Below are 71,626 nucleotides of genomic sequence, written 5' to 3' on the forward strand. Positions count from 1 at the left end.
GGCTACTCTGCTCTCTCCAGAAAGGGAAGTCACCAGGTATGCTTCAAATACTGACTTTAGAGATTTCATCTCGTTAAGTGTTATTTCCCATCATTTGGAGTAGATTTCATCCTCTATTCGTGACTCTGTGCTCTTGACATGTCCCTCCGTGGGTAACACGGTTCAGGAATCCGCACACTTGAGATATGACAATAGGAAAATACAGTTGAAGAATAAATCATGCGATGTACCAGTAAATCAGAGGATGGGACTAAATATTTCATAGCACTAAGGGTAGGGATCCTTCCTGAGAGTATTTGTACCTTTGCATAAACCCCCAATTGTGCTTCCTCCGGAGATACCAGTTAAACAAATGCTCCCCTTTGGTGGGGGGGTTCAGTGCAGAAAAGGGTTATTTTTGTGGACCGAATAAACCTTTTCCCAGGGCACGGGACCCACTGAGTTTTATATTGTTGTAGGACTAACGTACATAACCTGAGACTGACTCCAGTTAGGGCCTTGCCCTCTGGAAGTCACAGAAGGTAGCCCCCATATTGGTGAGGCCCTGTGTACCCCATCCGGTGAGGCTCACAGTGCACAAGTCAACTGCCCCCATGCAGCTCACTCCTGGATGAAAGAGACCACATCTGGCACTTTGGCAGAAGATGCCTTTTGAAAAAGCAAATTTTAGGGGCGCCTGGGTGGCGCAGTCGGTTAAGCGTCCGACTTCAGCCAGGTCACGATCTCGCGGTCTGTGAGTTCGAGCCCCGTGTCAGGCTCTGGGCTGATGGCTCAGGGCCTGGAGCCTGTTTCCGATTCTGTGTCTCCCTTTCTCTCTGCCCCTTCCCCGTTCATGCTCTGTCTCTCTCTGTCCCAAAAATAAATAAATGTTGAAAAAAAATTTTTTTAAAAAAGAAAAAGCAAATTTTATTATTTTTTTTGTCCTACAAATGTGTTAGACGCGAAATCTAATCTGTTTGGTAAGTGCATAAAAACATGTTAATCTAATGCTTTTTTGAAGGAAGTAATGAAATCTATCACGCGGATAGAAGGAGCTCTTAATGTGCTGGACCACTTTCCACCGAGACTATTCTTCATTGATATTCTCCACTTTGACAATACAATTAACGCCACTCGATGGATTCAGAGGAGAGTTCTTCACTGCAATGTCCAGCTTGAAAGTTACACTGCGTGGTTGCTGTTTGCGTCCGTTCCTCTTGACGACCTTCAAGGAGAGATAAGAAAGACACGATGAGACCCTAAGGGTCTACAAGAGGGTCTCCTGTGTGGCTTACCCCCAGCCCCCTGCAGCCATTGTCTCTTGCTCCCTAGCATCCCCTGTCCTGTCTCAGAGGCTGCTCATTCTCTGTTTCCCATCTCCCCCAGCGCATCTTCTCTCTCCTCCTGCCCTGGCACCCGAATCTTTCCTGGTGCCCCGCCTAAGCGTCCACCGGGGTGGGGAGGAGGAACCAGGAAAGAAAGGGTGGAGCTGGTGCTCGCAGTGCTGAGTGCCGAGTCCTCAGGGAGCACAGAAGTGACGGGAAGCTTCCGCGGGTAAGTATGTTTCTCTGTGCAGTTGCTCTAGAGGAGAGGAACGTTGATGAGCGCATCCACAATTCCTACGTGGACTTTGTGAGTATGTGTCTATGTTCCTATGTGCATGGGAAAGAGTGTGGTGTCATATGGGTCAGGATGTGCACTGCACGACAGTGTGGTACCTTTGTCTCTAAGATACAGTTAGTGATTCAAGATCTTGGGGCTCCATGGTCCTTAGTGTCTGGTGTGAGTTCTGTTGACCCTCTTTCTCCTTACACTTCTCTGTGACGCTTATTAGACACACTTTCTGTTTTCCCCTTGACCCCTGTGCTCACTTGTTTTCCTTCTCAGGTGTGAAGTAATTCACCCCCAAGAGTCAGTTCTTCTCAACGCTTCACCCTTATGGGTCTGGGTTTTTCAGTGAGTGTGCCCGTGAATCTGACTCTGGAACCCAAGCACTGGGGCCAGTGTAGGAATGGCGGGTCGACCGCAGACAGGCAGTGCCAATTAGGGCAAGGGCCTACCTTTCTCTGATGATGATCATCAGTATGTCTATCAATGAAATGGGAATAATGACGGTGTCTGCATCCCTGTTTCAGTTCCCAGCACACAAGAAGCACTCAGAGTTTTCTTATTGGGCCGCCTGGGTGGCTCAGTCGGTTAAGCGTCCGACTTCGGCTCAGGTCACGATCTCACAGTTCGTGGGCCTGAGCCCCGCATCAGGTTCTGTGCTGATAGCTCAGAGCCTTGAGCCTGCTTTGGATTCTGTGTCCTCTCTGTCTCTCTCTCTCTGCCTCTCCCCCACTCATGCTCTGTCTCTCTCTCTCAAGAATAAACATTAAAAAAATTTTTTTAAGAAGTTTTCTTATTATATCAATATACATGTTATCACCTTGAGATTTCTCACAAGCAGCATCGTTACACCCATGACTTTAAGAAAGATCTCTAACTGACAAATATTGCCGCTTCTGCTTCGGTATCTTTGTCCCTGAACCTCGCCTCTCTCCCTAATGCATCTGTCCAGGTAGTCACCACAATGTGTTTTGCTAAAATCTCAAAGAGATCAAGCATTGTTCTGCTCCCCCAACAATTTTTCAAGTTGTCACCTATCTTCACAGGGATTTTTCCACTGGTTTCTGAAACAACGCTATACTACCTGCTCGGCTGACTCCTCCGTGTACCTTTCTGGCCTCCTCTTCCCACTGTGTTGACACCTGCTGTATTTTTCGCTTGTACAGAAGTCATGTTGTCTCTCACACTCTTGAGGAAATGCCTGAATCACTTCCTCTGCCTAGAGCGCTTTCCAACGTCCTCTTTGCTAAGAAAAATACTGCCGACTACAGTTTGATTTCCCTTTTCTGCCAGGGAGTGAGATAACGTATATGCACGTTTTCACTGAACCAGGCAGGGTCTTCCGTTCACCCCATGAGGCAGAAACTTTGACCATTTCAGACGACCGATCAGGACAGATTGCCAACATCAGGAAGCGGTGAGTGATGGAACCAGGACTCAAAGCACGACTGTCCTATCCAAAGCCTTGCTCTCAGCCACCACGAGAAATTCCTTTCTTTCCCGCCTTCCTAATTTCTCCCAGTGTTTGCTTGTTTCACGTAAGTATCGTATCCTTTTGAAATCTGTGCGAATGTCATTTCCTCAGAGCCTCTTGAAACTCCTCCACTTAGACATGAGTGCCAGGTACGGTTCTGTTCTCCTCCCACTGGCTGCACCCCGTGTGTAAGAAGACAGGAGTCTGGTGCTCTCAAAACCCAGGCCAAACGATTTGCCTCCTGGGCAAACGAATGTTGTTCTACCAAGGTCTCACCTCCATGAAGCTGTACTTTCCACTTGTCAGTTTTAGCTTCTCCTTAATTTTTTTCAGATAAAAGCAGAAGAGTCGAACTGTGTCTCCTTCCGCGCACTCGATGCCGTAGCATATTTCACTCCCCACGACCTCCATGGTTCCTGTGTCGTCTTGTATTACATAGACTGTTGTCTTCTTGTTATCTTTTTTCTGTAACGGAAATTGAACATCCCGTTTCTCTTTCGGCTTTGTTCAATGTTTTATTATTTATTTTTGAGAGAGAGAGAGACAGACAGAGACAGAGCACGAGCAAGGGAGGATCAGAGAAAGAGGGAGACACAGAATCCGAAGCAGGCTCCGGGCTCTGAGCCGTCAGCACAGCGCCTGACGCGGGGCTCGATCTCACGAACCGTGAGGTGGTGACCTGAGCCGAAGTCGGACGCTTAACCGACTGAGCCACCCGGCCGCCCCCAACATCCTGTTTCTGAAGACATCATAACGTTGATATTTGAAGGAAGACCCCGGGGACACAGTGAATACAAGACATAAAAAAGCAATTAGAGGAACTGATACACATACAGCTTCGGCAAGGTCTTCTCCAAGAACTTTCGGCTTATGATCTTGCTTTGATAGTTTCCCCTTTCTTGTTCTAGATATTTTCTATCTGGCAACCTAGAACAATGAATTTTCTTCCTATTTCCTACTGCTTCACCACCAGGGAAGCTTTGATTCCTTCAAACACTGGAATCAGAGGAACCCGAGGGCTTTCATGGACTCCTTTACCTCCTGTTGTTCTGCAGAATGGAATGGACATGACCACAAGTCTTGATTCAGTAGATTATACAGAACCAACAGAACAAGTAAGGTTCCAGTAACTCACTACTTCTTTTTCCAACCTTCTCCATTAACTCACTCTTCTCCAAGTCTTATCTCCACTGACCTGGATCTTGCAGTTCACAAACGACAGAGTCTCGCTTCCTTAAGTTGTAACTCATCCATTGTAGAAATGCATTTCTCTTAAAGACAGAGTTGGAGGGTAATGTAGGTGACTTAAGGGGCTCTCCCAGAAGACAGATGTGTAAGATTATGAAGCAGTCAATCCTACAAGATGCCAGGTAAGTTCATGAAAGTTTGTGAATTCTGGGGACACCTGAACACATCATACTAACTATTAACCTGAATTTGGACGTGCCGTACAAGTAAACTTCTCTGACACACGCACCCCCTTTTGGGGGATATAATGGAGTTGGACTGCCGTGTTTTCAACATATCTTGCGATGTCAGACCTTAGTCTTCAATGAACTGTTTAAATAACGTGTTAAATAAATAAGCTAGAGGAGACAGCCTTGCCCATGTCTATCGTTTGCCTATGTGGTAAAGGTATTCATATTCAGGAGGACATGAGCCGATATATTTATTACTCTGATTATGTGTCCCAACCAGAATGAATCTTTGGGAAGCTGATGGATTATTCAAAGATTTAAAAAAAGAGAAACATAGATTTATACAGTTTTGGAGGAGCTCAGAGATAAGCACATGCATACTGATTCATGCCCTGATAACAGAGGCTGAAAATAATCCTGACCGGGGACACGACAAGATTTCTGGTGACACTTTTTCAAAGAACTTGCATGAAGGTATCTTGAGTATAAGACTACCAGGTCACTAGTCCCATTTCCTGTCACGTGGCTCTCTTGACCACCTACGTGTGGTCAAGAGACAGGCCTGAGAACTGGGCTCACCCGTCAGTCAGCACACACAGAACCTGGCGATCGAAAACAGTTAATTTCAGGTGTGGGTGGAGAACATGAAAACAAATGTGAAGGGATTACCTTCTGCAGGAGAAACAATCCAGACACGATTGTTGGAAGATTACCCGGATCTTCCTGGCAAAGATCTCTGATCTTCGGAGGGGTTTTTGCTCTTATCCAGATGTCGTTTGGGACCGCAATCCTCCGGTCGTCAGGAGCTTTCTGCACAACCGACCTTTCGTTTATCTCCAGGACATTTTTGTATCGAATGTATCCTGACATGGTAATGACATTCTTTTGTTTGAATTCCTTTTTCAGCTTGATGTTTAAAACCTTCACTTGGAAAACTTGATTGGAAGTAGCCACCGTAGCAAGAAACATTTTTTTTTTCCTCTGCCCTGGGAATTCATACTCAATTGGATCTGTTGCCTTCAGTACCACCACTGTTATGGGGTCCTTTTGAAGGGTAGGCCTCCTAGGAGCCACCTGATTTGGGGCTTGCATAGCTGGGTTCTGTGTTGGACAGAAATAGGAGAACAAAGGTAGAAGTTTCAGCATGGAATACCAGGTCATTTACTCGTGAGTGACACTTCGCTTATGACACTGGGGCCACAACAACCCTCGAAGATCGTTGGAGCTGGGGCCAGGCTCGAAAGGAGTCGCCTAACAGAAAGGAAAGGCTAATGAACTGAGAGCTTAGGTAGTAAAAGTGTAAGGCAGCAGGCTGGGATGAGAGTCCAAACACCCTCAGTTGAACAGAAGAGCCTTTCCGAATTCAGCACGATCCAGAGCCCGAGACATGCACAGAACTGTGGATGATAAGAGCATTGGCCTGAGCTAATGAGGGACAGATTCAAATATTTCTTTGACAGAGCAGATTCAGAATGAGCAAATAGAAAATGAATGTCAGGCATGTCTGGGCACAGCTCAGACTGCCAATGTGCACATGCTGTCAGTGGTAAAAAAGAAAAAAATTGACATGTAGCGTGAAAAGGAGAAAACATTTGAGGAAATAATGAGATAAACTTCTTGGAATGAAAGTAACATGAACATCTTCAGAGTGACTGGCCAAAAGAATGCCAAAAAGGAGAGTAAAGGAAAAACCCGTGTCAGGCAGGACGTAATGTTGAGACCCTGGAAAATACCTAAAACACCCAGGAAAGTTTGATTCCCAGAGAAAAAGTAGAGATCACTTAACAAAGTTGCAGAACCAGATTCTCAACAGCAAAACTACACTGCAGGACCTTTGTACAGCATTCTACCCAAATTCCATATCTGCGGTTTGGAAATCCCCCAAAAAAGGGAATCCAAAAGGGGTGTGTGTGTGTGTGTGTGTGTGTGCGCACGCGCGTGTGCGCATGCGTGTTAGTTAGGTGACAAAACTTATTAGGAAAATATCTGATGTGAGGTCTCAGGAGCCTATGTATATATTTTTTAAAAATCCACATTAGTGTGAGGGCACATATGTCTTGCTACATAAACATGACTGCGTGTGAGCTGAGAGACGGGACTCAGATCTTCCTAGATCGTCAGTATAGTACCTGATAGATAGTGTGTGCATTTGTTAACCTTTCCTAGGTCACTCAAATTCTGAATTCCACAACATATGTGAACCCAAAGGCCTCAGAGCGAGGTTGTGAACAGGTATTGAAGGGAAAAACTAATTTTGAGACAAGAATTTTGTAGCAAACTGAAAATGGCATTTAAATGTGATGTCCTATAGGTGAATCTCTGATATTGACCAACATGGTGAACAGTCAGAAGATTTAGCAACACAAAGATACCTATCAAGCACTCTTTTGGAGATAATATTCCCCAAGAGATTAAAGGAGGTTAACATAAAAACACGCTGCAGACTAAAAAGGAAGTGAGGACAAGACCTCGGTTGAGTCTTTCAAAGTTGTAAAAATCAATAAAGCCCCAACGGAAGAGAAAGAAAACAGAAAGTAGGTCAACTCAGTGGGGTGAATAGAGGAAGGAGAGATGGTATCTGTTCACTGAGCTGCTTGCCCGGGAAGAGGGGTCAGAGGCATTAACTTAAAACTATTGTTGAGGGGCGCCTGGGGGGCTCAGTCCGCTGAGCATCCGACTTGGGCTCAGGTCATGATCCCATGATCTCGCAGTCTGTGAGTTCGAGCCCCGCGTCGGGCTCTGTGCTGACAGCTCAGAGCCTGGAGCCTGCTTCCGATTCTGTGCCTCCCTCTCTCTCTGCCCCTCCCCCACTCATTCTCCCTCTCTCTCTCTCTCTCTCTCTCCCTCCCTCTCTCTCTCTCTCAAAGGCAAATAAACACTAAAAAAAAAAAAAAAACCTGTTGGTGAAGAAGACAGCAAGACAACATAGAATAAGCACTCCAGAAAAGTGTTCTGAATTAATCAAAATGGAGTATTTCACCGAATGGACATAAAGTGATAAACTCATTAAAAGACAAGATTTCAATGTTCAAGTAGCTTTACTTTTTTTTTTTTTAATTTATTTTTCAATATATGAGGTTTATTGTCAAATTGGTTTCCATACAACACCCAGTGCTCATCCCAAAAGGTGCCCTCCTCAATACCCATCACCCACCCTCCCCTCCCTCCCACCCCCCATCAACCCTCAGTTTGTTCTCAGTTTTTAAGAGCCTCTTATGCTTTGGCTCTCTCCCACTCTAACCTCTTTTTAAGTAGCTTTAGATGGTCCTTAAGTCAAAGACTAATCTGAACTGAGCTTTGCTGCCCAATGATAAAAGTTTTCAATTCCAGACAGATGCAACAGTTTAATTACATATTTGCCTAAGAGTTATAGGTACAGATTATTTATTATTAGTTTCTATTATCCTCATTATTATGAATAGTGTTATGACACGAGCACATTCCCCTCTCTCTCACTGTACATTCATATATGTGTTAACAGCTGAGAGAACCACAGGGAAAAATGGACAAAATCATGATTATACGTTGGTGCTCCCCTATGTCAACTACTGAAAAAAGCAAGAAAAAAAAAACCACTTAGAAAAGTTGACCATCACTGTTCAACTTAAGTAAAAGCTTGATGTAATATTTAGAAATTTCTGAAACCAATATTTGGAACATAACATTTCTCTCAAAAGCACACGACATGTTTGAGTACCAGGCTCTACAGAAGGACAAGCATCCCCCAGATTTGTCTCCAACCACCTCTTTTCTACAAACTGCACTACCCCATTTGCCTGAGCCTTGGAGGGAGGCTCGGAGGGGGTCCTGGGGGACCCGGATGCAGCCCCGCCCCTAGAAGTGGCAGGGGACTAGGACAGGTAGGAAAGTGCTAAGGTGCCTTGTACCCCTGTGAGTGCCCTGGTGAACCCGATCGATGCTCTATTCCGTGTGTGTGTGTGTGTGTGTGTGTGTGTGTGTGTGTTTGTTCCCAGGTTTTGTGAAACATATCCAGACATGGTTTCTATTGAGTATCATCGCATACTACTTTTTCCCCACCCTGTCCTGTGTCCTGTCTCCTCTACCCCGGCCCCCACCGCAGCCGCGAAGCTTCCAGGCAAGAAAGCCAAGGCCGTCTTCTGGATAGTTACTTTTGTTAGAAACAACCGCAGCATGAATTTTAGAATCTACAACAGTCAACATGCATTTCCCTTCCTTCAGGCCTCAGTCAGATGGAACAAAAGATGTCTGGCATCTTCCCCTGGCAGAGAAGGCTTAGAAGGAGCCACTATGGTTTTCAGTCTTCAGACACAGCTGATGGCAACCCCCCTCCCCTGCGCGCTACACACAAGGCTCAGACACTCACCCTTCCCCCGTACCTCGTGGTATCATCGAGCTGCCCAGATGTCCCCCACAGAAGTCCTGGCCAGACTCACCTCACTGACGACTCGCCACAGTCGTCCAGCTATGGGGATTTTCTTCCGAAATACAGCGATCGATGTAGGTTTGGTTTGAGTAGGAAGATATCACAGCAAAGCTCTCACAAACTGAACTGCAGGATTCTGCAATCGGAAATGCTCTAAAAAAATGGAATCCTTCCAAGATAACTTGGGAAACTGCCATTGGTAAACGTCACAGAAGAGCTAAAGCCTGGAGCCCGCCCAGTGTTAGGAAACTTTTCCTGAGGCTCCTCCCATCCATGCCTTTAGCTTTGTCTTTTCTTAGTGAGAGAATGTGAGTCAGAGAAGCTTTCTCTTAAACATTTCAGTGACCATGAAAAGAGCTAAATTATCACTTTTTTATTTTATTTTATTTTATTTTATTTTATTTTATTTTATTTTGTAAGAATGTCTGAAAGGAGTTTCAACTTAGAACTTTCTTATCCCAGCGGACTTTACTGTTGGTCAGTGGACCCTGGAGCCCCTTCAGTGAGGCTCAACTATCAAAGAGGAGAAGTGAGTCACCCACCCACAACTTCCTGTTTTCCTGCTTACATGGCACTCGATGGGAGGGAGGAGATCTTAGGGAAATTATTTCCAAATAAACCTAAGTGACTAACAGGTTCATATCCTTGCCGCAATGAATCATCAAATCCTGGCAGATCAGGAAGATTCTACAAGAGAGGAGGGCCTACTAAAAAGGTTGTCTGCAATGTTGTGATCTGTATAGGACTGCGGGTACAATTTGGAAAATTGTAACCCTGAGAGGTCAACTAGATGGAACCAGGCAGCATCCTTGTATGGCGATTACACACCATCTGACTTGCAGGGAGGCAGAGTCAGTGAAATGTGAAGGGGTCCCAAAAGCAGGGCACGTGAAGGGAGGGAGAAGAAAACCGATGGAGACAATTGAGGCAATTGGAACTAGGTTTGTGGAGGAGAGAGTTGTAGTCTGTGTCTGAAAAACATCTGCAATCAATGAGTCAGGCAGGGATGCAGGGTGGGGGCTGGCAGGAGTCCCCAAGGCTCTAGTGGGTTGTCACAGTTCTTTTTTTAAAAAAATTTTTTTTTTCAACGTTTATTTATTTTTGGGACAGAGAGAGACAGAGCATGAATGGGGGAGGGGCAGAGAGAGAGGGAGACACAGAATCGGAAACAGGCTCCAGGCTCTGAGCCATCAGCCCAGAGCCCGACGCGGGGCTCGAACTCACGGACCGCGAGATCGTGACCTGGCTGAAGTCGGACGCTTAACCGACTGCGCCACCCAGGCGCCCCCACAGTTCTTTATTCCAGACTTAAGTGCTGCTTATATGGATGCATTGAGCTCTCTTCACATTAAGAGTGGAGGGACTTCAGGGAGACCAGAGGGTCCCCGACCAGAGACCAGGAGGCAGAGGACAGGAATATGGACGACTCAGGACATTTTCTTCCTGTTGAACTGGAAACTACCTTATGTGGAGCGATGCCCTCTGATGCTTCCCCCTCAGAGAACACACACGTTACTGGCCCACACAACGGGGAGTCAGGACAATGCTCCGACATGCATGTGTGCGCTTAGGGTCGTAGAAGATGAACCAAAGCGACCAAAAACAAATGTGCCTTTTCCCTGACTCTTAATCAGTGGTCAAACATCAGCGACCGGGGCCATTACAGAGATACATACAAGGTGATCGATCTGGCCCTCCACCCACTAAAAGATCAGTGTTCCCTAACTCGCAAAGCTTCATCAATGTAATGATAAGAGCCACCTGGGAACGGAGAGAACATTCAACATGGGGCAAAAGCCTGGAAAACGCTTGTGGACCTGCTGTCATCTCTAGTTCTGGTCTCACGTACTATTTTAGAAGATCGCTGAAAACCCCCAGTCAAGAGTCACCACCAGGTTGATGTGCTAAGTAGGTCTCGCTGTCAGGAGATGCTTCCTACGGAGAGGAGCTCGAGCAGACGCAAGAGCACCCGCCCCAAGAAATCACAGGAAGGTCCTTAAAATTCCATATTCAATCTTGGGTTAAAGGTATAGGGTAAGTGCTGTACCTGAGAGAAGAAATGGGAGGGGACGATGTGCTGGGTGTAGTCCAACCACCTCCTACTCTTCGGGGCCAGAATAAACCCTATTACTGTGTGAGCCTGAGCAGGCCAACGTGATTCACCCATTTACCAAGTCGTCAGTCACCTGAATTTGTATTCTATAAGAACCTACCCTTGCCTGTATTAAAGTTATGTATGGTTTTTGTTTATTTTACTGTTCGTTTGCTGTTTACTCTTCTTTTTTGTCTGTGTAGCTGCATTTTACAATATACAAAATCAATTCATGTATCGATCTCTTCTTATAGCTCTGTTATTTCTAAATACCATTTATTGTTTGCTTTGCTCCATTTTTTCCCTAGTGGTAGGAGACATTAATTTATATGAATTGTATTAGTACTCTCCTCTTTTAAATGAAAACACTTAAAGTAACATTCTTTTCTGGTCAGGACTACTTTTGTTTTGTTCCCTAGGTCCTATGGAGTCTGGTCGTATTGCCCCTCGTGATCCTTGGCATGTATTAAAAAATGGCTTATTTTAAAATTTGTTATGTCATTTGAAGAAAGTTGTACCTTTTCTAGATATCTTATTGTTAACTTCCAGTTGGGGTGGTCATTAAAGACACTGTAAGTTTTCAGATGTGAATTTTACTGAGGCCAACTTAAGTCCCTGCATGTACTTACTTTGGTGAGCATTCCATGTACACTTGAAGAGACAATGCGGAGAATTCAGTTGTTTTTACGGCGTCCTTTAAATGAAAATTAGATCACACTGGTTGAATTTGGGGCTACATTTTGCAGTATGTCCTGGTGTTTTTCTTCTTCTATCACGTATTGCATTGGAGGCTTAAATACCTATCCGTGATTGTCGATTTATCTTGGACCACATCAGTGCTGTTAGGTTTCATTCTGCAATGTGAAGGTTTCATTAAATGGGTTGCTAACATTGTTACGCCTTTCGGAAAAGTTCGCCAAGCTCTTTCCCGAGCTTCTCTTCTTACCACACCTGTAACCAGCTTTCTCTGTATCGCGTCAGAGTTTGGCTCAGGCTTTATTTAGGTGGATTTGCGTGAATCTCACCATGTTTCCCTCGTCCTTCTGATCCGTTAGGACTCAAAGTCTGAGTCAAGTCAGGGATCCGTTTTGGGCTTTGCTAGTGTGTGTTTCATACCAGTCCCTTTTCTGGTAGTTGGGCCTTCTTCCTAGGATTCAGTCTTACTGGTGTCAAGCTGGATGGCAATGGCAGTGAGCTTACATCTCTACCTAAGCAGTCGGCACAGGCCCCAGCACTGTGTGCTCTCTTGCCCCTATGTTGTTTTTCAGCCTTGTTGAGATAGAATTGACATATAACACTGGGTACCTTTAGGGCATGTGTGTTGATTTGTTACCCTTATATGTCGCAAAGAGCAAGATTTCCTTCTTTCTTATGATTGATTAAACTTCTATTGTGTATTTACATTGCGTTTTCTTCATCCATGCATCCCTTGATGGACACTTAAGTTGTTTCATATCTTGGGTACTGTGACTGGGTCTGCATTCACATGGAGATACAAGCATAGCCCTTTGATATCCTGTTAATACTTTTGGACGTACACCCAAAAGTGGGATTGCTGGATCATACCGTAATTCTTTTTAATTTTTTGAGGAATTTCCAATCTGTTTTCCAAAATGGATCACCTGTTTGCATTCCCGCCAACAGTGCATGAGGGTTCTCTTCTTTTCCACATCTTCACCAGCTTTGGTTATCTCTTGCATTTTTAAAGAAAATTCTTTGTATTTATTTTGAGAGAGAGAGAGAGAGCGAGAGCACACTAGTAGGGGAAGGGGCAGACAGAGGGAGACGGAGACGGAGGGAGTGGGAGAATCCCACGTGGGCTTCACACTGTCAGTGTAGACAAGCCTGACGTAGGGCTTGATCTCAATCTTGACCTGAGCTGAAATCAAAGATATGTGCTTAATGGATTGAACCACCCAGGCCCCCTTGTTTGTTGATCATGGCCATTCTAACAGGTGTGAGGTGATATCTCACTGTGGTTTTGATTTGCATCTTCCTGAGGATGACTGATGTTGGGCACCTTTTCATATACCTGTTGGCCATTTGTATGTCTTCCTTGGAAACAGGTTAGTTCCTCTGCCTGTTTTTTTTTAATTGGATGGTCTATCGCGGGGTTTTTGTTTTTGTATTGCTGTTGATTTGTATGAGTCTGCATACATTTTGGATACCAATCCCTCATCAGACATACGGCTTCAAATATTTCCTCCCATCCCCTAGGTTACTTTTTCGTTATGTTGATTGTTTCTTTTGCTGTGTTTTCATTGGAGGCAGTCCCGCTTACTGAGTTTCTGCTTTTGCCGCATATTCTTTGGTGTCATATCAAAAATTATTAAGGGTGTCTTCTGTGTTTTCACCTTGGATTTTCATGGTTTCAGGTCTCTTGTTTAAGTCGATACTCCTTTTCAAGTTCTTTTTTTTTTTTTTTTTGAGTGGAGTAAGATAGGAGTCTAGTTTCATTCTTCTGCATGTGGTGATCCAGTTTTCCCACAGCTGGTTTTTTTTTTTTCTTTTTTTACTGGTGAAGTTTTATTTTTCTTTATTTTTCTTTATTTTTCCTTTGTGACCTTATGGCAGACAAAGATTTCTTTTCTTTTTTTTTAAATATGAAATTTATTGTCAAATTGGTTTCTATACAACACCCAGTGCTCATCCCAACAGGTGCACCCCTCAGTACCCATCACCCACCCTACAGCTGTTTATTGAAAAGACTACCCTTTCTCCAATCAGACAAGGTACCCTTGCCTCTCTTGCCAAATATTAGTTAACAGGGGTTTATTATTGGGTCTTGATTCTGTTCCATTGATATCTGTGTCTATTTTTATGCCAGTTCCATACTATTTTGGTTACTACAGTGTTGCAGTATAGTTTGATCGGGAAGTGTGATCCTCCAGCTTTGTTCTCCCAACTCAAGATTACTTTGGCTATTTGGGGTCTTTGTGGTTCCATTAAAAAAATTAGGGTTTCAAAAATTTTATCTGTGTGGAAACACCATTGTAATGTTGATAGGAATCTATAAATCGCCTTGGGTAGTATGGACGCACTAAAACTATCGATTCTCCTGCTCCATGAACACTGAGTATCTTCCCATTGGCCTGTGTCTTCAATTTCTTTCACCAAAGTCACAATCATGTACAGGTCTTTCACCTTCTGGATTACATTTATTCCTAAATATTTTGGTATTGGATTCTATTTGAATGGGATTGTTTTCTTTATTTCTCATTTAGATAGTTTCTCTTTTAGATAGATTGAGAAATGTGACTAATTTCTGTGTTAACATTGTAACCTGCGATCTGACTGAATTCCTTGATTAGTTCTAATAAGTTTTTGGTGAAGTTTTTAGGATTTTTCTCTAGAAGACCATATCCTTTGCAAAAAAGACAAGTTTACTTCTTTCGTTCTGATTTGCACGTCTTTTATTTCTTTGTCTTGCCCGCTCACTCTGGCTGGGAGTCCCAGGACTGTATGAATAAAAGTGGACACCCTTGTCCTGTCCTCATCTTAGAAAAAGGTTTTCAACTTTTGACCAGTGAGTGTTTGTTACAAGATACAAACTTGTGGGTCGAAGACAAATAAGTTCCGGGATCTATGCACAGCACGGCCACTGTAGTTAACAGTACTGCGTTGTACACTTGAGAGTCGCTAAGAGAGTAAATATTTAATGTTATCAACACGCACACATAGACACACACACACACACACACACACACACAGAATTATGGGAGGTGATGGAGGAGTTAACTAATCTTATTTTGGTAATAAATTCTCACTATACACATGTATCAAATACTTGTATCAAACACTTCAAAATTACATAATGCTAGGGCACCTGGGTGGCTCAGTCGGTTGGGCGGCCGACTTCAGCTCAGGTCACGATCTCACGGTTTGTGGGTTCGAGCCCCGCTGCGGGCTCTGTGCTGACAGCTCAGAGCCTGGAGCCTGAATTGGATTCTGTGTCTCCCTCTCTCTCTGCCCCTCCCCCCACTCATGCTCTGTCTCTCTCTCTCTCTGTGTCAAAAATAAACATTAAAAAAATTTTAAATTAAATAATGTCATATATCAATTATATCCAGAGGGAAGTGGAAACCCCTCCCCACAATTCAGACTCATTTCTTTTTTGTGATTCCGCATGAGGCTTGGTTTGGGCCTTGTTAGGATGCGTCTAGAGCTGTCCTCAGTCCACTCGTTGTCCCATATTGACTCCTAACGTGCAGCCTCCCTGCTTCGTCAGGGCGTTGTCCAGGTCGGGAAGATGCATCTCTATTTCAGCAGCCTCCACCTTGCCAGCTCCCTGCGCTCTCTCGCACTTCTGCCCTGCGCTCGACCCCCCGCAGCTGGAGGCCTCACTGGTCTCACCCCCAAGTGTGAGCCAGGACTCAGCCAGTGAATGCCGCCCCCCCCCCCCCCCCCCAACCCGGATGGCTCTCTTCTCTCTACGTTCCCGCTATTGAGACGCGGTGAAAACTGATGTTTACCGTCCTGGGCAGTGCGACTGCCGGGCTCTGCACGGACACCTGCTCCCTAGGCGCCGTCGGGAAACCCTCCCAGGGGAGACCCGGGCGACTGTGGAACCTGCCTGCGGAGTCTGCTTTCTGGCAGGGATCCTACCCTTGTGCTGCCTATTGTTCAAAGCCTGAAACGGTCATGTCTTGATTGCCTCATAGCACGGCCTATGGGGGGAGGCTACTCTGCTCTCTCCAGAAAGGGAAGTCACCAGGTATGCTTCAAATACTGACTTTAGAGATTTCATCTCGTTAAGTGTTATTTCCCATCATTTGGAGTAGATTTCATCCTCTATTCGTGACTCTGTGCTCTTGACATGTCCCTCCGTGGGTAACACGGTTCAGGAATCCGCACACTTGAGATATGACAATAGGAAAATACAGTTGAAGAATAAATCATGCGATGTACCAGTAAATCAGAGGATGGGACTAAATATTTCATAGCACTAAGGGTAGGGATCCTTCCTGAGAGTATTTGTACCTTTGCATAAACCCCCAGTTGTGCTTCCTCCGGAGACACCAGTTAAACAAATGCTCCCCTTTGGTGGGGGGGTTCATTGCAGAAAAGGGTTATTTTTGTGGACCGAATAAACCTTTTCCCAGGGCACGGGACCCACTGAGTTTTATATTGTTGTAGGACTAACGTACATAACCTGAGACTGACTCCAGTTAGGGCCTTGCCCTCTGGAAGTCACAGAAGGTAGCCCCCCATATTGGTGAGGCCCGGTGTACCCCATCCTGTGTGGCTCACAGTGCACAAGTCAACCGCCCTCATGCTGACATATCTTTTTGAATTAGTGTTTTCATTTTCTCTGGGTAAATACTCAGCAGTGGAATGACTGGATTATATTGTATTTCTATTTTTAGTTTTTTGAGGAAACCCCATATTGCTTTCCACAGTGGCTGCACCAATTTACATTCCCATCAACAGTGTACAGGGTTCCTTTTTCTCCACATCCTCAGCAACACTTGTTTTGTCTATAACATAGAATGTAAGAATATACAATGGAGAAAAGACTGCCTCTTCAACAAATGGCGTTGGGAAAACTGGACAGCTACATGAGAAAGAATGAAACTGGACTACTTCCTTATACCATACACAAAAATAAACTCAAAATGGATTAAAGACCCAAATGTGAGACGTGTAACCATAAAACTCCTAAAAATTATACAGGCAATCGTCTCTTGGACATTGGCCTTAGCAACACATTTATGAATATGTCTCCTCAGAGAAGGGAAACAAAAGTCCAATGAACTCTTGGAACTACACCAAAACAAAAAGCTTCTGCAAAGTAAGGGAAATAACTGACAAAACAAAAAAGCAACCTACTAAATGGGAGAAGACATTTGCAAATGATTTATCCAATAAGGGGTTAATATACAAAATATATAAAGAACTCATACAGCGCAACACTAAAATGGCAAATAATCTGATTAAAAATTGGCAGAGAACCTAAATAGGCATTTTTCCAAAGGAGACATCCAGATGGCCAACAGACACATAAAAAGATGCTCAACATCATCAGCCATCAGAGAAATGCAAATCAAAACCACAATGAGATATCACCTCACACCAGTCAGAATGGCTGGTTAAGTGATTTTTGACCCAGGTACCAAGACCTTTTGATTGATAAAGGACAGTTTTTGGTGTTAGTTTCGTCCCCAAAATGATGGTGGGCCTGGGGCCCCTGGGTGGCTCAGTCGGTTAAGCGTCTGACCTCGGCTCAGGTCATGATCTTACGGTTCATGGGTTCAAGCCCCACATTGGGATCGGTACTCACAGCTCGGAGCCTGGAGCCTGCTTTGAATTCTGTGTCTCCCTCTCTCTCTGCCCCTCCCCTGTTCACACTCTGTCTCTCTGTCTCTCTCAAAAATAAGTAATAAACACTTAAAAAAAACTTGTAAAAATGACGTTGGGCAGTCAGGATATTCATATGCAAATGAATGAAATCGGACTTACGCCATATACCAAAATTAACTCAAATGTATGAAAGAACTAGACATAAGGGATAAAATGGTAAAACACTCAGAAAATATTAGAGAAAAGGTTTATGACAGTGGACTTGGCAATGGTTTCCTCAATGTGGCTCCCAGCGTACAGTCAAGGAAAGATAAACACAGAAATCTGACCACATCAAATTGAAAAACTGTGCATCAAGCTACAAAATCTACAGAGTGAGGAGGAAACCTTTTCCTTTGGGATGACAGAAGCCATTTGCAAAATATATATATCTGCTAAGGGGTTAATATCTAGGCTATAAAAAACCCTTACAACTCAGAGAATAACAACCTGATGTAAAAATGAGCAAAGAACTTGAATAGACTTTTTTTTTTAAATGCTATACAAATGGACAGTAAGCATATGAGAAAATGCTCAATGGTAACCCATACTCATTATAGAATAGTCATCGTGGAAACTGAAGTAAAACACGAGATACCATACCACATCGACTAAGATGGCTACTCTCATACAGAAAAGAATAAGTATCAGTGAGGATGTAGAGAAGTCAGGACGCTTGTTGTGCCGCTGTGCGAAATGTAAAATGGTGCCATGGTTGTGAAAACAATATGGAGGACCCTCAAAAAATTACAAACAGCATTATTATGATCCGGGAATTCCACTCCTAGGCATATGCCCACAAAGAAGTGAAAACCGTACCTCAAAGAAATATCTACACACCCATGTGAATTGCAGCCTTATTCACAACAACCAAAACATTGAAGCAATGTGAGTGGTCGTTAGTGGGTGAGTGAATAAATAAAACGTGGTATATGATGCAATGGAATATTATTTCACTTTAAAAAGGAAGGGAATTCTCATCACAATAAGTGCGTTCTTTTGCTGTGGCTTTAATTTCTTAATTTTCATTTATTTTTTTTTTTGAAAGAAAGAAAGAGAGAGTGCACGTACACAGGTGAGAGGCACAGAGGGAGAGAGGGGATCTTAAGGAAGCTCCTCACTCAGCACAGAGCCCAATGTGGGGCTTGATCTCATGACCATGAGATCATGACCTGGGGTGAAATCAAGAATTGGACGCTTAACCAACTGAGCCACTCAGGCGCCCCAATAAGTACATTCTTAACCCCTATCACTCATTTCATCCATTTCCTTCCTGACCTCCCCTCTGGCAACCACTAGTTGGTTGTTTATATTTAAGAGTCTGTTTTTTATTGTACATCTGAAACGCATATAGCACTATATGTTAATTATACTTGAATTAAAATAAATGACTAAATGATTGAATAAATAATAAATAAATATGTTCATTTATAGCAAAAAGAAAATCAAAGGAGGGAAATTCTGACACCTGCTGCAGCGTGGATAAACTTTGAGAACATTTTGCTAAGTGAAGTAAGACAGTCACAAAAAGACAAATACTTACATGATTACACTTGTATGAGGTACCAAGAGTATTCAAATTCATGAGGAACGAAAGTCCTATTTCTGGTGTTTGCCAGGGCCTGGGGGAGGGAGAATTGGGAAAATGTTGTCAGATGGGGACAGAGTTTCAGTTTTGCAAGATGAAAAGAGGTCTGGAGATTGGTCACATGACCATGTAAATGTTCTTAACACTACTGAACGGTATAGTTAACAATGGTTAAGACGGTACATTTTATGTTACATGTATTTTACCACAATTAAAGCAAAATAATTCTCAGATTCAAAGCTTCAGAAATTTTGCGTAACAAAGACCCACGCCAACAACTCATTGGCAAGAACTATTTAATAGAAAAGAAGGAATCTACGAAATGTTGGAGGTCAGAAGGGGAGTAAGCATTAACAAATATCTTCATCAGCAGTCTTACAAATAAGTGAAGCCGGAATGAAAGAGAAGAAAACAGGAAGTATATCAACATAGTAACCGGAGGTCAGGAACCAGAGGATACGGGAGTGTCCTAAGGCATTTGTATCTGAGAGAAGATATATTAAAAAAATAAAATAAAATAAAAAGCAAAACAAACTTCTTTCCAGTAGATAAAAAAATTTTAAGGGGACTTGGCAAGAAGGGAGAAAAAGAAAGCAAATTGAAATAAACTAAGATGGCAGAATCAAATTAAAACATCGTCATATACCATATGTTTTCACTCTTATGTGGATCCTGAGAAACTTAACAGAAACCCATGGGGGAGGGGAAGGAAAAAAAAAAGAGGTTAGAGTGGGAGAGAGCCAAAGCATAAGAGACCCTTAAAAACTGAGAACAAACTGAGGGTTGATGGGGGTGGGAGGGAGGGAGTGTAGGTGATGGGCATTGAAGAGGGCATCTTTTGGGATGAGCACTGGGTGTTGAATGGAAACCAATTTGACAATAAATTTCATATATTAAAAAATAAATAAATAAAATAAAATAAAGCTAAACTTGGAAAATATTAAAAAATCGTCATAAATACATACATACGTGGACTGAAGTCGGCAGCTCAGAGACCAATGTTTTCAATTTAGATTAAAAAACAAATCCAGCTACGTATCATTGACAAAATGCACATAAAGCATTAAGTCACTTCACAAAAACTTAGAAAAACTTATATTATTCAAGCCTCACCTTGAAGAAAGCCAGGTTAGCAGGGTAGCTTAAAATAAAGATTTACCAAAAAAAAAAAAAAAGTCAGTACAGGTAGAGTTTCACTACAGAAGGACAAAATATTCAACTCTCAAAATTAAATTATGTTCTAATATAATAAGTAAATATATATATAATTTATCACTTTACATTTATGGCAGCATTAGTCAATTTGTTTCCTTTATTTTCACATATGCACACGTGGTGTATACACTTGTATAGGTATGCAAGCTATATATAAAAACATATGGTTGAAATCAAGAGAATGACAATGAGAAACTGACAAAATCACCATTAGAGGTAGAGATTTTATCATCTCCCAATTGTTGAAAGAGCAAATTAAAAAAAAAAAATAGTTGAGATTTAGATTTAGAAGATTTGACCAGCACAATTAACAAGCTTAAGAAACTTTAACCTACAGGATTCTGAATCCCACACTTATAAACTCTTCTCAAGCACACATGAAATAATTCGAAAATATTCATCATGTACCTGACCATAACAGACACTTTCCTGAGGAAGACATCCAGATGGCCAACAGACGCATGAAAAGATGCTCAACATCTCTCATCATCAGGGAAATAGAAATCACAACCACAATGAGATACCACCTAACACCTGTCAGAGTGGCTAAAATTAACAACCCAGAAAACAACAGGGGTTGGTGAGGATGCGGACTGCTGGTGGGAATGCAAACTGGTGCAGCCACTCTGGAAAACAGTATGGAGGTTCCTCAAAAAGCTAAAACTACAGCTACCTTACAATCCAACGATTGCACTATTGGTATTTACCAAAAGGATACAGAAATACTGATTCGAAGGGGCATGTGCACCCCGATGTTTATAGCAGCACCATCAACAACGGCCAAAGTATGGAAAGAGCCCAAGTGTCCATCAGCTGATGAATGGATAAAGAGGAGGTGTTATGTCTACACTATGGAATACTACTTAGCCATCAAAAAGAATGAAATCTGGCCCTTTGAAATGACGTGGATGGAACTAGAGTGCATCACACTAAGCAAAATAAGTGGGCGAGAGAAAGACAAATACCGTATGATTTCACTCATATGTGGAATCGAAGTACCCAAACAGATGAACATAGGGGAAAGGAAAAATAGGGAAGCAAACTAGAAGAGACTCTTAATGACAGAGAACAAACTGAGGGTTGATGGAGGGAGGTGGGGGTGGGAGTGGCTAAGCGGGCGATGGGCTTTAAGGAGGGCACTTGTGGTGAGCCCTGGGTGTTACACGTCAGTGATGAATCACTAAATTTTACTCCTGAAACCAAGACTATCTATATGTTAACTAACTTGGATTTAAATAGAATCTTGGAGAAAACAAAAAAGGCAAAATATATACCAAAGCTAAGTGACTCATTTAAAACTCTCCCTTATCCATTGGCACCACTGAAAGTTGTCCGTGACTAAGTAAAGGAGTTCCAAAAGTGTTGAAATAATGCCTCTGGCCCTTGTCATAGAATAAACCTCAGAATAAATTAAACAGACTCGTGACGAAGAAAAGAAGCCCCATTTTGGTGCAAGCTGGTTTGTAGAACTGAGAAAGTATCTCCTCGTGCGTACTCTAAATTCCAGATAAAATACCACAGTGTTAATACCGCAGAATAGAGCTTTTACGTCCTGATTCTTCTTTTGCTTAATATTAGCTCATGATGATTTTCTCGTGCTAATGTCCTGTCTTTTACACAGGTCCAACACCAGTCCCCAAGTTTCCTACTCATCCTCCGGTGGACAAAACAAAACTTTCCTCTAAATGCCAACGTATGTCAGTACACACGTGAGAATGAATTTTCAATTTGTTATAGACAAAACACATTTCCCTTTGTTCAGGCCTCAGGGGCAGTAGAATAAAGGATGTCTATTTTCCACCTACATAGGGGAAGGATTTGAATCCATTTTCACTTATCTGCATATTGTTGACACAGCCCTTATGCTCCCAGACAATCTTATGATTAATTCTCCACTGTGATCTTGTGGTTTCTGACTCTACCCCCCGGGGCTTTTCTGGAGAAATTTTCGCAGACCGCACCTCACTGGATGCATCCTCCACCCCAGGGCTCAGAAATGCAGACACCACCCTCTTGACTGAATGAATAAAATGTCAGAGAACCCCTGCAGAGCAGCTTCAGGATGCGATCATCTCAGGAAGGGCGGAGAAAATGAAGCTTTCTGAGAGATAGCAAGGAAAAATGAAACCAGCCAGAAAAAACCTGGCGAAAAACCTGGTTGTTGACATCTGTTTCACACCGTGCTCACTTCTAAGGGGAAAGAAGTTACATGTTTAGGGAGCGATTTTGAGGCTCCACATCTCAGGCTTGTAGATTTCTATCTCAGCAGCCAGAGAAATCGAAGTTTCCTGTCTGTAAATAGTAATTTTGCCACAAGGAGAAACAATAGCTAAGTAGTTCCTCTTTTGCTTTTTTGACCTAAAAATATCAGGGGCTGAAAGGATTTTTAACATTAGATTTTTCTTTTTCACCTCACTTACATGTGGGTCCTGAGAAACCCATAGGCCCTAGAATGAGACTCAGCCTATTGTCGGGGAAAGGTGTGCCACCCAGCTACGTCCCCGTATGTTCCCGTTCAAGGACCAGCAGTGACAGGAGACACTGGTTGAGGCACCTATATCTACTAGTACTTGACTGCATCTTCTGGAAAGGGGGCGGGCCATCTGTGACATTGTTTTGGTTCAAATGGTACCTATGCATTCACCCCGTTTTTAATAATTGGCAGACCGGAAACTTCAAAGACATAGAAGGTCATTATAAATAGAAGTTCTTAAACATATCAAAGGAGTTTGGCACTAGTTGCCTCTTGACTAGGCTGCCTTATCGCAATGATTAAAATCTCGATCACACGCGCTTTCTGCATTCATCGTGAGTAAATACAATTTCTCTTTCCCAGGGAGCTTCTTGAAGTTTCGGGGGCCTGATGAACCCTTTGTTCTGTAGTGTTTTTTTTTCTGCGACACAGTGGATGCATTCTGGAGTACCATAAACCCTGACATGGCAAATAAATGGCACCAGCTCACAGACGGTATTGTGGCAAGCCCCCACCTGATCCGCAAGACGGATGAGGCTTCCCAAGAGCTAATGTGGGCAAACGTTCTGAGGCTGTCTGCAGAAAAGAAAGCTGACTGTCTTAGCCCAAACTAATATCACACATACATTCAGACAACGGATCATTATGAACAGCGATGAGCTGTGAAGCCCTGGAAGGATCTGGAGGTGACTTAACTGCATGTTATTAAATGGCAGGAGCCAACCTGCAAAGCCTACATACTGAAAAATTCCAACCGTGGGATATTCTGGAGAGGACCAAGGTGCGGAGCCAGTAAAAAGATCCGCGATTGCTAGGGAGTAGGGGAGAAATGTGGAACACAGCGAAACCACAGCGGATGAGACTGTAATGGATACATGTCATTGTACATTTGTCCAGACCCACGGATGTGCACCACCAAGACTGAGCCCTAATGCAAACTATGGGCTTTGGGTGATAATGACGCGTCATTATCAATTGTCATAAACGGGCCACTCTGGTGCAGGATGGTGATGGTAGGGGAAGCTATGCATGTGTGGGGCAGGAGGTATAATGGAGATCTGTAATTTCTGCTCAGTTTTGCTGTGAACCTAAAACCTCCCTGAAAAAATAAAGTCTCTTTCTTTTTTTAAAGAAAAGGCTGTGCTATGTTATTCAAAGGCAGCTGAAGATTTCTTTGCAACAGAACACACAAGAAGACCAGAGCTAATGTGAAACCCCGTGGGCAAGCTGAGAAGTGATCGAACTGTGGTGAGGGGGGCGGGGGGCGGGGAGGGCGGATTTCAGCAGCCTGGGCATTTCTAAAAGGGGAAGAGACAGGGCCTTAATACTGACTGAACTTCAGCTTTGGTCAGGGTCCTTTCTCACGCCCCTTGATTCCTCCCGATAACTCATGAAGGCTGACGTGTTAGTTGTGATGCCCTATGTTCTACGTGGGATCTCCTAGAAAACATTCTGGTGTGCTTGCCTCTTGTCCGGAGCAGGTAGGATCCTAGAAGGGAACAGTCTGGCTCAGTGTCACAAGTGGTTCTGACCGCTTTGAACTAATCTCTGTGTGATCGTAGGACCTGGGAAGGGACATGCTGACTCCACAGACCTAACGCTCGTTTGGATTTGTGCCCTTTGTCAAACGCTTCAAAGGACTGCTACTCAACAGATGTCAAGAGTCATGTCTATGGTTCTGTTAGGAATTGGGTGCGTAAGTACAATGCGGATAATAACAGCAATCGGCCAAGTTCGATGTTGTTCTTGCAGCACCTAGGGCAGGCCAACGTAAATGATCCCAGTTCCTGCGACAACCTTCGAGGTAGGCGTCATTGACATTAACGGTTTTCAAAATGAGGCCAAAAGGGGTTCACTGAATCGCACAACATTTCATAACTGCTGATTTGTGCACAGTGGAATTCAAACGCAAGGTTTTCTCGACTGCGTGTTCTTCCCTATGATTACCAACACCGAACGCTGCCCTTGTGGTTCTGATGGCTGAGTCGCCCGGAGAGCCGGGAGACTCAGTGCCGTGTATGCATGAATAGGTACACAGACAAGCAGGCATGTGCTGACAGGCAGGGGACAGGCAGGGGACCAGACCATTTCATTTTTTTCTAGAAGGAAATTATAATCTTTTTTTTTTTTTTCTTAAAAAGGAAGTGAGAGTTTAAAAAACTCTCTGAAAGGGCAAACAAGTGTTAGCAATTCCTTCCTTTGAGCTCAGATGGTATATGCCCCTCTTTTGGGGGGAGCGGGGCACACATTTGTCTATCATACGCCCTGTTTCTCTGTCACTTCCCCCACCCTCAAGAAACAACTTCTTCTTCTTCTTCTTCTTCTTCTTCTTCTTTTTTGTTTTAAAGCATAAGTTAGTCTACTACTCTTGATTCTTGATGCTGTTTTCCTGGGTATCAGAACAAAAAACACATTTATCATGGTTGTTAAAATTAGAGTTCAAAGAAGCCACGCAAAACTCATAAAATCTGATCTCCACGTTTCAGGTGCTGCGAAAATATAGGTCAGGGAACGTGTGTGGCCGACTCTGAATCTGTTAGGCAGAGTCCGAGCCTAGATTACAACTCAGGCCTGCGGAAGCCACACCACATGCACAGTGCCTGGTGTGACGGTAGGGACAGTTCGGTGTGGCTCAGGCGAAGCTGGGACCCTGGTGTCTCCTGACCGGGCCTGGGGAAAAGTCTCTCCGAAGTATGGTGTTCTGAGGCTGTCTTTTTGACATCCTGGGTCTGCGTTCCCATGTTCCCAATTAGTGTTAATTGAGGGAGGCAAGCAGAAAAGAGTCACCGCTCACAACTCCGGCGGGGGGGGGGGGGGGGGGGGTTGTAGCAGGATGGAGGCAAAATGCTGATAATTACCAAAGTTCAGACTGCGCATCATTAAGCAGGCAGAGGCCCCTCCGGGGAACAGGACTCTTGCCTCACCCTCTGGCTTCCCCAGCTCAATTAAACAGCTCGTTTGTCTTCTTATTAGCAAACTTGTTAGCCCCTTACTCTGTCCCCTGAGGTGCTCAGAAGAAAAGTGTCCTGGGAGGGATTCCTTGGCTGGATGGGGCTGGCTGTCAGGCTTCCCTGGGGGAATCCTAGGTACCCAGCTCCTTCTGACAGGATGCCTGTGGCAGGGGACCATTCAGCGGTGGCCCCAAGGTGCCTCTGCTGGACCAAAGTGGGCTGGTTAAGGATATGGAAGGTCAGCAAAACTGCGTGAGATCTAACCGAGAAGCAGGGCAGTGTCTGAGGCTTGTTCCGGACACACTGCTCCAAGATCGCCAGGGCCATCTCACGCTGCCGGCGTGAGCAGAGAGGCTATTGACACGCTCCGGGATCTGTGTCAGAAGTGGCAGAAACAAGACCTGCACTAGTATATCGGAGGCCTCAGTTTCCCCCTCCTCACTGCCTGCTACCATTAGTAGGCGTTTTTAACTGACTTAGGCCATCATCCAGCCCTTGGATGCTGATCCTTCCTAGGGAAGGATTCCCTTAGGCCCCACATGTGGGCACAGCTCTGTGCTGCCCAGCAAACACTCTCCTGCCTCTGGAGTGCTTCTGCACCGAGGCGAGGAGGACAGGACACGCGTGGCCTCCCCATCTCGCAAGTAGAGGCCTGAGCCTCTGGGGGCTTTCCCAGAACAGACACTGACTATGTGGGTTTATTCTTTGAGGTCAGTTGAAATGACATTCAAAGTTCCCCATCTCTCAGCCCATTCAGACCAACCATCAGTAATTTTTAGTCCGTACCTACATATTTACCGCCAACAAACTAGTTGTAATAGATAGCAGAAATATTACTTACTGAGTGCCCCCTCAAGTGGGGATAACCTTATACGTGAGGAAACTGAGGTTCAGAATGTTTTGACTAGTCTAGGCTACTAGAAAAAGGACGGATCTGGAGTTCATGCCCAGGGCGGGGGTGTGGGGGGGGGAGGACATCGTTTGAAAAGGACCCATATAGGTAGGTAAGGAGATGGTTTGCTGATTTGGGACGGTCTAGAATGGATGGAGAGTAAGGGCATATAAGCAGGGGGTAAGTGGGAGACGTAATTCAAGACAACAGATTCAGAAAATGTCAGAGCTCATCGCTACCCCAATTCTCCCTTCCCTGGCCTGTGGCTCCCAGATATACTAACAGACTCATCCCTAGTTTCTTAGTGCACCCAGTTTCTCAGAAACAGAGGAGTCATGAGTATATACCAGAGGGCTCAGACCTGCCTCAGTTTCTCCATCCTCGATGCACCTCTCCCCCTGGCCTTTAGTAGGGATTTTTAACCAAGTTAGGCCATCATCTAGGCCCTGGTTCCCAGACCCCAACCCATACGCCCGAGGCCCTACTCTTGTTGACTCTTCCCGTGAGGACGCTGCGTTGTGTTACCTGTTCAGAATGGATACTTGTCTGTGTCCGCCGTGGGTGGGCGGGCAGCCGGGGAACGGGGATGCTTTCCTTCTTCACGTTCATTCCACATCCTGCGGCCTAGCCTGATGAGAAGCAGACGCTCTTCAAGAAACAGCAGAGACACCCAGGAAATCGTCTGATCTCCCGTTTTCAAACAAATGGCCTTAGAACGTAATACACGAAGCAGACACGCACCCAAGTGGAAAACAGACTGAAAGGGAAAGTAGAGATGGGGACCGGAAGCCCGGGCCTCTCCCTACACCCTGGTTTCTCCCCTGGCTCCCAACTGCTTCCTTGGCTGAGATCATCTAGGTCAGTCTTTTCACTTTTCAGACCATTGAATTGAGGGTCAGGGAGGGGACAGGCCCCGCTGTTCGTGACAAAGACATGGCAGACAGGTCACTGTCCTCGTAAACTTGTTTTTAATCGTTTTGCTGTAAAAACGAAAACAAAAACAAAAACAAAAACAAAAACCCAGAACAAAACGCCACAAAGGTTCCGGGACTTGCTGTGAAAAGACACGGACCCAATCCCGGGTCAGCAGTTCACCGGGCGGGCATGACCTTGGCAAGACCTGCGGCCTCGTCCTCCCTGCAGCGTCGTGGCTGGTCACATCGCCTCCTGCTTGCGGAGCTTTGATTCCACGACTGCAACACTGCCTACAGAAAGCAGTGCCCAAACGAGGCCCCTGTGGGTCAGATCTGGACATCCAGCACGGAGAGGGGAAGGTGCTGGCCCAAACCCCATTTCTTTCACTTTCATTGATGTCAGTAAAACACACAACCTCTCCGCAAACATCCATTTTTCTCACCTTTTACATATATATCATTTCCACCACACAGTTCTATCACCACGAAAAGAAACAAAACATGCAAGGTGCCGAACACTTCAGTGCTCCCGTTGGCTAAGAGGTGTTCCACACGTAATGAAGAAGCCTCACTATCCTGGAGGCAGGGCAGGGTCATGGTTAGAGAAGGGCCTTTGAGCCCGTGTCCCTGATTCAATCGATCATTGTCTCTACCACTTTCCTGCTCGGACCAGGCACTCAGTCCCATCTGGAAAATGGGTTGCACAGTGGAATCTTATTTAAGTAATTCTTGGGAGGGCTAAATTATTTTGTACTTGCAAAGCAAACAGACTATTAAACACTACGTAAGCAACGGTCATTATTCCAATTTGCCACATAGGTTTCTGCAGGGGGATTCCTTTCCTTGGAGAGGGCCCAGTGTTTGTTTGTTTGTTTGTTTTTAATGTTTATTTATTTTGAGAGAGAATGCAAGTGGGGGAGGGGCAGAGAGAGAGAGGGGGACGGAATCCGAAGCAGGCTCCAGGCTCCGAGCTGTCAGCACAGAGCCCGATGCGGGGCTCGAACTCACGGACCGCGAGATCGTGGCCTGAGCCGAAGTTGGAAGGTTAACCGCCTGAGCCCCCCGGGCAACCCAGAGCACGCCCAGTTTTTTCCATATTTCTCTTTGCTGTCCCGTGTGAGTCAGTGGACCTGTTAAGACTCCAAATCAAGTGTTTTCTCCTGGCCTAGGTTCCCAAATCAGCCTGGAACCTTCTGTGTGTTTCTCCCTGCCCTTGCAGAATCTACACTTTGCCCTCAATGCCTGGATTGGGGTCTTCACCCTTTTCTCTTCTCCTGCACGGTGCTGTCTCAGTTCTTCTTCCTGAGGGGTGGTCATGGGCCAACGCATTTCCCCAGTGATGGTCTGAAGGCATTGCTGGCCATTGTCCAGGTCCTTGCAGGGAGCCCTGGGGCCTGTAGTCCTCTTGTGGGGACATGCATGCCCACCTGACAACCCAGAGGAGCCCAAAAGTCACCGCTACCTTCTAGCACGGGGTCTGCGTGTCTGCCCACTGCTGAGTAAAAAAGGAATGTGTGATTGGATCCTAAGGATCGAGCCAGGGTGACAGGGACCAGGTCCCCTTCCCAAAGCCCGGCCAGCAGCCATCCCTCTCACCCATATCAGTCTAGAAGGAAAGAAATAAGAATATACACCTATTTCTATGTGCTATCTATGTATATTTATTTCTACACATACTCTATATGTATACCTATTTCTATAGACTAAACTATTTATATACTTATATATAAGTATATATATACTCATGTCTATATACTATATCTTATATACATCTTTTTCTGTATACTATATATATATACACTAGATACAGATAGATATGTCTATACAGTAAAACCTTGGATTGGGAGTAACTCGCTCTGCGGGTGTTCTACAAGACGAGCAAACATTTCTAACAAATTTTAACTCGATAACGAGCGATGCCGTGCAATATGACACGATGTGCGTGATGCCAAATGTCACGTGATCACAACTGAGCCAATGGTTCTTCTCTCTTGCTGAGGGATTGTGGGTGATCGTCTCCCATGCTCACATGCTCGGTCTCAGGCCACGGTGTTTGGCAGAAATCGCTGATTTTTTTCAGAACGTTGGAAGGTGCCCACACTGGCGCTCATGTATTTTTTGTCACTTCAAAGCACGTAGGGACAGTCCTTTGCTTTTCCGTACAAGAGTAAGCTTAGGATTGTTTTGCTTCCTTCTAGGTCAGGCTGCCTGCGGATATAGACCTTTTCTCTGATGCCTTATTGCCAGTTACGTTAAATACAGCCTATGACAAGAGTTTATTGCTATTGTATTGTAACCAACATCTGTTAGTGATAGTGAAAGTCCTACACAATAACCCTCCTCTCTCTTGTCTCCCCCACACCATTCACAAAGGTTTTCAATGGTAAGTGCAGGTTAACTTGCTTGTTTTTTTTAATATTTTGTATTTTATTATTTTGTATTATAATCATTTTAATATGAATGTTTTGGGGTTTGGAATGAACTCTCTGAGGTTCCATTATTTCTCATGGGGAAATTCACTTTGATACACAAATGCTTTGGATCACAAGCATGTTTTCGGGACTAATTATGCTCGTAAACCAAGGTTGTACAGTATTTTATTGACTTATTTCTCTCATTCTGTAGTGATAGACTGTTGTCAGCACAGAAGAAGGAAGGAGCCAAAGCATGATGTGTACATGTACACATACATATTCAGACCACAAACTCTGTGGTAGCATTAAAGCTAACACTCCATCACCCAGATGCTTATATAGTTTCCAGTTAAATAAACCCAAGTACTTTTCAGAACGAAGTGGGGCTCTATGGATAATTATCCCTGAAAAACAGGCATTGACTGGAACTCACCTGGGCAAGCCAGGATATATGATTGCACGGTGTCGCTATAATGACATGTCTTGGTATTACAAACAGAATCACAGTGAAAACCTCTGTGTCCATGTCATTTCACATATGTGCGCACGCATATCTGTAAGACAGATTCTTAGAGGTGGGATTGCTATGCGGAAGTGAATGTGTCGTGTACGGAAGCATTGCTAAATTTCCCTTCAAATTTCTTAACTATTCTGTCCTCCTGGAAGCAATGCGTGAGAATGTTTCCCTGCAGCCTTGACAGCAAAGGGTATTTTTAAACTTTTGGATCGTTGTCAAAGCCGATGGTGAGGAAAGTACCTCGATGTATGTAAATTTCTATGACTCTTACGATGAGCCAGGTTGAATACCTCTTCATACGCTTAAGTGCCCATGTTCTTTTATAAATGCCCATTTTGGGGTCTGTCTCCCTCACTCCAAATCAAGCATCTTGAAGAAAGGGATGTTTTATACACCTCATACTTTCCCTAATAGGCAGTGTGGAAAATAAAGAGCATTCAATAACTCAAATATACCTAATGAATAACAGAATCACTGTGATTTTTCCTCTCTTCATATAATTTCGGCTGCTCTTGATGAAACTTTTCTAACCTTTGGATCACTTTTTTCTCTTGGAGAACAATATTACATCTACGTATGTCCATAATACAGAATATTTATGAATAAAAATAAAAAATCACTTATAAAATGATTTTATTTATTATTATTATTTTTTTACTATTTATTTTTTATGAGAGAGAGAGACAGAGACAGAGAACAAGCAGGGGAGGGGCAGAGAGAGAGACACACACACAGAACCTGAAGAAGGCCCCAGGGTCCGAGCTGTCAGCACAGAGCCCGTTCGGGGGCTCGAACTCAGGAACTGTGAGATCATGACCTGAGCCGAAGTCGGATGCTCAGCCAACTGAGCCACCCAGGTGCCCCATTATAAAATCATTTTAAACACTTACTATCTGTTATTTTTCATCTTTCCCTGCCCAAAGGCTTTTTACGAAATATTAACAATCATATTGTAAAATGTTGGCACTTTGGAAATCCTACTTTCTTCCCTTAACACCGTAATAGGGTTCTCAGTAGTCTTTTTTGCTGCATTATAAATTTCTTAATGGAGGCATCGGAAGTTGTTCTTTACTCTTGCTCAGTTTCTAACGCAGAAAAAATATTAGGTGAGCCAACCCTGCTGGTGGAGGATGACCCGAGAAGAAAATAAATACCTTCCTGAGCCAAGCAACCCTCCAATTTTTATTTTCTCTGTTTTTTTGCGATTAGGTCAAACATCTCACTTCTTATTCATTTACACTGCCAAGACTTTGGCACATATTATTGGATTGATCTGGGTTTGTTTCTTATAAACACATGTGTGTGTCACATTGATAGGTTTCTGAAGGCAAGCACACAGTTATTAGAATACACTTATTGCAAGATCAGGTGATATACAGCTGGGGTCTACAAAGCATGGGAGAAGTCTGTCTCAGAATCCTACAGATCTATAAATAAGACTGCAAATCAGGGGTATTTTGGTGTTTGGGACTACGGAGAATGCAGAAATTTTGTCAAATGTCAGTTGCAAGCATCCATCCTGGAGGAAAGTCAGGTGTTCAGATGATGTGGAATATAGGCTCAAGACTGGAAAAGACTGAATGAGAACCCCTAATTGCCCAAGCACCAGAGAATTTTTTACTCAGGTCGAGATTCTTCCAATCTTGAGGTTACAATGTCACTCCTCATCAGGGAAATACAAATCAAAACCACATTGAGATATCACCTCACGCCAGTCAGAGTGACTAAAATGAATAAATCAGGAGACTGTAGATGCTGGAGAGGATGTGGAGAAATGGGAACCCGCTGTTGGTGGGAATGCAAACTGGTGCAGCCACTCTGAAAAACAGTGTGGAGGTTCCTCAAAAAATTAAAAATAGATCTACCCTATGACCCAGCAATAGCACTGCTAGGAATTTACCCAAGGGATACAGGAGTGCTGATGCATAGGGGCACATGTACCCCAACGTTTATAGCAGACTTTCAACAATAGCCAAATTATGGAAAGAGCCCAAATGTCCACCAACTGATGAACGGATAAAGAAGTTGTGGTTTATATATACAATGGGATACTGCCTGGCAATGAGAAATAATGAAATCTGGCCCTTTGTAGCAACATGGATGGAACTGGAGAGTGTTTTGCTAAGTGAAATAAGTCATACAGAGAAAGACAGATACCCTATGTTTTCACTCTTATGCGGATCCTGAGAAACTTAACAGAAGACCATGGGGAGGGGAAGGGGAGAAAAAGTTACAGAGAGGGAAGGAGGCAAACCATAAGAGACTCTTAAACACTGAGAATAAGGGTGCCTGGGTGGCTCAGTCGGTTGAGTGTCCAACTTTGGCTCAGGTCATGATCTCAAGTGAGTTCAAGCCCTGAGTCGGGCTCTGTGCTCTCAGCTCAGAGCCTGGGGCCTGCTTCGGATTCTGTGTCTTCTTCTCTCTCTGTCCCTCCCCCACTTGCGCTGTCTCTCTCTGTCTCTCAAAAATAAATAAATGTAATAAAAATTTTTTTTTTAAAAACTTAGAATAAACTGAGGGTTGATGAGGGGTGGGAGGGAGGGGAAAGAGGGTGATGGGCATTGAGGAGGGCACCTGTTGGGATGAGCACGGGGAGTTGTATGGAAACAAATTTGACGATAAATTTCATATTGAAAAAAAAGAGAGGTTACATAATTTTCTAAAGAAACTTCTCGAAACCAACTAAACAACTCCAGCTCTCTCAAGATTTTCTAGGTTGACCTGAAGAGAGTTTGTTCTGCGTTTATGTGGTCTATGCGCAAATCTTTCATGGTGAATGTCCTGATAGCCGGGTTACTTTTGCTATTATCTTATCTTTTGCTTCTGATTCCTAGATGTTAAACCACGTTTGAATCCACAGACGTAGGTGGTGGACATCCAGTAGTCTCCAGTGGATTAATGCTTTCAGTCTACTATTTATATGGCCTCTCTACCCGTCCAGTGCAGGCACGTGCATGGTGTCCAGTTGAGGTCAGGGTGCCACAGCTGACTGCAGGACCTTTATGACGATGATCCCGGTGGTTATAAATGGAGCGTGATGGTGGGAAGCGGGGTCAGCAGCACATGGGCGTCCCGTGTCGTAGTCACGATGGTGGCGGTGGCAGCGATGGCCGCGTCTGCGATGGTGCTGGGCACACAGTAGACACGCAGTGCTGGGGGGCTCAGTGAATGAGTAGTAGCAGATGTGCTCAGGAAGGAGCGGTGATGCTTGTCATGGACAAGAAGAGAATCGTGTGCAGCTGATCTTCCTCAAACCAGGGCAAAGCTAGTTGCGGGCAAATTCCTGGCTCAGTCCTCCGGGGTCACCCAGCCCTTGTCTTTGGTGCAAATGAAGCTGAGAGAGAAGTCTCTTACCAAGGCAGTTTTTAGGAAGGAGACACTTCTGGGGTCCCCAAGGTGTTACTGTCCGTGTGTGCCCGAGATTATGGGGGGTGGGCTCTCTCTCCTTGGAGAAAGCTCTCTGGAACTTGAAGACACAGGACTCCAGAGCCCAACAATTAGGGTTGCAGGGCTGAGAAAAGGTGTTTGAGAAACAGTGTGGATCTGCTTCACTTTTCCCGTGCCCCACTTCCTGCCCCAGAGGAACCCCTTGGAGACGGCTAGTCACACCCGGCAACCCCAGGGAGCACGCAGCAAGGAGCCCCAGGGAGACCAGTGTGTCCCGGAGCATGAGATATAAGTAGGGCAGAGTCTTGGGGGGCAAGCGATGTTGAGGAGGGTGCCATGAGTGTTAATGTCATCCACACGGTCAGGTAACGGGCAGGGACAGGGCAGCAGGGGTGAGTGTAGTAGAAGCAGAGGGCCAGGGAGGGCGTCGATCTTTCCTAGGGGAGGTTCGTTAGGGTGAAGGGTGTGGGAGGAGAACTCTGGGCGTGTTAGTGTAGATCGCCTCCCTCCCCCCTCCCCCCAAACCATTTTTCGGGGACTTTAGGGGACCATAAATGCTCTGTGTTGTAAGAGTCTTAGAAAGCATCTGTTCAACACTGTTTTTTGTTTATTTTAGGGAAGTTGAGGGTATGTGAGGAGAAGTTGCTCAGCTCAGGGTGCCCTGCCGGTCAGTGACAGAGCAGGTGCTAAAACCAAATCGCTGATTCAGAGAAGGCTCTTCTTTTTATGCTATAGGACTTCTTGCTTGGGACTTTTGACCTTATGGTTTTCCTCTCTAAGAGATCCCAGTGCATGTCTCCTGTGGAGATCATACTTCAAAAGACATGGTGAGTCTACTAAGGGAGGTACCGTCGGGCACCGCGGACCTCAGATGTCAGGGACTGTTGTCAGAGTGCCCCCATCTCTGCCATTTCCCACCTCTCCTTCCAGCCCTTATGGGCACAGTCTATAAACTCCAGTGGGGCTTCCTCAAAGAGGCCCTGGAAGTCACCTTTAGGGGATGACTTCATTCTTCTCCACAGCCCAGTTTTGCTGGTTGTTTCATCATCGGAAACTATAGGAAGGATAGAGGTAGGAATTTTCTTGCCTCTCTTATTTGCTGATGGGGGACTAGAGACAAGATCCAGATGCCCAAGTATCTAGAACCCAATATTATAAATTAGAGAGGATTCAACTGGGATCAGGAGCCTTGGTTTCTAGTTACAGCCCTGTCAACAGCAGATTCTATGATGTGGGTCCGTCCGCTTCCGCCCTTGGGAGTGCAATTCCTCTATTGTGAAGGGACTGGCATTGGTTAGACAATGTCAGGTTGCTGCTAGGTGCTCACACTTCGTGTTCTTGGCACCAGGAAGACTTTTCCAAAGAAAGGAAGATCCTGAAGTACTTCCTAGGTATCATGGATCCGCTCAACCACACGTGGACCCAGAGTTTCATCCTCTCTGGTTTCAGTGTCCCCGGAACCCTGCGACCTCTTGCCTTCTTGGGGACCCTGTGCCTCTATCTCCTCACACTGTCCGGGAACCTGTTCATCGTTGTCCTGGTCCAGGTGGATGCCGGACTGTCCACGCCCATGTACTTCTTCATCGGTGTCCTCTCCTTCCTGGAGCTCGGGTACGTCAGCGCCACGGTGCCCACGCTGCTGCACACGTGGCTCCGTGGGCGCTCAGCCATCTCGGCAGCGGTGTGCTTCATCCAGCTGTACGTCTTCCACTCCCTGGGCATGACCGAGTGCCATCTGCTGGGCGTCATGGCGCTGGACCGCTACCTGGCCATCTGCCGCCCGCTCCACTACCGGGCACTCATGACCAGAAAGGTCCGGTTCTGGCTGGCAGGGACCGCTTGGGTGGCTGGCTTCTCAGCGGCACTGGTGCCAGCCAGCCTCACGGCCAGCCTGCCCTTCTGTCTGAAAGAGGTGGCCCACTACTTCTGTGACCTGGCACCGCTGATGCGGTTGGCGTGTGTGGACGCAGGCTGGCACGCTCGAGTGCACGGGGCGGTGATTGGTGTGGCCACTGGCTGCAACTTCGTGCTCATTTGGGGACTCTACGGGGGCATCCTGAGGGCCGTGCTGAAGCTGCCCTCGGCTGCCAGCCGGGTCAAGGCCTTCTCCACCTGCTCCTCCCACATGATCGTGGTGGCCCTCTTTTATGCCTCCGCCTTCACGGTCTATGTGGGGCCACCTGGGAACCGCTCTGAGGGCACAGACAAGTGTATCGCCTTGGTGTATGCCCTTCTCACTCCTCTCCTCAACCCCATCGTCTATACCCTTCGCAACAAGGAAGTGAGGGAGGCCGTGAAGAGGGTCACTGTCAGGGTCAGGACTATTCTGAAGGGACCCTGACGGGCTGAATTGGTCACAGCTCAGCTGCTTGGTCGCAGTGGGAACCGGCCGGTTGGTAGGTCAATCATCTGGTCAGGGTTGAAATCCACACCAGTGAACGAATCCATCAGATTATCTGTCGAACGTACTGCAGACGCGCACTCAGGGGGACATACCTGGGTTCATCAGACGTGAACATGTAGGGAGAAGGGAGGTGTGTGTTCGATTCCATTCCAATCTAAGGGGGGAAAAATGCCACAGAGGAGAAAGGAAAAAACCAGGGACCCCATGCAAATGCTTCTGCTGAACTTCCAACCTGGGGAGACAGAGCAACGCTGAGCAGATGAAGATAATCTAAAGCTAAGGTGGGGGCGGAGCGTTGCCCAGAAGAAAGGGTGGGAGAGTGGAAACCAGGAGCCCAAAGCTATGGCTCCCAGGTGTGAGCACAGTCAGAGCCAGGGGTGGTGGGCTATTGGGTGGGGGAGGGCAGCTCCGTGGGGGGAGAACACCCCCCCACCCCGGGAGCAGGAGGCCGGAGGCTGCATTTTACAGTGTGCTCTCTTGGGGCAAGAGGGAGATGGTGACGACGGGGGTGTTGTCTGAGTTCTCGCCCAATGTCACGGACCATTCCGGAGAAGGGATCCGCAGCCACAGCCGTGCTAGGTAAACAGCAACAGAAACAAAACCCGAGCAGCAAACAAAGAGCTTTGCAAATCTTGCGTACTAAGCACTCACCTGCGAAGTAGAAAACAGGTTGAAAGAGAAAGCAGGGTCACGTTCTGTGCCTTCCTCCCCTCGGCTCTTCCTCCTGCCCCCCTCCCCCCCCCCCCCCCCCCCAAACCAAGTCCTCTGCTGAGCAAAGTCTGAAAGTTAATGCTCAGGTTCAACCTCCGGACTCTGGTGACACGTAGACTGAAGGTCAAATGCCTGCCAAAGCGTGTCAGAGGGTGAGAGACAGGACCCAAATTTTGGCAGAGCTGAGGCCGCTGTATGGCTCTTGAATGCCCTATTTTCATTTTTATACAAGTAACTGCTACAAAACTCAAACCAATTATGTTTGGTATGTCTGCCCTATTTCAGAACACAGTGCTAGCTTCTCTCAAATGTATGCCTTTAACCTTCATAATATCCCTCGGAAGAAGGAAGAAGCATCCGAATATCGATGTGAGGAAAATAGTACGATTTCTGGGCTCTGGTGAAGAGACACGGACCAGACCGGGATCCGTGGGGCCACGGGTCTGAGGGTCAGTGGGTTCACCCTCACGGGCATGACCTTGGTGAGTCGCACGGTCTTGTCCTCTCTGCGTGAACGCGTGGCCATTCATATCCCTTCCTGCTTACGGAGCTTTGATTCCATGATTGCAACACTGCTTAGAGTAAGCAGGGCCCGAAGGAGGCCCCCGTGGGTCAGATCTGGACACCCAACACAGAGAGAGGAAGGTGTTGGTCCAAACCCCTGGTTTTGCTGCTTTTCGACTATGTCAAAAAAAGACAGACCAAAAAAAAAAATAACTTCTTTTTTACTTCTTTTTTGTTTTCCTTAAAAAATTCTATAAAGAAGAGTTCTAAAAATTAAGTGAAATGACGCATCCTAAGTGTTCAATATATAAGTTAGCCATATTAGTCTAGAGGCAGGGCAGGGTAGTGATTTAGAGCGTGGGCTTTACTGGCTATCTGCCTGGGCTCGGACATTAATTCTACCATTTACTTGCTGTGTGACCTTCAGCAACGCACTTAACTCCCTGTGCCTCAGTTTCCTGATCTGCAAAATGAAGACAATACTAGAACTTTCAAGCACTGTGTAAACACTTACTGTTCCCCCACATACAGTTCTGCAGTGGAAACTTCTTTCCGTGAGGATGCTTCGTCTCACCCAGAGCTCACATTTTTATTATGGGTGACGTCAGTAGAATTGGTAACCTGCCGAGCGAGGCATCTTCTTTGGACCTAAGCATCCGACGTCAGCGCTGCAGGAAGTCCGTGCCGCCTCCCTAAATGCAAGGTGCCGCACTCCGTTCTGCTGGCCGGTTATGTCTTACTTTTCTGCTCTGGTCTTTTCTCTCCTCTTGTCCGTCTTTTCACTCAGACAGCTCTTGTCGCAGGTGCGGTTATGGGCACAATGGAAACAGCTTTGTTCTCTGCGGGGGCAGCACCAGAGAGTGGCTGGGGGCCGCTTGCCCTTGCAGTGGCTTGGGTCATGTTCATTAATAGCCCTGGGGATCCCGTCCCTGTGTCTACACTCTGCGGTGTGCCTGGGGGCTCACAATCCTGTTTTGGAGACAAGCAGTTAACAACTCAAGGCAGCATCATTGATTTCTAGCACAGGGCTTGGTGTTCGATGATTTATGAACAAATCGATGAATAAACGGATGAGAGTCCCAGGAGCGTCACGGAGATTGAGCGCCCCTCTTTGAACCGCAGACGGAGACAGGGCCTTACTTAGTCTCTCCACAGCTCCAAACTCCCCTCGCCTTCATTTTATCATCTTTCCCCTCTTGCACCCTCGGGTCCTTCCCTCTACAACCTGCAGTTTGGATCATCCCTAGTGCCCTTTCCCCACTGATACAAAGAACTGGGGTGCTGAGTTGCTGACTCCTACCTCTAAAACCTGCCCTTTGAGTGGTCCTGTAGGGCCCGAAGGGGCTGGAGTCCCGGCCTGGCTGCCTCTGGCAGAAACCCAAGGGTTCTCTACAGATAGCATCACTTTTAATGTGTGCTATGACGTGAGAAAAATGTTTGAGAAGCAATGCCTGGTTGGGGTGAGCGCTGAAGGCAAGACCCAACTTTGTCCACTTCTCCCTCGGTGACCTCCGGAGAAGACTGTAGCAGGAGAGGCGGTGAGAACGAGCCAGCGCTTACGATACCAGAACCAGGCTAGCCGGTCTGCACGGGCGTCAAGGCTAACATTCTGGCGTGCAAAGGGCTTGCCACACCGGCCGAATGCATCTGACAGCAAAGGAGGTGTTACTAGTAACTACTCTGGAATATCAGGTGTAACAAACCAGAGATGTCTGGGGGCAAACAAGGACATATGACCGTAGCATATCATTGACGTAACAAGTTTTTTTAATATATACTTTTTTTTTGCTTCAACAAATAATATTCCTGAAAGGCTTGTAACATTTGGCCTGCAGGATTAGCGTTTCTATGGGCAACACTCAGAAGATGACTATATTTCATAGTCCCCGATTCTTAGGCGTAAGGCCCCACACCATACATTTCATTCCATCCTTCCTTTCCTTTTTCTTAATGAGAAATCTCAGAGATCTTTCCATCTCCTTGTAGAGAATGCTTTCCATTTTTAAAAAAAATATTTGTTTTTGAGAGAGAGAGAGGGAGAGAGAGGGAGAGAGAGAGAGAATGGGGGAGGGGGAGAGAGAGAGACAGAGAATCCCAAGCAGGCTCCGCACTGTCCGTGCCGAGCCCGCGCTCGGGGCTCAAGCCCACGAACCATGAGATCATGACCTGAGCTGAACCCAAGAGTCAGACACTCAACTGACTGAGCCCCCCAGGCGCTCCTGCTTTCCCATTTTAAAATTAATCCCATTGTACTCCATTGTGTGTTTAATCTGACTGGTACTCTATTGGAGGACCCTTGAGTTCTTCCAATCTCTGCCTATTAAGTACAGACCTACAGGGACAATCTTGTGTATATTTCACTTCCCATATGTGCACACACATTCCCGGGAATGCGGCTCCTGGGCCATAGTGAGGCTGCACAGAGTATGCGTAAATATTCCTAAATTTTCCTTAAAAGGGATTATGCTCTTAGTTCTTTCTCCAAAAGTGGATGAAGTCTTTTTCCCCACAGCAACATCTATAAAGTGTGCTTCTAATCGTTGGACCTTCATAAATATGAAAATTTAAAAATAGTATCTCATTGTAGGTTTTGTTTTTGTTTTGGTTTTGGTTTTTTTTGAGAGAGGGAGAGAGAAGGAGCGTGTGTTGGGGAGGGGCAGAGAAAGAGGGAGACACAGAATCCAAAGCAGGCTCCAGGCTCCGAGCTGTCAGCACTGAGCCCGATGTGGGGCTTGAACCCATGAACAGTGAGATCATGACCTGAGCCAGAATCAAGTCGGATGCTTAATCGACTGAGCCACCCAGGTGCCCCTGTTTACTTCTAATTTCTAATAAATATATACTGTTTCCAAATACAAACAATGATGCCATGAATCTTTGAACACATTGAATCCTACTTTTTTCACTTATGTTCTAAGCATAAATCATTTTAGATGTCATCGTCCTTCCCAAATCATGAATGACTTAGTAGAGGCATGAGGTCTTGTGCCTTTCTCTCGTCCCATTCCTGATACAGAATAAATGCCAGGGAAGCACTCTCTACAAAAAGGGGGTGACATACGGAGAGGAAACAGCTTTCTTGGGTTGGCCTGTATTTAGAAGCCTTTGGCCCTTTAATATATATTTTTATTTCTACATGACTGATTCCAGGTAATGTCTACAAGTCTTTGTTCAGTCATTTGTATCACACTGACAGCCTGCTAATCTACTCAGTTAATGCCAAGACAGCCGGGGGTACAACTGGACACAGCAAATAAGGAAGGAAGTCTGTTTCAGAGTCTGGCTCATAAAAGGGGATGTAGGAATATCAATGTGATGTGATACAGAGACAACAAAAAATAAGAATTAACGTGACCACTCTGGGTCCAGCCTGATTATTCATTTGAAGAGTCTAGACAGATGGATAATCTGTATAGACCCATGAAATGAAGGTAAAACGGAAGAGTCTTTTGGTATTTGGGACTGTGGAGGGTGCAGTGATTTAGGAAGAGGGCAGTTGTAGCTCCCTACCCTGTAGAAAGTTCCGTATTTCACAGGAAGTGGGATATGGGCTCACTGCTGGCTGAGCCTGACCGCGACTCTCTGTCCAAATACTTGAGATTTCCGCCCCCGCCCCGCCCCCCCCTCCCCCCCGCCCCCTGCCCCAAAGGGACTCTTCCAGTCCTGGAATTACATTAGCATTCTCAAAGGCCTCAAATGCATTCTCAAAGCATTTCCTTTTTACTCAAAACTCTTCAGCTCCCGTAGGAAGCTTCTCCGCTTGGGTCTTAGAACATTCAATGATTCCCTCCATTTCAGTGTTGATGTACTTGTTCATCTTCTATGGTTACCTCTTTACCTTAAATTTAAGTTAGCATTTATTTTGTCCCCTCCTTTGATTTAAAAAAATAAGTACATTTGGATTTATGAATGATTCACGTGCATTACTTTCAACAGATAAATGCTTTTATTCTATCATTGTTCTGAATTCCATATTTATTCAAGTCTATACTCACAAGTAGTGCCCAACTGAGATCAGAGCTCAGATGCTAATCCCAGGGCTTTTGATGAAAATATTGGGGATATGAATATAAGCGAAAGTAATCGTGAATGAGTAGATAAGCCTCATGAGGAAGTCCGGGGTAATCATAATGGAGACCGTGTAAGGAATGGCAGCCATACTGGTAATGGAGATTTGGAACATGCGATTAGAGCAGTGTATTAGGTGTTTAATAAACCATGACTGAAACAATGAATGATGACAGGGGGCACAACAAATGTGACAATAAGGAGGTGGTGACGTTGGGCACAGAAGTGATAGTGGTGGCTAAATGGACTGTGCTCATATGGTGCTGAGGTTAGGGGTGGTCAGAAAGAGCAGCTGATTGAGGAATCTCTTTGCAAGGAGAATTTTGAAAAGATAAAACTTCTGGGATGCTCAAGGTGTTACTGTCTGTGTGTGCCCGAGATTATGGGGGGTGGGCTCCCTCTCCTTGGAGAAAGCTCTCTGGAACTTGAAGACACTAGACTCCAGAACCCAACAATCAGGGTTGCAGGGCTGAGAAATGTTTGAGAAACAGTGTGGATCTGCTTCACTTTTCCCGTGCCCCACTTCCTGCCCCAGAGGAACCCCTTGGAGACGGCTAGTCACACCCGGCAACCCCAGGGAGCACGCAGCAAGGAGCCCCAGGGAGACCAGTGTGTCCCGGAGCATGAGATATAAGTAGGGCAGAGTCTTGGGGGGCAAGCGATGTTGAGGAGGGTGCCATGAGTGTTAATGTCATCCACACGGTCAGGTAACGGGCAGGGACAGGGCAGCAGGGGTGAGTGTAGTAGAAGCAGAGGGCCAGGGAGGGCGTTGATCTTTCCTAGGGGAGGTTCGTTAGGGTGAAGGGTGTGGGAGGAGAACTCTGGGCGTGTTAGTGTAGATCGCCTCCCTCCCCCCTCCCCCCAAACCATTTTTCAGTAGGTTTAGAGGACTGCGGTAGTCCAAGGCTACCAAGACATCTACTTAAACTTTTTCATTTTAGAGAAGAGGAAGTTGAGGCAAAGAAAGCAGAAATGGCCAGCTCGATGTTCATTTTGAGTTAACGGCAACACAAGTTCAGAAAGCCAATTCCAAAGGAGAATGAGTTTTCTCTTATGCCACCACCCTTCTAGAACCCTACCATAGAGTCCTGACTTCATCGGTTCATAAGCGCATCCCTTAGGGACTTCCCAGTGCAGAATTCTCCCTGGGGACCCTTTCTCAAAATGCACTGTGTCTACTCACTGATTTCTCTTCTGGCCTTACCATTCTGAGCTCTGTGGGGCTCTTCTGAGAGGACTCACATTTCCCTCTTCTTTCACTGCTTCTTCCTCCAGCTCTTACTGAGAACATTCTGGAATTCCAGAGGGGCTTCTCCAGGGAGACTCAGCAGGCGCCTTTGAGAATGTGGGTGTTTCCTTCTTCCACAGTTCCACACAACTGACTGTTGGATATGGGGACTAAGGTGTGGAGGCTCTAACGAATCGAGGGATGTTTCCTTAGGACTGTAAGGGGGTGAGTATGAGGATTCCTGATGGGGTATGTGGGAGAAAACACTGGAACCTGACTCTAGGGTCACATTCCATCCCCCCAGAAAAGCACTGGCTGTGCAGCAAGAAGCTGGACTCCACTCCAACTGTCAGCAAGACTGAGATGCAAACCTCTTGTGCCTCCCGAAAAGTGAGGGCTTGAAAAGTGATTTTACAACATTTATGTCATTTTCAGGTTTATTCCTCCTATACTTTTGGCTCTGGGGAAATTTTTCAAGAAGCAAAGTTCTGAAGCAGTTAATCTTCTGTCTCTGCCCCAAAGAACCATTCTCCACCTGCTCCTCCCACATGACCGTGGTGGCGCTATTCTTTGGCTCTGCCTTTGTTGTCTATGTGGGGCTGCATGGGAGCCGCTCTGAGGGCACAGACAAGCATATCGCCTTGGGGTACGCCCTTCTCACTCCTCTCCTCAACCCCATTATTTATAGTCTTCGTAACAAGGAGGTGAAGGAGGTTGTCAGGAGGGTTACGCCGAGGATCAGGGCTCTGTTGAAGGGACCCTGAGGGTCTATGGAGTCATTTGGTGACCGTAGGGTTCAGTTCGTTAGTCGCTCAAACAATCCATCAAATAATTTTTTCAAATGCACTGTGTATTCTAATGTATATAAATAAATTCCAGTAGATGTTCAAACACCCTGCATATTCCAACAGACAGCATCTTGGTTTGAAGCAAACTGAGAGTTGTAGAGGTCAAGCCAACATGGCCTCTGAACCCTTTCCTGTCCAATATGGGTGAAAAGACACATCTTATAAAAAATAACCAAAAGTAAGGATGCGGGTGCAGATCTTTAAGCAGACTTAGAACTTAGGGAGAAATGGAACTATGTTTGAAAAGACCAAAGTCTGACTGTGGGATTATGTCCAAGATGGGGTCCTGGAAAAGCATGGAGAAAGGAGAAAAACAAGGCTAGCAGAAGAAAAGGGAACGAGCTTCTCGGGCACGTGTTCCGATGTGGATCCGGAAACCGTGGGAAGGGGGCTGATACAAGTATGGGGTTCCACGTCCCCAGGAAATCCCGCAGCCCAAGAGACTTTGACGCTGGAGCTGGGAATTTATTCTCCAAAAGGGAAGATCGAAGATGGGAGATGAGGGTTCTGGGGGTGCTGATGGTTAAAAGCAAGTTAGAGGAATATGCCCTGCGGTGTGAATTGGGAATCATCAGTTAGGCATCTGGGCAACCCCACTGACCGAGTCCCGTGAGTGCAGAACTAGCTCTGGGAACCAAGAGGAGGTAATCAAAAGGAGGCATCATTTATGTTTCAGAGAGTTTACCGTTTTGTGTTGAAGAGTCAATCCTCCTCCCCCCCGCCCCGTCTTTCCCCCTCTCTCACTCTCTCTCTCACACACAGCACCACCACCATAAGTGACATAATGACTAATATCAAGAAATGGATGTTTCCTTTGTGCTTTTCGCTCCATGCGTATCTGTGGTGGTGGGAGGTCATGAAGGTAGAGGGAAGCGGCGGCAGGATTGGCAGAAAAGGGCTGAGGGAAAAATAAAGCAGCTTCACAGTTGTTGATTTTGATAAATCCCCCCAAGCCTCAGACTGTGGAATCCTAACCTCCTGGGTGCCTAGTTGGGACTTCTCTGGAAGTTCCCTTCAGACCAGACACGGAACTGTGGGATCCGCAGAGGGGACGCCTTGTCTGAAGAGAACAGGGCAGCATCTCTACTGAAAATACGTCAAGGAAACTTGCTTTCGAAAGAGTTCTTCTGGGCAGCATTTAAAACAATGGTAGAATGAATGATTTGGGGGGGGGGTTCTTGTTTTTTCCTAATGATGTTGAGACACTTTCTTTCTAAGGCAAAGATGACTTGGTGTTTATTTTAACTTATTTTTAGTGGAAGGAAAAGGTATGTGGGGTGATGTACAGTGACACTGCCCTCCTTCCCAAATCAGTAATCCTCACTAGAGCCATAGAATGTTCTGGAATCTCCACTTATTTCTTTAATATTTATCTATTTATTTTGAGAGAGGGAGAGAGAGAGAATCTCAAGCAGGTTCCACACTGTCAGCACAGAGCCACACACAGGGCTTGATCTCATGAGCCGTGAGATCGTGACCTGAGCCAAAACCAAGAATCAGATGCTTAAGATTGAACCACCCAGGCACCTCGGGAATTTCCATTCATTAAACGGAGATGGGCTGTCGAACTTGAGGTTTTTCTGACAGCAATGTAGCCTTGGCTTCAGGTCAGCTCCCTGACCATCCAGCCCAGATCTGGACTACATTCTCTGCTCTGACCTTTGTGGGGGTCCTGAGTGAAGAGAAACCCATTTTAATACTATTAAAGCATGAAAGCTAATCTTATGTGTGGTAACAACAACAACAACAATGGCGGCAGAACTCAAAGTGTCCCAAGGGTCCCCGGGCAACGTGATTGTTGTTTTCTTGTGGGAGTGGGGTGGGGTGGGGAGAGGCCTGTCCTGGTAAGACAAGTGGACTAGGTTCAAGTCCAGATTAAGCCAGCACAGGATTTACAAAGACTTACTTGGAGCAGACACCATCTGCATGTCCCTGCTGCCAGGAAGTCCCTGAATCACTGAACTTCTGAGTTGGGCGGGGCCTAAGCAGCCACGTGGCCCAAACTCCTCTGTCTTTATGGAAGATAAAAGTGAAGTCAGTGGGTGGGAAACACCCTGCCCACGGTTACATGGGAATTGAGAAGTCGTCTGGGGATGGAACAGTACCAAGGGTTTCTAACTCTTCCCACTGTACCACTAGGCCACGTGGCCTCTAAGTGGCCTTGACCTGAAGCAGGAAGTCCGTGGCCCTGACTGAGCTCCACACAGCAGGAGAAGGGGCAGTGGTGCAAAGCTGGTGTGTTACGGGTGGTCCGTGGTGGGGATGGGGGGGGGGCCTGCTTGTCTCCTCCCACATACAAAGAACGTGGCCTGCCACGGGGTATATACAAGGCTTTCTGTGGCCAGCGCTAGGGGCCCGGCCTCCCGCCGTTTCTACTTTGCCTTCCAGAGGTAGGAGTAGGTTCCACCCTTCCCGAAGCCTTCCTGAGCTCCTGCCCAGCTCCATAGTCTCTTATGCAGACCTACCATTTATACTGGACTATTTTGTGTCCGTTTTCTCACCGAATTTCCCACAGCGGGAAAATGGGTGAATGACTTAGCAAAATCAGTTAGTAGGTGAAGAGTCTGAACTCATTTCAAAAATGTGAACTCTCCTGAGCAAGAGGGAAGAACAACAGTTAACAAAACAGAGTCTGTTTGTGCTGAGTTTTCACTTTCTCTGCCACCCCTGCCATCTGTGGACCTTTCCAAGCCTGTGGGAACCCAGAAGGGACTTTTCCTTAAATGTAGGCTAATTGCAGAACAGACTTTTAAACATGATTCACATGAAACTGCAGAGTCATTACTGGCAAAGTGTTTTGCTCTCTACAATCATAAGGGTCTAAAAATAAGAAATTATAGGTAACAACTCCAGGTCTCTGCCTCACTTAGTAAACAAGTCACAACACGTTTGAGTTTTCCCAAACACGGGGCATTGATTAGCCGTGGCATAGATGAGGCTCAACAGCTCACCTGGAATCTTCGCAGGTAAACCGTAACCACAAATAATGAATTTTATCCTAGTGAGAACGTGCGTCCAAGAACTACCTAAACGACAAAGCTTGAGGGGAGGACCTGGCAGTTTGTGTTTCCACAAGCCTCAGGATGCTTTGGAGCAAAGTCAAATCAGAACCACTGATCTGATCTGATTGGTGAAATTGGGAGATGTTGTGGGAATGTGTGGCCCACCCATTCCCTCTGCTCCCGTCCTGGGTCCACCCCCCCCCTCCCCCCACCACCAGTTTGCATGTTCTCTCTGCCAGGGAGTGAAAGGGAACTGTCCTCATGGACGACATCCAGTAATCAGACGGGGGAGCCACAAGCAAACTAATCATAGCCACTGTCAAAGTAAGATATTCGAAAGCCCTCTCCTGAGTACATAATGCATCAGGCTGATAAATCATAAGTAAGGATATAAAACATTTCATGAGAGTAATTAACACAACCCACCCACTGAAGGCACATGAAATCCAGATCAACTTCAAGCACGCACGAATTAAACTCATTCCAGGCTGTAAAATAAGGCACACTAAAGTTGTGTGCCCTTTGTTCTGGAGATCTACTGCACAGCACGGGGACCGTACTTAACGATACTTTATTGTCTATTTGAAATTTTCTGAGAGAGATCTCCAGAGTTTGCTCCACAAAAAAAAAAAAAAAGGAAAAAGAAAGAAAGAAAATAGTAAGTATGTGAGCTGATGGATATTTAATTAGCTTGATTGTGGCCATCGCTTCACAGTGACTACCCCTTATCCGTGGTTCCAGGAAGCCGTGGTCAGCCATGGTCTGGAAATAGAGGATCCTCTCTCTGACGGATCATCAGACGGCCACTAGTAGACTGACGCTGTGTCACAATGCCTCCACCCTTCACCTCCTCCATCTCATCACGTAGGCATTTTATCATCTGACATCCATCCTCACAAGAAGGAGGGAGAGTGCAAGATAGTCAGGTGTTTTGAGACAGAGAGAGATAGAAACCATACTCATATAACTTCTAGCCCAGTATATTCTTATAATTGTCCTATTTTATCATTAGCTATGGTTGCTAATCTCTTACCGTGCCTAATTTATAAATCAAACTTGATCCTAGGTATTATGTACAAGAATAAATATAATAATGTATTTGCAATTTCAGGCATCCCCTGGGGGTCTTGCAACATATTACCTACAGATCAGAAGGGGCTATTGCACTTGTAAACTGAAACATCAAGTTGTACACCTAAATACACGCAACTTCTACTTGTCAATCATATGTCAATAAAGCTGAAAATGAGTTAAAGTAAGCCTCAACACAGTTAAGAGAGTTAATATTATATAGATCTTTTTTATAAATTTTTATTTTATTTTATTTTTTAATTTTTAATATTTTTAATTTGAGAGAGAGAGAGAATGTGCATCAGAGTGAGGGAAGGGACAGAGGGAGAGAGAGAGAAACTTAAGCAGACCTCATGCTCAGGGCAGAGCCCAATGCAGGGTTCCATCCCATGACCGTGGGATTCCGAACTGAGTCAAAATCAAGAATGGGACATTCAACCCAATGAGCCACCCAGGTGCCCAATAGACGGGTTTTTAAACTATAACATAATTTAGTTTGTAATAAATAACTATAGGATAAATTTTAAATGTCCGTATGTTTGATATTGTAAAGGGCACTTCTAAACAACCTATGAATCTAAGAAGAAATTGTAAAAGAAAGTGGAAAATTTTCAGACCCAAGGGATAATAAAATTAATCATACTTTCAAAACCTCAGGAAAAACTTATAGTGCTTCTTGGAGAGAAATTTATAACCTTAAGTGTTTACATTGTAAGAGAAAGAATGTGCAAAATTGATCTAAAATAGGAACTTAGAAAACTAATATCAGGAGAAAAAAACAAGGAAAAGAAGAAAAAGATAGATATGGGAACAGAAATTAATACATAAAGAATAAACAAAGAGGATATATAAATTAAAGAGTTGGTTCTACGGGGTGTCTGGGTGGCTCAGGTCATGATCTCATGGTTTGTGAGTTTGAGCCCCAAGTGGACATTCTCTCTGTTTGGGATTCTCTCTCCATTTCTCTCTGCCCCTCCCACCATCTCTGCTCACCATCTCTCTCTTTCTCAAAGAAAATAAATAAACCTAAAAAAATAAAGAGTTGGTTCTAGGAAAAAAATAAAACAATTAAAATAATCTAAGGGGAAAAACAAGTAAAGAAGAAAAAGATAAATATGGGAGCAGAAATTAATATAATAAAAATACAATACAGAGGATATATAAATTAAAGAGTTGGTTCTAGGAAAAATAATAAAATAATTAAAATAATATCAGGAGGAAAAAAACAAGGGGAGAAAGAGAAAGATAAATACAGGAGCAGAATAATATAATAAAACAATACAACAAACATATATAAATTAAAGAATTGGTTATAGGGAAAATATAATGAAACAATTAAACTCCTGATAAGACTAACAAACAGTAAAAGGGAGAGGGGGTAAAAATATGGATATTAAAAATGAAAAATGGATAAACTGCAGGTTTAAACTACAAAGTTTAAGTTGATAACTATTGTTTAAAGTATTTTTTTAAGTTTATTTATTTTGAAAGAGAGAGAGAGAGAGTGCATGGGAGGGGTAGGGTCAGAGGGAGGGAGGGAGAGAGAAAGAGAGAATCCCAAGCAGGTTCTGCACTGTCAACACAGAGCCCAAGGCAGCTCAATCCCACGAACCATGAGATCATGACCGGAGCCAAAATGGAGGGCTGGACTATGAACCAACTGAGCCACTCAGGCGCCCCCCAGATGATAAGTATTAACAATATATGCCAATTAATTAAAATGTAATTAGCTAGACCCATTTTCGGGAAATTTAAAATCACCAATGTCAAGTTCGGAAGCACTAGAAACTCTTAACAGTGAATTAGTTAAAAATATTACTGTAAAAGAAAACGTCAAGCCCAGATAGTTTAACAAGTGAGTTCCACCAAATATTGAAGAAAACGGTAACTCCTACTTTTAACCCCTGCAGAGAACAGAAACCTGGAAATTCTACTCAGCGATGCATTTTATGAAGTTCACCTGATGCCTGATGCTGATTCCAAAATAAACGAAACCAGTGAAAGAAGCAGACTCAGAGGCCAACTCACTCGTGAGCATCAATGCAAAATTCTCCCTCCACGTACTCCTGAGCCAGATTCAATCCTGTGCACTAAGTGGTTACGGCTGAGTTTGGTTTATCTCAGGAATTCAAGATTGATCTAACATTTGAAAAAATGAACAATGTAATTTATCATATTAACAGATTGAAAGAGAAAGAATGATTATCTCTTTGACGCGGCAATAAGAAAACCATAATCGCTCATAAATGTAAAAATAAGAGACAACAGTAAAGCTACAAATAGAAAATACAGTTCTTGATAAAGGCACTTTAAAAAGTCATGCCGTGGATCCGAGAGTGAACTGTGAAAAGCATTTCCTTTTAAGGGACATTTAAGATGGAGAGCAAAACACGATTAATGGCTAACACAACTTCCATTCAGCGTTGGAGGAGATAGTGGCTATTGCAGCAAATAAACAAAAAAGGTTAAAGAAATTAAAAGAATAAATACTGGGAAAACCTATAACTATTGGTAGATGTACTCTTACTTGTGTTGAATCATCATAACCACAGATAAATTATTAAAATTAGTATGGAGTGTCGACCAGCTTGCTGGATACAATTCAATTCAAAAAGCCAACGTCATTATTGCATAATGACAACAATCATAACATATAATTAAAGAGAATTCACAACAGCAATAAAAAATATATAAAGTACTTAACAAAAAATGTTCAAGACTTTTGGAGAAATTCTTGTGAATTTGTATTCAACATCATTACCTAACACTTCTATATAAATGATGAGACTGAACACATTTGTGTGAAGGGAAATCAATATTAGGAAAACCTCTCCTTACCCTGTATTGGCCTTTTGATAAGACAAAATCTCATACAATTTCTGGAAGTGGTGTTCATGGAATTTGACAACCTTCCCCAAGGTCATTCCCCAAGGTCAAGAGTAATCATGATATTTAAGAAGAAAAGGGAGAAAAAGTGTCCTACATGGTATGACAGGGATCCCATCGTAGATCAGGTGAGTCAGGTTTATAAGATAATTTAGTTATACTCAGTGGTCTGGGAAAGTGACAGTACTAAAAGAAATTGTAACTTAAACTTTGTTTTATACTATAAAGAGCCATTTTGAATGTAAATCTTTTCTCTAATGGCTTTTTAGACACAGAACTAAAATAGACCATGTGGGAGAGTATGAAATCCACATGAGGAGCTGAACCATGTTCGGCATCTGGAATCCTCAACAGGAGGTTGCAGGGTGTCCGCCATAGTTTATAAAAAACTCCACATAATTTTAGCTCAAAAATTGCCAAAAGATGGGGGGCCTGGGTGGCTTAGTCGGTTAAGCGTCCGACTTCGGCTCAGGTCATGATCTCACAGTCTGTGAGTTCGAGCCCTGCATCGGGCTCTGTGCTGATGGCTCAGAGCCTGGAGCCTGCTTCCGATTCTGTGTCTCCCTCTCTCTTTGCCCCTTCCCTACTCATGCTCTGTCTCTCTCTGTCTCAAAAATAAATAAACATTAAAAAAATTGCCAAAAGAACTTTTATTTTTATTTCTTTTAGACTCCTACAAGTGTGAACAGAAGGGAGGAGGAGAGTGAACGTGATTACCACGTTAGAAATCAAGTGATTACCACTTTAGAAATCAAGAGCTGTTACGAATTTTCATATTTTTTTTTACCTTGGAAAACAAAGGCTATTTTTTGTTTGGTTTGGTGGGGAAATACCCCCTTCAGATATAGCTGAAATGATTAACCACCCGTACAGGTCATGAGCCAATCCTAATCCCTCATGGTGGACACACTTTACGATGCCCTCAGATCTATGAAATAATGTGGATGATGCAAACAAACATCTGTGATTCCTATGCACAGTGGTCTAGTTTCCAGGGACTTACATCTTATATATTTTACACACACACACACAGTTTTTTTTTAAGTTTGTTTGTTTGCTTATTTATTTATTTATTTATTTATTTATTTATTTATTTTGAGAGAGAGAGAGACAGGGAGAGAGTGCACATGTTGGGGAGGGGCAGAGAGAGAGAGAGAGAGAGAGAGAGAGAGAGAGAATCCCAAGCAGGCTCTTGGTCTCTCTGATGCGGTCTCAATCTCATGGATTGTGAGATCCTGACCTGAGCCGAAACCAAGAGTTGGACACTTAACTGTCTGCACCACACAGGTGACCCTTATATCATTATGTCTTTATGCTTCTCTTATTAACGATCATCAGGAGATTTATTAAAAAGTTTCTAAACAAACTTTGAGGTCCAAGCGATGGTTTTGTAGTTTCAACTCTAGCTAATTTCCTTCCTCGTGGGCTGGCTACTATGAAATTTTCATTTTTCTTCTTTGAAAGGGGGCTAATGCGACAGGCCCACTGTGACCCTTCCTCTCATTAGGGCTTGTGAGTGCATCTCTGCCATCAGCAAGCCACACAAAGGGCTCTGCCTACGAGCTCTAAGTGACAGGGTGCAGGGTGGGCATGGGCTCTACAAGTTGTGACAGGTGACCTGAAATGGGGTCACTTATGTCAGGGGGTTTACAATGGAGCTGGGGGGCCACTGGGGAAGTGGGCTTCATGCACGTCCTCACCGAGTGGAACCACAAACATTTGAACTGGGCCAAACCACAAATATTCCAAGGACTCTGCGCGAACATCTACAACCTGCTACATATCGGATTTGCTTGGTGAGAGCCCTCACGACCAATTATGCTCAGCCAAGATGACTTTCCTGCTGCCAACACCGATCCAAATTCTTTGTAAACAACACACACACACACACACACACAGAGACACAGACACAGACACACACACACACACACACACACACACACACACACATTTCTCAATTTCCTTAAAAGTCTCTCCTGTTTGTTCCCTAGGATGACACAATCTCGGTTGCTACCTGAATCTGTGCTCTCCAAATCACTATTGTGAGACCCCAAATAAATGCTTTCACTTGTTTTATTTCAGCTCTGCCTCTTTTTAAAAATTTTTTTTAAAACATTTATTTTTGAGACAGAAAGAGACAGAGCATGAATGGGGGAGCGTCAGAGAGAGGGGGGACACAGAATCTGAAGCAGGCTCAAGGCTCTGAGCTGTCAGCACAGAGCCCAACGCAGGGCTCGAACTCACAGACCACGAGATCATGACCTGAGCTGGAGTCGGACGCTCAACCGACTGAGCCGCCCAGACGCCCCAATTTCAGCTCTGTCTCTGTTCTCGGTGGGCGACGTTTATATTTACAGATTGCGTTGAAGTTCACGTAAGAGAAAACTTGTAGAAGAATATCTGTTTGCTCTACATACACTTGAGGATTTTAGGCTGTATAAAGGCTTTCTGGGATTGGGCGAGATACCTTTTCAGGGGCGATGGCAAATAGAAGCAGCATCAACACACTGGAGTCGGAGAAATATTATTCAATATAAAGTGTGTGCGCGTGCGCGAATGTGGAAAAGGTTTCCAAACTATAGCTCCAGATTCATCTATGCTTCATGGACCCAATGGGATCCCTAGCCTGTTTGTGGAAATAAACTTTGGTTGGAACACAGCCGCTTACATTCATCTGGGTATCGTCTATGGCTACTTGTGTCCTACAAGTGCAGACTGAGTGGCTGTGATGGAACCCAAAAGGCTTGCACAGCCTCAAGTATTTACCGTGTGGCTCAATAAAAAGTTTGCCCATGCCTTTGTACAGTATTTACATGTTATCCTATAAAGTATAGACTGGGAAACTTTAACAGGTTACATTATAGTTCTAGGGCAAATTATATTCTTAGCACAAATTAATGAAGTGTTTGCTTATCGTTTTTATATTTGTTCGCAATTTGGCATCTCACCACTGGTGGCTCTGGTGCGGAGACGGCATCCTTAGACGTGTTGCGGAATACTTTTATTATTATTATTATTATTTTAAATATTTTTAATTTTTTTAACGTTTACTCATTTTGGAGAGAGACACAGAGCATGAGTGGGGGAGGGGCAGAGAGAGAGGGAGAGAGAGAATCCCAAGCAGGCTCCACACTGTCAGCACAGAGCCTATCATGGGGCTCAATCTCACGACCCTGAGATCACGATCTGAGCCGAAATCAAGAGTCAGATGCTTAACCAGCTGAGCCACCCAGGCACCCCAAGAATGTGTTTTACATAACTTTGAAGAAAAGGATCCAGGGCTTTGTCACAGGGATCTCTACTCAGTCAGCAGTGACACTCAGAAGTTGTCCTAATAACCTCAAAGGGAAACCTAAAGAGTATATTCATCAAGTTTGTAGGTCACATGAAGTTGGCAGATGACAGAGTCAGGATCTAATAGCGTCCGAAACCACTTGGGAAACAGATGAGTGACACAAGATAGACTGTAATGGAGGTAAGGAAGGGTCTTGTGTCTGGGCAGCAAAACAAAACAGAAAGTACAATAACCACAACAAACCCTCCAAACAAATATGGATAGGAAAAAAAAATCTTTGTATCCATTCATTAAGGCATTATTAGGGTCTTCTCTATGCCAGGCACTGTGTTAGAAAGAGGGATTTAACGTGGAACAGACAAATATGGGATAGACAAACATAATCTCTGCCTTAATGAAGCTTACAGTTCCATTTGGAAATAGATAGTGGATGTAAGTTACTAGAAATGAGACAAATTCATAAATACAGAGTTTTCTGGAAACATATAACAGAAGAATCTGGCCTACCCTGGTTGTAAACGTTGAGTACATTTATGGAGGGTGGATGGGGGGGACAATTATCCGGGAACCCTTTTTAAAAATTCTTATTTATTTTATTTTTGAGAGAGAGAGAGAGAGAGAGAGAGAGAGAGAGAGAAAGAGAGGGAGCAGGAAGGCATAGATAAAGAGGGTGAGAGAGAATCCCAAGCAGGCTCCACACCGTCAGTGCACAGCCCAACATGGGGCTTGAATTCACAAACCATGAGATCATGACCTGAACCAAACTCAAGAGTCAGACGCCCAATGTCCTGAGCCACCCAGGTGTCCCAGGAAACCCTTTCCTTAATTCATACAATGAACAGTAATTGAATATCTACTTGGTCTCTGTCTTCACTGACTTTGTAATTTAATGGTAAATAGCAAGAAATAAGCATATAAATCAATAATTAAAATGTGTGCTATGAAAAGAATCTCCTGGTTGCAATGACAAAATAAAGGTTGGAAGATAGGGTGTTTATGTAATGTGGTCAGGTAGGACGTCTTTGAAGAAGAGACATTAAGGTGGAGACCAAAGAATGAGGAGGGGCTACCCTGGAGGAGGAGACAGAGGTACACAACAATGGGGTTTTGTTGTAGAATGTTCCAAGCAGAGCGGAGTGTGATTCCAAAACTTAGGGGATGTAGCTGATTTCTCTTTTTATGTGAAATCTTTGTAGCCTTGTTGCTGTTTTCAGTGCCAAGGCAGTGACAAACTCAAGCCCATCTGGGATAGGGTGACCGGTATGCTGAAGGACTTTGAGGTGGGACAGTCGGAGGTCCTTCCGCTAGAAGCAAAGATAATCAAGTCAGGACATGAAAGCCGTGCTCTAGCGTTGGTGAAACGAGAGTCGTATGGGGTCCAGAAGGTCACTTCAGGACCAATGTGTGAGAGTGACAAAGAGATGAGTTTCAGTTCCTGGAAACTCACATTTCAACAATTCAGATTGGTACTTTTATTTTGTAGCAAGTCAACTCCTCAACCGGGAAACTATAAATTAATGCTGGACACATGAGACAGGAAAATGGTATGATGGCAGGGTGGGGAAGAAACTTAAAGTATATGGATCACCTAGTGTGTACTTTTACGCGCTGCCTTTTATGTATTTTATTGGAGAAATGGAAGACATTGAAAGGCAGCTATGGTGTTCTCACAGGAGACCAACATCAGACTAAGCCACTCTGTGATCGTGACGATATGAGGAACAAACAAAAAGGAGGCCACTTAATAATCTTGTAGAAGCATGTACAAAAATGGGATCCCATACAAACTATAAAAAAGAATCTCCGTCTCCTAGCTAATATGAATGACTGCTGCTTCTCTATCAATTACAGCTTTTGCCTGACTTCTAGATAAGATTCATTAAGATGCCCGCTCATAGGGGCGCCTGGGTGGCGCAGTCGGTTAAGCGTCTGACTTCAGCCAGGTCACGATCTCACGGTCCGGGAGTTCGAGCCCCGCGTCAGGCTATGGGCTGATGGCTCGGAGCCTGGAGCCTGTTTCCGATTCTGTGTCTCCCTCTCTCTCTGCCCCTCCCCCGTTCATGCTCTGTCTCTCTCTGTCCCAAAAATAAATAAACGTTGAAAAAATAAATTAAAAAAAAAAATAAATTAAAAAAAAAAAAAAAAAAAAGATGCCCGCTCATAGATTTATGTCCAGTAACTGGCGGGATTCACTCGAGATGAAGCCCTGCTTCCAGGAGCCTGACCCCAGATTGCCTAACACGAATCCATGAATCCTTTGGAAATTCTACTGTGTGACCCCCCTCATGGCGGTGAGTCAGTAGAACCCATTCCATTAAACAACAGGTAGGTGGACACATTTTAGAACGAATGTAGTTTCTTTTTACAGTCCTCTCACGTAACCCTCACCACATACATTTATACACAAGAAAATACAGACTCAAGGACACAAATGACTGCCTAAGGTCAGGCAGGCAAAGAGCGGGGGTCAGGAGTACAAGCCTTGAGACAGTCACCACTTGGGACTTTGGTTATGTCTCTTCAACCACTACCAACATTCCTGAGCTCAGAAGTGATGAACAACGGTTCTGAGGCCAGAGCGTAGGCGCTTATAGCTGTGTGACCTGGGGCACATCATGAGAGTCTCTGTGCCTTGGTTTCCTCAAACGTGAAATGGAGTAGCCACGGCACCAACCTCACCAGGTAACTGCGAGGGTTAGCGCAAGGACCGTGCCGAGCAAGATACGTGTGACCTAGCAGAGGCTCAGTAAATGGGTATTTTATTAGAGCTGCGGTTGAAGTGAACGTTTCTGAGGCTCCAAAACCCATGCTTCCTCCGACTCCCAGAACAGGCAGCTCCAATCAGAGAGGCATCTCAAAGGAAGAGAGATGTAGGGTTGAATCAGGCACATGATCGGGGAAGTGATTGCTCAGAAAGAGGTGGGGAAATGCGGTCTCTTCAGGCCTGTGAGGTGAGACAGGAAATGCAAGGGTGCATTGGTTATGGGAAGGAGGGTGATAGGATGGGGCTGTGTTTTTCAGAGCCAGAGTCCAAGAGTCTGTGTGCAGAAGTCAGTGGTGATGGGAGTGGGGTGGGCATGGAGGAAGCGGTGACAAGATAGGGAGTGTTTGGGGACAGCCTCTTGGAGCCCAGGTGGTGGAAGGCAACATGGCATCTGTCCGAGTGCCTCCCAGGAGGCTGGCTTGAGCCGGATTCTCACCTGCCTCTGGGGCTGGAGGTCTCTCCCTTGCCTGTGCCCCTTGTGGCCTGAAACAGTCAGAGTGGGCTCAGGGGACCCTGACCCATGGGGATAGGACTCTCTGAAAAGGAGAAAAGACTCCTGGATCCAGTCTTGGTCTCCCACGTATGTCTGAGCCAGGAAAGACGGAAGCAGATATGGGCGATGTTCAGCTGCTGGTAGGTGAGCCAACCGCCACACTAGCTATGCGATTCTGGGACCCAGAACACGGGATTTGAAAACAGCTAATATTTTGAAATCAGAGAGTTGGCTTAGTGGAAAGATGACTGAAATAAGGACTTGGAATGTCCTGTTGTGAGAATCGTAGACTACCACATTGGAAGAGACTTTGAAGGCCATCCTGTCCATCGTCCTCCCCATTCGATACTTAAATTCACTCTACAACCAGAAGAGTGGCTAACTGCTAACACCTGCTTTGAAAATGTTAAGAGACAGGAAGCTGCCTTGTGTGTGCTGCACGGAGGGCAGAATGTGGGGGCTCCTGTGAAAATTATTCATGACACAGGAACGGTGAATACAAAGATCATGAGGTGTTTTATCATGTCAGAAGCAGACGTGTTTGAAAAGACTTCGCCCAGAGGCACTTGGGTGGCTCCGTCAGTTGAGCGTCCGACTCTTGATTGAGGTTCAGGTCATGATCTCATGGTCTGTGGGTTTAAGCCCTGAGTCGGGCTGTGAGTTGCCAGCGTGGAGCCTGCTTGGGATTCTCTGCCCAACCACCACCCCTCTCAAAATAAATAAACATTAAAAAAAAAAAGAAGAAGAAGAAAAAGAAGGGCAAAACTTCACCTCGAGAGGGGCAAATGCAGGCTCTCTAACTGGGGAGGTTAAAGACACTTGCTGACATAAGAATTTTAGATCCAGAAGGTGGGTGCTTCTGGAATTATTCCATGTTTGCAAGACCTTACTGATCTACACAAACAGTTGGTTTCAGAAAAGCTAATTGGCGGAAGGATAAAACATCATCAATAACAATTACACACAAAAGATGATAAAGAATACTTGTTGAATTTAACTTCTATGGGTGGACAAGGGTAATGGGTTCTTCAACAGGGTTACAGGAAGCGATGCAAGAAAAAATTATGATGCTAACTTCCTGTAAAAAAAAATTAATGTTTATTTATTTTTGAGAGAGGAGAGAGAGAGAGGGAAAGACAGCACGAGCAGCGGAGGGTCAGAGAGAGAGGGATACAAGAATCCAAAGCAGGCTCCAGGCTCTGAGCTGTCAGCACAGAGCCTGATGCGGGGCTCGAACCCACAAACCGCGAGATCATGACCTGAGCCGAAGTCTGCCCCCTACCGACTGAGCCACCCAGGTGCCCCATTAAGTTCCTTTAGATATATGGAGCCCATGATGCCATGGGGACAACAAGAAGGATGTGTTCAGGGGCAATTAAAAAATATAAGTTAAATTCAGGCTACAAAAAAGTTCAAGCACATTAGAAAAACATTAACGAGTTCATAGGTTTGTGCTTTGTTATTCTGGGCATTGGTGCGGATACACAGCAGTTAATTAAGTACTACCTTTACTCTCAAGGATCTTGCCAATTCATGGGGAAGAGCACACTCATTATAAAGGTACTACAGCGTGTTTAGCGGGCACTGTAAACATTACGAGGACATGGAAGAAGGAACAAGGGTGTCAGGAAAGGCTTCACTGAGGAGTTGACACTTGACCTAATATTGAAGGATGAGAAACAGTGGCCAGGTGGAGAAAAAAGAGAGAGGGGCAAACCAGAAGCACACGGTTAGGAGGGGCACAGATGTCAGAAATGCAATGAAGCAAAGATTTATGTGTTAACATTATTTGTCTCCTATAATTAGAGAGGTGAATGCGCGTTCCCTGCAGATCCAAGAGGTCCAAGAGAAGTGCCTTAAACACTGATTGCTTTGAATCAATTGAGCATTTTAAAATCTCAAACTCAGAAGTTTATTTGCACCGCGGGGCACTTGGGCTTAGGAGTAACATTTGAGTTTGAGTGAGTGGTATGGGCTGAAGGGAAAGCGTATGGGCTGTGTTAATTGTTATATTAACTAGTTTGATTTAAAAAATGGTTTCATTGAATACCTTGAATGTGAAAACCATTGTCCCAAGCATCAGGACTACAAAAAGAAGACACAGCAGCTTGTCAATATGGAAGCTAGAGTTTGGACAGCCCTCTCCAGAGGCACTGTGACCTCTACCGGGCATGACATTGCTGACACTGGCCACCATTTTTATGCATTTGTAGTCACATTGCGATGTTCTGTGTTGATGGTTTCTTTTCTCTCTCTCCCTCCCTCTCTCCCTCTGTCTCTCTCCCTCCCTGACTCTCTGTATCTGCTGCACACTGTGCTTGAAAACAATTAGAATGTGCCACACTTTTTTGGCATGAAATTTCACCAAGCCAGCTCTGTATCCCCAACCTCTAGTCATGCAATCAGTTTTGTGAAAATGCAGGATGTATGTTTCCTGCCACCTGATCGGTTCTTTTGGAGTCCGCAGTCTCACCAGATTTGTGAACCACCCCACTCCTCTTTCCGCCAGAAACACCCACAAGGCAAATTCACACCTTCACCTCTGAGGTTGAGGTTAGAAGAGTTAAACATCACTGATGCTTTAAAAACTGCATCTGATGATGCCAGCCATCTGGCTGGCATTCTTCCTAAGGGGGTAAAGTCCCAGGTCACTGGGGAACCTCCCCCGTTGCCTCGCCATAGAGGAGAGCATGCATTTCCCTAAGTCTGGCTCTCTCCTGCTCAGCATTTGCCCATGTATTTCTTGTCTGAACTATTTTCTTCATTTCTCTAACTAACTGCTACTGTGCCTGGAAAGTTCTGGAGCTTCCTCCTCTGAGAAGCCTCTCAGTCACCCTGGTCTGAGAAACGAGGGATTCTGTGTCTCCCTCTCTCACTGCCCCTCCCCTCTCACTCTCAAAAAGAAATACACATTTAAAAAAATTTAATGAAAAAAAGAGTAACAAAATGCGGCCTTTAAATAAATTTAAAAACACAATAAAGAGAAATGAAGTGTTGAGTTGGGCTTGGCGGTCACCTCCACTCAGTTTCTTCTCCTTCCCTTCCCCACCCCAGCCTCCCATGGAACGGAGAAACCATTCGAGCCTGGCCGAGTTCGTGTTCCTTGGTTTCCCCAAAGTGGGACATGTCAGGGGCTGGCTTTTTGCCCTGTTGCTGTTGGCATATCTGTTCACTTTCTGTGGCAACTTGCTCACCTTCTTGGCCATACGACTGAACGCAGCCCTGCACACACCCATGTACCACTTTGTCAGTATACTCTCCTTATTGGAACTGTGGTATACAGCCACCACCATCCCCAACATGCTAGCCAATCTTCTCCGTGAGAAGAAGACCATTTCTTTTGCCGGATGCCTCCTTCAGACCTACTTCTTCCACTCTCTAGGGGCCTCTGAATGCTACCTTCTTACAGCCATGGCCTATGACCGATACCTGGCCATCTGCCGGCCCCTCCACTACCCTGCAGTTATGACCCCGACACTCTGTGGCAAGTTGGCTGCTGGTTGTTGGACTTGTGGCTTCCTGTGTCCCATTTCTGAAGTCATCCTGGTCTCCCAGCTCCCCTTTTGTGGCTATAATGAAATTCAACACATCTTCTGTGACTTTCCACCTCTGCTGAGCCTGGCCTGCAAGGACACATCCACGAATGTCCTTGTGGACTTTGCTATCAATGCCTTTATCATTCTTATCACCTTCCTCTTTATTATGGTTTCTTATGGAAGAATCATCAGTGCTGTACTGAAGATAAAAACAGCCGAAGGAAGAAAGAAGGCCTTCTCTACCTGTGCCTCACATCTCACTGTGGTTCTCATCTTTTTTGGGAGTATCATTTTCATGTATGTGCGCCTAAAGAAGAGCTATTCCCTGACCCTTGACCGCACGCTTGCTGTAGTCTACTCTGTACTAACACCACTCGTCAACCCAATTATCTACAGTCTTCGTAACAAGGAACTCATTAAGGCCATCAAGAGGACCATCTGCCAGAAGTCAGGAAGGGCTCACCATTGACTCTCTACCAAGGTCCTTCTTCCATTTTAGGGTTGGCCTCAGAAACGTTCTATGTACTTTGGTCCTGGCCTTGAATAATCTTCCCATTATCGCACATGCTATGGATCCCATCTCCTCTTGCCTTCTCAAAGTATGTTTTTCTTTTATTTCCTACGTCTTTATGTTTTCCGTTTTTCACTTGATCAGTGCTTTCAGCATTTAAGAATACTTTAGAATCTTCCTTGTTAGAAACAAGCACACATATTTCCCTGGGCACACATTCCCAGCCAGCTACAGGTCTATTTCTTATGCTCTCATTTCCAATTAAACTTCTCAACGTGATTAATGACACAGTCTACCTCCTCGTCTTCACTCCCTACACATTTTGCAACCCACTGCCATCTGGCTTTGGCTCAGAGCTTTCAAAAAATATTTTGTCAAGCTCATTAATGACCTCCATGCTGCCTTATCCGTTAGACTCGTCTTGTCTTTCCTCTTATATATTTTTATTTATTTATTCATTTTAAATTTCAATCCAAATTAGTTAGCATATAGTGTGATAATGATTTCCGGAATAGAATTTAGTGACTCATCACTTACATATAACACCCAGTGCTCATCCCAACAAGGGCTGGCCCATTTAACCCATCCCACCACCCAACGCCCCTCCAGCAACCCTTGGTTTGTTCTCTGTATTTAGGAGTCTCTTGTGGTTTGTCTCCCTCTCTGTTATCTTATTTTTGCTTCCCTTCCCCTATGTTCATCTGTTTTGTTTCATAAATTCCATATATAAGTGAAATCGTATGATATTCATCTTTCTTGAGCTCTTGATATACATGACCAGTTCTTTTTAAAAAAAGTTGGTCTCTTCGCTTTGATTCCATCATTATCTCTTGATTTTCTCCTTTATTGAATCCATCTTTCTGTCTTTTTTTTGTCCTATCTTACTTGATGCTTCCTCAAGCATCAAGTAAGATAGGAAAGCCTTATGGCTTTCGATTTCATACCTATGCCAGAACTCTTTGAATTCTTCAAATGCATTAAGACTTGAATGGCTCTGAGAATTCGCACCGATTTCCCACCAGACCTTCATTTGGTTCAATTCTTCTCATTGTGTGAGTTTCTGTTCAAATGTCACTTTCAAGTGACATTAACTTCTAGAGGACTTCTTGAACGCCCACCTAATGTATGTTACTCATTTTTTTCTCTTTTGAATTATGTTTGCTTTCTTTAAAATGTGTTCTACAACTTATATGTGTATATGTAGTTAGATAGGTATAGATATTGGTATTATATAGATATTATATGTCATTCTTTCCTACAAGTCCATAAACTGCATTTGGTCTGAAATCATGTCAGTTTTGTTACTCACCGTATGTCCAGAATTTAACGAGTGTTTAAACGTGCTGAGTATCAATAAAAATGCCAAGAATGAAAAATGTAATCAATCTTACCTACTCCTATCATTCACACATTTTGATCCCTACTTTGATCACTACTGGAACCCACTCTTTTCTAGAATGCTTTGATCCACACCAGTTGAACTCACCTGTGTTTCCTACACAACCAGCCTCAACTTGTCTGTAACCATGTAACACTTTGCCATTTAACACTTTTTGGCTAATAACTGACAACTAACCCTTATTAACCACTAACTGTGTGCTGCTCTCAGTGATTTTTCTGGATCTCTATTTCTTTATTCACAAACGGTGGTGGGTGAGTAAGCCAGCATTAGGTGACGTTCCCTGCTAACATGATACAGTTCTAAGACCCCATTTAACCCTTTACCTTCTTAGATGTTCTTTGGGGGGCCTGGAATTCCAAGGCTAGTAATTTATCCAAACATAAGAGTTTTTTTCTGAGTCACAAATTTCCCAGAATCTTTTAAGATTCCTCATACATTTATTACATTTTCTAGGTGTTCAAACAATTACCTCAAATATAAGACCTTTCTTAGCCATGCAGATTAATTGAACATTGAAACTATTTTTCTTATGTATAGCATATGGATATGAAGTTATAAAAATTCTCTCCCTCTCTCTCTCTCTCTCTCTCTCTATATATATATATATATATATAGTATGCAAACATATAAACACACATATATATGTAACTTTCAAAACTCCTTGGAACAAAGAGGGAAGAAATCATGATCCTCATTTATAGATGAGACTGCTTTAGTATTTCTTTGCCTATATTTTAATGCCTCACTTTTCTTATTTCTGTATCCATTTTTCTCTCTATATTATTGTGTATTGCAACTATTACTTCTCTATATGGTCCTTAGACATGTATGGGGAGCGGGAAGCTTTCACTCTATCCCTTCCTACTTCCTACTTCTGAGAAAGCCATCATCTTCCTTTCTCATCCAGCTCCTCCACGCTTACGTTAAATATAGCAGAACCAAAATTTCCACGGAAAACAGAAAGCAAAGCATTCAGAAATGATAGAAGAGAACATTCTCCTTTCTTCTGGCCTGTTTCCTAGTTTGTTTTACACCCACTCTGATTTTTCTTTTTTTGTTCTGCTACACTCGAGTAAATTATGACCCACGTGCAGCTACTGTTTTTGGAACCACAACCTTTGTATTACATGGAATCTACAACTTGGCAAAGAAATGAAAACGTGCAAGCTAGATGGTAGACCACCGATATTCAAAGGCATTGAAATTTACATGCAGAGAACCGTGCAGGACATAAGTGTGCCACGCCGTGAACTTCCACAGGTTAATAAACTTTTATGTAAGGGACATTCAGAACAGAACTTTGGAGACATCTCCAAAATTTCCCCCACACTCCTTTACATCCGACCCAACTCCTCTCCTGCCCCAGGACATCTAACCCGACATCTAACACTGAAGGTGGATTTTACATGTTCTGGTATTTTATAGAAATTGGTTCTGATCATTTACAGCCTTTTGTTTCTGCTTTCTTTCACTCAGCATCATGTTTACGCGATTCACCTCTACTGTCTTATTTTGCTGTAAGTTCTTTTACTTTTTCGGCTGCTATAGAATACACCTCAATTTGATGCTAGTTATTTGCCTTAAGCTTTTTCTTGTGCTCTTACGTTTCTTTGTGTGGTTTGAAATTTCTATCTAGTATTGTTTTCCTTCTGCGTGAAGAGTTTTCTTTAATAATTCGTGTAATGCACGCCTACGAACAGTAATTTCTTTCACTCTTTTCCTGAAAATGTCTTTATTTCACCTCTTTAAAAATGTTTATTTTTTTTATTGTGCTATAGCCTGCATGCCATACGGTTCACCTATTAAACTGTGCAACTCAGTGATTTTTAGTGTATTTTCAGACTTGCGCAACAATCATAGCAATCTAATTGTAGAATATTTGCCTCACCCTATCCTCCCCCGGCCCCCCTACCCCAGGCATTTGCCTATTCTGGCCATTGCACAGCAATGGAATCATATGATATGTGTTCTTATTTCAATCAGCTTCTGTCACTTAGCGTAATGTTTTCAGAGTTCATGCATGCTGTAACATAGATTTTAATCCAGCCACATCGATACTTAAGTTAAATGCTAACATACATTTAATGCTAAATAATCTTCCGTTGTGTGGATATACCATATTCTATTTGTCCATCCATCATTTGATGGACATTTAGATCATTCCCACTTTTTGACTATTGTGGACAGTGCTTCTGTGTACGAGTTCTACTTCCGTTCTCTTGGGTAGACGTGCCTAGAAGTGGAATGACCGGGTCATACGGTGGCGGCAGGTTTAAATTTTTGAGAAACTGTTCAACTGCTTTCCAAGGTGACAGCACCATTTTACATTCTCACAGCGGTACCGAGGGTCCTAATTTTTATATCCTCACCCCCACTTGTTACTGTCTGTCTTTTGCTCATGGTCATCTCAGGGAGTGTCATATGAGGCAAGTTGTGGCCTCTCCCTATGAAATACAGGAAATCAAACCCTCCACTGAGCAGCCAATGCCACATAAATAGCCGGAAGAACAACTGAGATTTAAATCCAATATTCCGAAGCAAGGCTCTTTTCCGGGCAAGGTAACAGGAGAGTAGAGGGGTGGTTCCCGTGTGCAAGCAAAGATAAAGCCACTGCAGGTAGGAACAAAGGGCAGGATCAAGGGTCTGCTTCGAGTGTTGTGTCCTCAGCCCATCCCTGCCCTCACTCAGGGTCCAAGAAGCCAGTCACATTTTAGAAAGACGCTGTTATGATTGGAAGGTATGTGCTTTCTCGCAGGTCCCACAAGAGAAAGAGGTTCTCGCAGGACCCTGTTTGCCGCCCAACCCCCCACCCCAATGACTGTATTGTGTTGAAGAAAATCATCTCCCTGAGAGATGTTCTATCTCAAGCTGGGCGGGTAGTTCCTATTACTGAGGTGAACTCACAGGTGATGAAGGACCACTGTTAGTGAACTTCCTGTGTCTCAGTTCCCTCCCTGAGAGTGCACTTTGAAAACCCCAGGAGGGCTGCTCCGAAGGCCCAGGGGCTTCTGTCTCTATGAGGACCTATCAAGGACACGGTCACGAGAGAGGAGTCCCTCATGCTGGGACGGACTCCCGCGGGCCCCATCAAAGTGTTTCACTCCCTTCCAGCCCCAGGAGTGCCCCATGTGACCATAAATGAGAGGGGAAGAAGTGAGCAGAGAGCTTTCTCCCAGCTCCAGACTCTGAGCCATGACTGGACTGCCCGTGGCAAGACATGTAGAGTGCTCCCCACCATTGGGCTCTGGGTAAGGATGCTCTCGCTCAGGCACATTTGCCCCCAGGTCCTTTTCTGGTTGGGGCACTGGGAAGAAACTGAGGGAATTCAGAAATAAGGAGAAGTATCGGATAATTAGGGTCCACAGACATATCATTCAGAACACGAAACCTATTTAAAATAAAACATACACAGATATTCTGCCTTCCTAATGCTGTCATTCAGTCTGCGCACAGAATGAGCAAATAGGGCTCTTTTAAAAGTAGCATGATCCTGCGCAAGCCATTTCCCTTGTCTGGGTCCCAGTTTCCTCTCTTGCGCCATGAAGACGCAGAATGAGATCATCTAAAATGGAATCCCCTCCTGACCCAGCGCTTTGGCCCTATGCGTAAATAATTAGATACTATGGAGAATGCAATGGTGAGAACTAGAGCATAGAATGAAAAAGATTTGTTCTAAAGGCATTTTGGAGTAAGAGGAACACGGTATGTTTGAAAAGGACCCTGCTAATTCATACATGAGATGCACGTGTTAGGTTTCATGAGAGATCTAATTCCAATATCAGGAGACCGAAGGGAGGAGATGAGTAGTTGTGAGCTAAGGGTCTGGACGAATCACCCTGGCTGCCATCGATTCTTTCATTTCCCACCACAACTGAGACATCGGTCGCTGTGCCAAATCCTCCAGGAGGCGGGGCGTAAAGTGAGACATCTTTAATTTCAAAATCCTCACAGAAAGTTGCTTTGGAATAAAATAATGAATGGAAAACACTGCAGCATTTGACAGGGTATAGTTGGAGGCAAAGTGAGGAAGGACTACTGGGAATCCAGCAGGGGAGATTGGTGGGGGAGACTGGTGTTCACCATAGATGCTCAAGGAAAGACAGTGGTGGACTTGAACCCCCAAATGGTTAGATGTCTACAGACTGACTCGGGAAGAAGTGTGGTCTTGGGGGGATGCATTGCAAACAAAAAGATTAAAACGAAGTACAGGGACCCATTTGGCAAACGGTGAAATTTCTGTGATGATGGTGAAAACAGTGTCTAAAGCATGAATCTGGACCAGAACGACAGGGATTTTCTGTAAGCAGAACTAGGGATAATGGGTGGATCTCAGACTTCAGGTCACTGGAAGGACTCAGTTTACAGACTGAAGTTCTTTGACAACAGACAGAATTGTCTTATGGGGCAAGAAACTTCAGCCTCCTTATTATTCTTTTTTTGTGGTAGTGTTAAAAGATCTTTTATTTTTATGAATTGATGGGAATGTATGATACAGTTAAGATATTTTTCATGATCCACAATTTCTGACAACTGATGAATGGATAAAGAAATTGTGGTTGATATATACAATGGAATACTACTTGGCAGTGAGAAAGAATGAAATCTGGCCTTTTGTAGCAACATGGATGGAACTGGAGAGTGTGATGCTAAGTGAAATAAGTCAGACAGAGAAAGACAGATACCATATGTTTTCACTCTTATGTGGATCCTGAGAAACTTAACAGAAGACCATGGGGGAGGGGAAGGAAAAAAAAAGTTAGAGAAGCAGAGAGCCAAACCATAAGAGACTCTTAAAAACTGAGAATAAACTGAGGGTTGATGGCAGGTGGGAGGGAGGGGAAAGTGGGTGATGAGCACTGAGGAGGGCACCCGTTGGGATGACTACTGGGTGTTGCATGGAAACCAATTTGACAATAAATTTCATATTAAAAAAAAGATATTTTTCATGATCCAATGAAACCCAAGATTATGGGAGTTCCAAAGAGAATTGGTATTTCCTCAAGTTTCTTCCAACACTGACTCAATATCTCTCAGTTTTGGAAACTGAATTAAAACAGTAATTAGAAATATTAAAAGAAAATTAAATAATAATTTAAAAAAGACAATGTAAGGGGAAACCATCAGTTTTTTTTTGTTTTGTTTTGTTTTGTGTGTGTGTGTGTGTGTGTGTGTGTGTGTTTGCTATATTGGGTGGGGCGTGAGGGAGAGAGATGAGTAGCCAGAATCTCTGTGAATTGTGACCTGCGGAGTTAAGCAGGTGTGGGGAACTAGTTTCAGGGAGAAATAATGCTTGACCTGGTTATGCTGACTTTGATTTCCCAGGTGGAGTATCCAGGGAGTGAATGTCAGCAGGACATCAGCGAGCAGAGAAACAAGGTCCTTTATCTCTAGGGGATACGTTCCAAGATCCCGAGTGATGCCTGAAACAACAAATAGTCCTAAATCCTATATATGCTATGTTTTTTCCAATACATACATACCTATGATAAAGTTTAATTTATAAATAGAATTAAGTTTGTAATTAACAAACAATAAGAGTTACCAACAACAGTAATAAAACAATTGTGACAATATACGGTAATAACAGTGATGTGCATGTGGCTTTTCTCTCTCTCAAAATATCTTACCATACTGTACTCACCCTTCTTGTGATGATGTGAGATGACAAAATGCCTAGGTGATGAGATGGAGGAGGTGAATGATGTAGGCGTTGTGACACAGCATTAGTCTATTAGTGGCCTTCTGATGATAGGTCAGAAGGAGGACTGTCTGCTTTCAGACAGCAGTTGACCACAGGTAACTGAAACTGTGGAAAGGCAAACCGTGGATAAGGGGGACTATTCTGTAGCTTGAGACCAAGTCTTTGGAGTCATGTGGAAACCTTACCCTCTGAGGAAGGAAAGGGCAAGACGTTGCCTTCCATTATTCAACCTTGAGGCCAGCCCCCAAATATCTGGAAGTTTAGCTAAGGTCACTAAACAATTCATCTTGAGTGTGGTTGGGAGGCCAGAGATGGAGCAGAAACTTTATATTTATACTTGGAGGGGAAGGAATGTAAAAAGCCTAGAATAAATATGATCTGAGTTGGATAGAAATGTTGGGATAATGTTTTATAGGAGGCACAGCTGCACCTAAGATTTGAAGGAGGTAAAGGCAGAATTGGACAATGGGCAGGTATGGATTTGAAGCAAAGAAAACTAAGGCAAAGGGGAAATCTCTAATATTAAGATGGTTACTAGGGCTTTGCTGAAGCAAGATCACTCAGAAGGATCCTGCCCGGAAATGGTCTTCTGACATCTTAGTAGAGAAACATCCTATCTTTGGAATGAGAAAGTTTTGGCACAAGAAGACGGCATGTTGCCTGGGTTTAGAAGACTGTGCAGCCAGGAGCAAGCAGGGTAAATAACGTAGGTTTGGATGGGATGAGAGGGAGAAGTGAAAAGCAGCTTGGAGAACAGAGGAGGAGACTGGATGGGTTTGTAACACTTTGCCTTTGAGCAAGTGTTCCTTTCTGCCTAGAATACCTTTCTTGTGTTTTTTTCCACCTGGCAGTTCTGACCCTTTACTTCAAATAAAAGTGATGTCTTCTGATGTGCCTTGGTGGCTCTGTTGCTTGGGCATCCAACTCTTAATTTTGGCTCAGGTCGTGATCTCATGGTTGATGAGATTGAGCCCTGCATCAGCATGGAGCCTGTTTAAGTTTCTCTCTCCCCTCCCCACCTCAATAAATAAACAAACTTAAAAAAATGATGTCTTCTGTGAGGTAGTCCTGATCTCCACTTCCAGCCCAGGGCTCATTCATGGCTCCTCCTGCATATGCAAATAAGCAGTTAGCTACCTTACCCCATTTGCTTATTCATGTAACAAATATTTCTTGATTCATTCATTATCGTGGTCCAGACCCAACTGTAGGCACCTGAGATTCATCAGTGAGCAAAACAGAAAATCGGAAAATCTCCCTGCCCTGGTGGAGCTTGTGTTGTCATAGGGGGGAGAAACCACAAATAGTTGAGATGACAAGTAAGCTCATTTGTATCGTTAGGACACGTAAGTACCGTGGAAAGGATTAAATGGGGAGTACAGAAAGGTGGTGCTAGGACAGGACCTGGGCGTGGGAAAGGAGGCAGACTCCAGTTCTATTTAGGGCAGCTCAGGCAGGGCTGCTGGGGAGGGCAGATCTGTACCAAGGCTTGGAACAAATGAAAAAGCTACCCAAGGGGCGCCTGGGTGGCGCAGCCGGTTAAGCGTCCGACTGCAGCCAGGTCATGATCTCGCGGTCCGTGAGTTCGAGCCCCGCGTCGGGCTCTGGGCTGATGGCTCGGAGCCTGGAGCCTGTTTCCGATTCTGTGTCTCCCTCTCTCTCTGCCCCTCCCCTGTTCATGCTCTGTCTCTCTCTGTCCCAAAAATAAATAAAAAAAAAAAAAAAAAAAAGAAAAAGCTACCCAAGGGGAGATTTGGCAGAAAATGGCTCGAGGAAGAGAAAGCTACAACAAAGACTATAAGCCGTCAGGTCACTGAAGAGGTTTGAGCAGGGAAGGCAGGGCCTGACTTGAAATGGAAAGGACAGATGTGGCTGCAGTGTCGAGGACAGGCTACAGATGGACCAACACAAGTAGGATCTGTTAGGAGACCGTTACAGTGATGGAGGTGAGCGAGGTCATGGCTCGAACACAGTGAAAACTAGCTCCTGGATTTGGCAGAAATACAGAAGCAACGACAACTGTGAGAATTTGGGTCCATGAGCTGCAAGACTGTGACGGTCCATGTGGGAGAGGCGAGGCCTAGTAGGGGAGACCGTGTTGGCTGGGGAGTCTATTTAGAAAGCTGTCTAAACATCTGTGGTGTTTTGAGTCATGACATTGGATGGCATCGACCAAGGAGTGAGTTTACAGAGAAAGGAAAAAAGGAGAATCGACACTGACCACTGTGAATTAGGAAGGTAGGTCAGGGAGAAAGAACTAGCAAAGGAGGTAAGGAGGGACCAGTCAAGTAGGAAGAAGCCGAATGATGGCACTCTGATAGGAAGATGTAGCCCTGAGAACCAATGAAGCCAGTGTGTCAAAGGGCAGGACAGGGACCTCTGTCAAGGCTGGAGGATAGCCTGGGCAAGCTAAGGAATGGGAACTGGATGTGGTAAATGTGAGATAACTCGTGTGTGTGAAGAGGGGTGGTCTGATGGAGTGGTAGGTGGTGAAGGTCTGACTGGAAAGGTTTAAGAGAAAACCAACCATTAGGAATGAGAGTGGAGGCAGATCTTTGCGGGGTCGGGGGTGTTGTTGCAGGAACAGGGGAGGAAACGGACCAGTGGCTCTGGGATAAGTGAGTCAAGAGAAGGAATTTGGGGGGCTTGTCTTTTACTTGTTTAACAAGTGACAACAGGAACATGTTTCTGTGATGATGGAGTGTTCCAATACAGAGCTGGTTGGCAATGAGTGGCCTTCTCTATTTTCTCTGGTAGGATATTAGTTGCCTAGCTTCACTTACTGTTTTAGCTCCCATTCTAGGAACAATACCTCCAATACAGAAAATGTTCAATAAATTTTTGTCACATGGACCTCTCAGTACAAGTTAAATATTTGCCATCTAAAAAGCAGTAAACCAGAAGAACATATTCCAGGTTGGTGGAGGAGGAAAGCGGAAGGAAGGACCAACAAAGTGGCCACAGCTGGGAATAGAAGTGCAAAGACATAGATTTGTCTCCTTGTTTTCTGTGGCTCTTATATTAACTCAAACCCCCTTGCCTTGACTGAGATTCACCCCCGAGTCCGAGACAGGTGAAACCCTGACCTACCTGCTCCTGGAAGATGCTGCCAGACCCGAGTCTCCATGAGGAAATGAGAGGGAGCCGAGGGTGAAAGGGCTGATGCTTTGGTATCCAGAAAGTTGAGGAAGAAAATAAACTGAAATTACAAATCAAAATATATAACGGAAATGATGTAATCTTGGTCCAGTATACTACCGATATTTTATCAGTATAAATGACAAGGAATATAGGTAAATAATAAGATAAACCTTGGATGAGGAATACTGAAGTTTCCAAAACCTGTATAGTTTCCATTAAGCAAGATAGCCGGGTTACACAATGGATTATGGAGGCCAAAAAATGGGCTGTGACACCAGAGACGGACTTAGAGTCTGATTATAAGAGCAGATACTCTGAAGGAAGCTGCTGATAATGGTAAGGGCTAGAAAGGGATCCAAACTCTGGCCTCTTAACATATTTGCTGGGAGCCCTTT

General features: G+C 44.5%; 4 protein-coding genes across 4 annotated transcripts in view; 3 read left to right on the forward strand and 1 right to left on the reverse strand.

The window, feature by feature from the left end:
- Positions 1 to 889: 889 nt before the first annotated feature.
- Positions 890 to 9,061, reverse strand: MNDA (myeloid cell nuclear differentiation antigen). The gene is made up of 4 exons (XM_043568864.1): positions 8,895 to 9,061; positions 5,149 to 5,580; positions 3,338 to 3,526; positions 890 to 1,204 (listed from the first exon to the last, which is right to left on the reverse strand). Exons 2-4 carry the CDS (start codon positions 5,569 to 5,571, stop codon positions 1,067 to 1,069), a joined length of 750 nt encoding a protein of 249 aa, XP_043424799.1. The 5' UTR covers positions 5,572 to 5,580; positions 8,895 to 9,061; the 3' UTR covers positions 890 to 1,066.
- Positions 9,062 to 34,578: 25,517 nt separating this feature from the next.
- LOC122476063 (olfactory receptor 10C1-like) lies at positions 34,579 to 36,374 on the forward strand. The gene has a single exon (XM_043568304.1). The coding sequence runs from the start codon at positions 35,063 to 35,065 to the stop codon at positions 36,005 to 36,007; it is 945 nt and encodes a 314-aa protein (XP_043424239.1). The 5' UTR covers positions 34,579 to 35,062; the 3' UTR covers positions 36,008 to 36,374.
- Positions 36,375 to 60,000: 23,626 nt separating this feature from the next.
- LOC122475942 (olfactory receptor 6N2) lies at positions 60,001 to 60,945 on the forward strand. The gene has a single exon (XM_043568071.1). It carries the CDS (start codon positions 60,001 to 60,003, stop codon positions 60,943 to 60,945), a length of 945 nt encoding a protein of 314 aa, XP_043424006.1.
- A 10,531-nt stretch (positions 60,946 to 71,476) lies between these two features.
- Positions 71,477 to 71,626, forward strand: part of LOC122475978 (olfactory receptor 6N1) — a 1,387-nt gene continuing 1,237 nt past the window's right edge. Inside the window, exon 1 of the mRNA XM_043568133.1 lies at positions 71,477 to 71,626. This exon is cut by the window's right edge and continues 1,237 nt beyond it. The gene's annotated coding sequence lies outside the window, so the exon portion shown is untranslated.

This window comes from Prionailurus bengalensis, chromosome E4, assembly GCF_016509475.1.
Source record: "Prionailurus bengalensis isolate Pbe53 chromosome E4, Fcat_Pben_1.1_paternal_pri, whole genome shotgun sequence".
In the NCBI taxonomy this organism is placed as follows: Eukaryota; Metazoa; Chordata; class Mammalia; order Carnivora; family Felidae; genus Prionailurus; species Prionailurus bengalensis.

Excerpts from the sequence above, each read along its gene's own strand:
- MNDA (XM_043568864.1), bottom strand. The coding sequence starts at position 5,571 with ATGCAAGCCCCAAATCAGGTGGCTCCTAGGAGGCCTACCCTTCAAAAG. Across the intron at positions 3,527-5,148 it reads GATTGTTTCTCCTGCAGAAG|AAAAAAGATAACAAGAAGAC; the intron begins GTAATCCCTTCA and ends TTTCCGTTACAG. Across the intron at positions 1,205-3,337 it reads GAAAGTACAGCTTCATGGAG|GTCGTCAAGAGGAACGGACG; the intron begins GTGAGACCTTGG and ends CTCTCCTTGAAG.
- LOC122476063 (XM_043568304.1), top strand. The coding sequence starts at position 35,063 with ATGGATCCGCTCAACCACACGTGGACCCAGAGTTTCATCCTCTCTGGT.
- LOC122475942 (XM_043568071.1), top strand. The coding sequence starts at position 60,001 with ATGGAACGGAGAAACCATTCGAGCCTGGCCGAGTTCGTGTTCCTTGGT.